This window comes from Lampetra planeri, chromosome 2 (assembly GCF_965212315.1).
Source record: "Lampetra planeri chromosome 2, kcLamPlan1.2.h2, whole genome shotgun sequence".
NCBI classification, from domain to species: domain Eukaryota; kingdom Metazoa; phylum Chordata; class Hyperoartia; order Petromyzontiformes; family Petromyzontidae; genus Lampetra; species Lampetra planeri.
The window spans coordinates 8,005,102-8,057,644 of NC_136108.1; the positions used below are offsets into that span (position 1 = coordinate 8,005,102).

Sequence of the window (52,543 nt, forward strand, 5' to 3'; positions counted from 1 at the left end):
GCATACGGTGTAGCCAGCGAGAGAGAACGGTCTGCACGAGCCGAGTATGCATACGGTGTAGCCAGCGCGAGAGAGGCAAAGTCTACACGAGGCGAGAGAGGAGGGTGTAGCAGAGGCGCAGAGTCTACACGAGGCGAGAGGGGAGTGTAGCCGAGGCGCGGAGTCTACACGAGGCACAGAGAGCCGGCAGCACAGAATCCTGAGTCAAGAGAAGTGCGGTGTGAAGAAGAGAGGCCACGCGTTGTATTGTTACAAGTCAAGATTTAATAAAAGAAGTGTGTTCCCGTCAAGGAGTTTCCTGCCGTCATTTTCCAATACTTCATCTGGCGTCAGAAGTGAAACGGGCTTCCAAGTATGGAGACGAGGAAGACCCGTAGGACCCACGGGATTGACCGCGAGGAAGACCTGGACGACTCGGAGCCGCTGGTGGCGGGGGGTGAGGAAGAGGACTTGCCCACGCTGCAGGGTCCGTCGACGGCGCCGGCCGAGCGACCGGGGACAGACGCCGGGCTTCGTGAGGCGCACTCCCGACTGGCGGAGCTGCTGCTCGCCGCCGCGTCCATCTTGGCGGAGATCAGCTCGTCGGGAGGAGCGGGGACGGTGGGGGACATTTTACAAGGTCGCCCCGCAGATTCCCGCCAAAACGAATGGGGGATTCCCGCCATTGCGCCTGGGCCTACTTTTGGCGGGAACGGCGAGCGCCACGTGGTGGTGGGTTCCCAAGCGCGCGCATCGACGTCATCAGCGCGCGAGGGGGTCCGCCATCTTACGTCTGCTGCTGGAGCCGCCATCTTAGACACCGACGGACAGGCGGAGAGGAACCACGAGGCGGATGACTTCATTTTTCAGCAGCGCCTGCCCACGTTGTCAGCCTTCAAGGCGGAAGGCGGAGACTGGGGCCAATTTCAGCGAAGGTTTTTGGCGCATCAAGAGATGTCAGCGTGGTCCGATGCTACGGCGCTGCGGGCATTGCCCGCCATGCTGGACGACGATGCGCTCGCGGCCTTCAGGGCTGCACGGAAGTCGGACCGCTCCACGCTGAAGGATGCGCTGGGTTTGTTGGCCAGGGTCTACGGGCCTCCCTCTACATGCCGCCATCAGTTCTACGCAAGACGGAAAGCGGCCACGGAGACCGCGCTGGCCTATCGCACGGCGTTGCTGGCTCTTGCTGATGCTGCGTTCCCTCGGATGGACGAGGAGGGCCAAGACGCGATGGTTTTGGAGCAGCTGCTCAAGTTGGCGCAGGACCTGGGGGTCCCTATCAACACAGCTGACGACATTGATATTTCTTCTTTGAGAGTCGCCACGAGTATTCAAGCGCACGAGGCCCTACAACGGAAGCAAGGCGTTGGTTGCAACGCTGCTGTCGTCGCAGCCCCGGGGTTGGTGGTCGCCGAACCCCAAGTCGTCAGCCCACGAGAGGAGGCGTTCGCCACGGGACGACCAGGGGACTGGAGGCCGGGGGCCCGGTCGCCTCTGCGATCGGGCCGAAAGTCGGAGCAACCAAGATCTACTCCGACCCTCGTCACGTGCTATAACTGCGGCCTCCGGGGCCACGTGGCGTCCGGGTGCCGCGCTCCGCGGCAGCGCGCCATGGGAGCTCGGCTGGACGACGACCGAGAGCCCAAGTCATCTCTACAATCCCCGGCAAGTCGCGGCACCTCACACGCTCGGCCTGTTTATTCGGCACACATGGGACGCCGCGTTGCGGCGGAGGAGGGCCGGTTAAGGTTCGGGGATTCGGTTCGGCGAGGGGGGTTCGGCCGGGACCAGGGAGACATTGAATGGGCGGAATTGGGGCATAGAATTGTGGCTGCTTCGGCGGGTTCGTCCGTTGTTACGGGATCTATTGATGGGGTTGAGATTAGGGTGTTAGTGGACACGGGGGCATCGGCAACTATTATATCGGACCTCATTTATAATATTCTTCCAGTCCAATGTCGTCCGCTGCTTCCAGTGGATGTGCCATTTTACGCCGCTAATGGGGGATCGTTGGGCATTATCGGTCAGGTTAGGGCGTCCATTTGCATTGGAGATATCAAATTATCGGGACCCGTTTTCGTTTCGTCTTCTTTGGCAGTTCCGTGTCTTTTGGGCACTGACTTTTTGGCTAAAATGCCCATTAAAATTCTTATCGATCAACGATGCATTGAACTGCCATCGGGTCGCCGGATTTCATTTTTGACGGGCCCTACTGACATTCGGACGGCGTGCGCTACGATACAAGCGGTGGCGACGCAGACAGTGCAAGTGCCCCCGGGTTCACAGATGTTGATTCCCCTCCGGTTGCGAAAACCATGGGTGAGGGAGGCTTCGGGACAGAGTATGCTTTTGGGTCCTTCTAACAAGGCTGTCGGGGGTCTTGATTTATCGGTGGCTCACACTTTGGTGCGGGCTGACAGGGATCCGTTTGTGATGGTTTTGAACGCGGGGTCGCGACCAGCTGTCATCCCGCAGGGCACCGTGCTGGCTCACGCGGCGCAGGTTCCTGGGGATGATGGGTTGGTTGCGCAGGTGGGCTCGAGCCCCGCGCGGAACGTTGAGCCAAAGGAAGACCTTGAGTGGGTCCATTCGTTATGTGCCGCCTCGGACGATTTGTCGGCGGCGCAGTTGGGTGCGCTGCGCGAGTTGCTCATTGAATTCTCTGATGTATTCAGTAAACATAAGTATGACATTGGGTGCACGGATTTGTTGCACCATCACATTGAAACGGGCGATGCGGCGCCGGTCAGGCTAAATCCCTTCCGACTGAGTCCCGTGGAGAAGGAACATGTTCAGTCGGCTGTTAACGATATGCTAGAAGCCGATATTATTTCACCCTCCTCTAGCCCGTGGGGAGCGCCTATTGTGCTGGTTAAGAAGCAGGACGGGTCCCTGCGATTCTGCGTTGATTTCCGTCGCCTGAATAAGATCTCTGTGGCTGACGCGTATCCGCTCCCCAGGATGGATGAGTCCCTCGATGCATTGTCTGGTGCGCGATATTTTTCGACTCTTGATTTGTTATCGGGGTTTTGGCAGTTGCCGCTCGACGAAGAGTCGAAACCTAAGACAGCATTTCGGACTCCAGGGGGGCTGTTCCAGTTTAACCGGTTACCCATGGGACTTCACTCCTCTCCAGCGACGTTTCAGCGACTTATGGAGCTGGTTTTGTCGGGCTTGCAGTGGGATACATGCTTGATTTATATGGACGATGTCATTGTTTTCAGTAAAACGTTTGAGGAACACCTCCGGCGATTGAGAGGGGTGTTCTTGCGAATGCGATCGGCTAAGTTGAAATTTAAACCGGCCAAATGTCACCTCCTTCGTAGGTCCGTTAGATACTTGGGTCACATTGTCGATTCTTCGGGGATCTCCACCGATCCCGCGAAGACGGATTGTGTCGGTTCATGGCCGACACCTACGTCCGTTTCCGACGTGCGTAGTTTCATCGGGTTTGCTTCTTATTATCGGCGGTTCGTTGAGCACTTCGCCACTATTGCAAAACCCTTGCACGCTCTAACGGCGAAGGGAGTGAAGTTCAAATGGGGACCGGAGGAGGAGGCCGCGTTTCGCTCCCTCCGGGACGCCTTGGTGGGTGCCCCACCCTTGTGTTATCCCGATTTTGCCAGTCCCTTTTTGCTGGACACGGATGCTAGCAACACGGGCATTGGGGGGGTGCTATCCCAAGTCGTTGGGGGTGTCGAAAGAGTTGTCGCCTACGGTAGTAGGGTGTTGTCTCCGGCGGAGCAGCGCTACTGTGTCACCCGTCGCGAGCTGCTTGCCATTGTTTTTTTTGTGCAGCAGTTTAGGCCATATCTGTATGGTCGTCACTTTACAGTCCGAACGGACCACGCGGCGCTACAGTATTCATTGAGGGTCGCCCAGCCCTCGGGCCAGTTGTCGCGTTGGTTGGAAGTCCTCCAGGACTATCAGTTTACGACTACGTACCGTAAGGGGTTGCGACACACGAATGCCGATTGCTTGTCGCGGTTGTTGCCTTGTGATGAATGCGCGTGTTTGTCGGGATCGGCGCGCTGTAAACCGACGCTTGCGGGGGAGATGGGGGCACTGGCTGCGACAGCGGGCGCACCGAGTGGGGATGATTCCACTGCCTCTCAGGGTCGGGACTCGCTGCTCTCGCTGTCGCTCAGCGAATGGGGCCGCCTCCAGATGGCGGACAGCTCGCTGCTAGCATTGCGCCGCAAGGTTGGGGGTCCCGAGGGGGACCAGGAGCGTACCGGTTCCTATGTACTTGAGCGGGGCGTGTTATTGAAATGGGACAGTTTGTCCCGGCGGAACGCACTCGTGGTGCCTTCCGCTGTGAGGGGGAGGGTTGTCTTGGCGGCACACGAACGCCTCTTGCACTTGGGAGTTAACAAGACGCTTGCCCTGCTTCAGCGTGCCTATTACTGGCCGGGAATGGGAAGTGATGTGGTGCATATTCTGAAGGGGTGCGTTGAGTGCGCCAGGCGTAAACCACCGGCCGTGGCAGCTAATCCACCGCTGCAATCTATTCAGGTCTCGCGTACCAACGAGCTCGTTGCACTCGATATTTTGGGGCCCTTCCCAGTCACGCCGAGAGGGAATAAATATTTGTTAGTGGGGGTCGAATACTTTACCCGATGGCCTATGGCGTGGCCTCTCGCTAACCAGTCGGCAGCGGCTGTGACGGATGCCTTCGTCCAGGGCTATGTCCTGGACAAGGGGGCTCCCGAACGCCTGCTGACCGACCAAGGTAAAAATTTTTCGAGTAAATTGTTGCAAGAGGTGTGCGATCTGTTGGGTACCAAGAAGGTGCGTACCTCCCCGTACCACCCGCAGACTGACGGGATGGTGGAGAGACTCCACAAAACCTTGACTTCCATGCTGTGCCAGCAGGTGTGCGAGGCACATGTAGATTGGGACCTGCAGGTCCCGGGAGTCCTTGCCGCGTATAGAATGGCCCCCCATGCAGCTACGGGGTTTTCCCCATTCTATTTGATGTACGGTCGGGAAGCTGACCCGCCAATAGAAACACAACTTGGCCTGTCCGCTCCACGAACTAATTCTAATTTGGCAGAACATATTAAGTTTAATATTCATAAGCTGACAGAGGCGAGGGAGGCCGCACGGCTTAATTCGCGGGCTCGCCAAATTGCTAATGAACGGTTGCGGGCACGGAAGGTGTCCATGCACGAATGGAAACCAGGTGACAGGGCCTGGCTGCATTGCCCTCAGGCACCCTTGGCTACGTCGCCTAAATTGTTGAGACCGTGGAGGGGACCCGTGGAGGTCGTGCGCGTTGCACGGCCCCAGTGCGTTCAGATAAAGTGGGGAAAGCGCCGGTGGTACGTTCACCCCTCCCGACTGAAACCGTTCTCGCCTCCATATGGCCTCCCCTTGTGTCGTGATGGCCGGGCGTGTGACGTGACCGGCGACCCAGAGGGGGAAATGTCTCTGCCTGATCCACACGTATTGTCGCCTGATCTGCTCCCAGGTGTCTCGGAACTGACAGCTGCCGATCACCGGCGGCCGGATCTCCGCGGCGGGGCCGGCCCTTTCAGGCCCGTTCCGCGCCGTCTGGAGCGGCCGGAACCGCCGGACGGTCGTCAGTGTCCCGCCCCATACGATGGACCAGCCAGACGGACTCGCGCCAGGTCGTGCTACTTTGCATGACCTGCCTCGTGAGGAGTCGGGGCAGTTGGAGCGCCTCGTCACTGCGTGTAGTCGCAGGGACGTGGGGCGCGTTCGTTTCGAATTTGCTCGTATCGTGTTATTGTTGACTTTTCGCGTTCATTGTCAATCTGTACATAGTTATTCTTGTTGTTGTTGTTGTTGTGTTATGTTACGGGGCACACTCGGGGGGTTATGGGGTTTTTTTTGTTGGTTGTCGTTTTATCGTCGTGGTTGGTTGTTGTTAGCAGCCGGGCCGGCTGCGAGCTATGTGGGAGGGGGTGATGTAGTGGTGATACGCGCTGGGTGTATATGTCGTGTGCCAGCGCGTATGTACGGGTGTGTGTGTGGTGACGCGCGCTGACGGGGAGGAGCAGGCGTCAGTGCGCGGGTGGGGGTAGTGCTGCTGATTGGCTGTGTGCCGGTGACGCGCCCAGAGGGAGTGATCGGGTAGCAGCGCGGTGTGATTGGTCGGAGAGTGGAAACACGCGCTGAGCGGAACCGGATCGTGGGGATAGCGCGTGGGGATTGGGTAACGGAGGAGCGGTGCCGACGTTGAGGTCCGCATCCGCTCCGTCTCCCGGGAAGAAGGGGTATATAAGGTGATGCACAGAGGAGCAAGGGGCAGAAGTGGAACCATCTAAGAATGAAGACGAAGGTGTAGAGATAGAGCCCGGAGAGGAGAGTAATGGAGAGTAGAAGAGAGTAAGGTATAGTGTGTAGCCAGCGAGAGAGAAAGGTCTACACGAGCTGAGTAAGGTATAGTGTGTAGCCAGCGAGATAGAACGGTCTACACGAGCTGAGTAATGTATAGTGTGTAGCCAGCGAGATAGAACGGTCTACACGAGCTGAGTAATGTGTAGTGTGTAGCCAGCGAGAGAGAACGGTCTGCACGAGCCGAGTATGCATACGGTGTAGCCAGCGAGAGAGAACGGTCTGCACGAGCCGAGTATGCATACGGTGTAGCCAGCGAGAGAGAACGGTCTGCACGAGCCGAGTATGCATACGGTGTAGCCAGCGAGAGAGAACGGTCTGCACGAGCCGAGTATGCATACGGTGTAGCCAGCGCGAGAGAGGCAAAGTCTACACGAGGCGAGAGAGGAGGGTGTAGCAGAGGCGCAGAGTCTACACGAGGCGAGAGGGGAGTGTAGCCGAGGCGCGGAGTCTACACGAGGCACAGAGAGCCGGCAGCACAGAATCCTGAGTCAAGAGAAGTGCGGTGTGAAGAAGAGAGGCCACGCGTTGTATTGTTACAAGTCAAGATTTAATAAAAGAAGTGTGTTCCCGTCAAGGAGTTTCCTGCCGTCATTTTCCAATACTTCAATAATAACCACACACGCACACACAGTTCTAGATTTGAAGCTTTCGTGACTGCAAGGATTCATACTCTTAGTTCTTTCGGTAAAGTCACGTAGGTAAAAAATGAAATAAAAATTAATAAAAATGAATAAAAAAATTCTAAAAAATATTTTTTTTTCTTAATTTTCATTTCATTTTTTACCTACGTGACTTTACCGAAAGAACTAAGAGTACGCACACACAGGTTTATTTTGGCAAACCACCGGCCTCCCGCCGTGGCTCGAGCGAACGCTCGCGAGCGCAGCGATGTCGGCTCCACAAATGGGTGCAACGGGGCCCTGGTCTCTGCACGTCTCGAGTCTCGTATCCTCGTCCAGCCAACAGCGATTGGTTTCTCACTCAATATTGGCCGGTCCGCCAGGAGATCGGAGTGGGCGGCACAGCGAGAAGCGAGGGGGGGCATACTGAACGTGGTGTGCCGTGAGCGGATATCTGTTTCGGGTTGCCTGCTTGGACAGGCCCAGTTGATTGTAAGCCATGTGTTCTGGTCGCTGGTAGACTGGAGTATGTACTTTGACTAGGCATGTGACTTGTGGCCATTGCGGGAGACATACTGGCTGTGTTACGGGTGCAGACATTTTTGTTGCAGGTCACAAACCCTGACGGAGCCGCGTCCAGCTTCAGCCTCCGGATGGCGTCTCCTGTTGTCTCCTTGGTTCTTTCAACACTGCGACTTTTACATCCTGCCACGTGAAAGGGGAAGACTAGCCAGGTCACGTGAGACAGAGCCTCATATCAACACGGGAGCTGCTGAGCGAATGTGCCTCCAGCGATAATGCCAACTGCATTACAAATTAATTAATAAAGCTACGACGCCAGGCAGTTGATTTGTGCGCGTCGTGCAAAGTTATTCTGTTATTGCTTTGCTATTTTTAATGACTAGAGGTATTTGACTAGAAAGACCTGCCAGGTCGGCAAATGAGTCACGACTGCGTGGCACTGTCAGCAACAAACCGCCACAGGGGCTGTGGCCGAGTGTTTCTACCCGCACCGATACATGCGGCTCAAGAGCGAGTCTCATGCGAATCAGCTCATCACTTGCACTTGAAGTTAATTACAGATGGGGTGGGGAACGTCCGGGCCGCGGGCCGTATAAGGCCCGCGAAATCATTTGATCTGGCCCTGCCAAGGCAACCGCAGGCGGGACTCGAAATTCAATAAATCTAGGAGCAAACCTGGAAAAGCAGTTGCGAGTAGCAACATCATCAACACCAGCTAACATCACACGCCTCACCAAAGAGAAGCAGTTCCAGCCATCACATTACGGATGAGTTAATAAAATGTTTGACCAAATATAACAGGCTATTTTTTAAGTTGATAATTTTGTATGGTTCGCGAATGATGTTATAAATATCCAAATGGCCCTTGGCAGAAAAAAGGTTCCCCACCCCTGACAAAGAATATCAACAAATCTCTTATTTGATCTCTTTTGCTATTTCGTTTCCTTCCCACTGTGCTGCGCTATCGGTGTGACGCCACGACACGAGGGCATTTCCTTTCGGAGCCGTCGCAACGTACAGCGCACCAAGTGCCAGAGGAAAGACCTGGATATTAACATGATAGAACTACTTCGTAATTGTAAAACACGTACGTTAGAATTAATATTTATTTTCCCGGGGGTGTCTCATCGAATCAGGATTTTTTGAGATCTTCCTTTTTCATTGGTGTTTTTTTTTCAATGTCAATTCATTTGGTAAAATATGAAAAAAATCATAACTGTGGCAAGGACAAGAGGACTGGAGTTTGAAAGTGGCCGCTGCTAGGCCTGCAAGTATTCATATGCGATCGGTAGCGTCATTACTAATACGCTGGTTTAAAGTAGGACATCTTTAAAGTATCATGACTCATTTGCAAGAGGATCCTGCCATGTGTTTTCCAGTGGCGGGGGGGGGGGGAACAACAGTAGGGGGGGGCCGTATTTAGAATTCCAACGCAAGAAATGCATTATTCTAGCCACTATTCAATCGGCTCCCGACCCCAAGAGAAGCCTCGTTGTATCCCACAGCTCGAAATAAAACAAAATGTAAACAGCTGCTCTTTTCTCTCTGTCTCTTTCTCCTCCCCCCCACCAGACCCAGCCCCAGCTACCAGTTGTGTTCAGCGTGAGCCTGAACAGATTTCCTGGCTGCCGAGACCCTGCGGTCGTCCTGGCGGCGAGCGGTAAATTATCCGGATCGAGTTCATAATTCAAGTGCAGCACAAATAAAAGCTCGAGGGGCAATGTCAGGGTGTCGCCAAGAACATTTTTAACGTTTGGAAGCGCCGCTCCTCTATAAACGCGTGCGGCGCTCGAGTTTTGCTGGGAATATCGTGGCACGAACGTTGATTTATGTGCGCCGACGTGCCTGGCCATTCCTCACAAAAACAATATCGCAGATATTAATCGTGGCCCCAACAAGTGTGAAAAATAGCCCACTGAAAGTGCGAACTGATGCGACTACGTTGACCGGGTTTAGCCAGGTGTTATCTCAGATAATGTACGCACAATCTAATTTGATGTCACAGTGAACTGCAATTTTGTTAAATGCAATTCACAGGGCTACAGAGACTAAAACTCATAATCGATTATTCTTTGTGGTCGATTAATCAGGTGACTTAAAAAAACGGTAGCTACCCCAAGCCAGCATCACGTGGCTGATGGAGCCGATAAAAGCCCCACGAACGAACAGATCTGAGTTTATTATCTCCAACTCTTTTCATTATCTGATTAGTCGAGTCATCAAACTGATAACCAGGAAGTGTAATCTATTGATTCAATAATCAGTATCCCAGGTCTTGTCACCATGCATCAAACTGACACAAATACAAAAATAGGTTCCACGCTATATGCAATGTTTGCACAGAATACTTTATACAAATATATTTTTGTTAATAAACCCCACATTTGTTATGTGTTAATATGTATAGCGCACACACACACACAATGGCTCACACACACACACAGCTGTACAGACACGTACATTCAACCGCCTGCAATGCTGCACAACCGTAACTATGAATGACAGATTTCAACAATCACGAGATCACTTTTTTTTTTGCAACACCAGAGGACAAATACTGCGAAGCGTGTAATGCAGTGATTATGTGGATCGTACACCGTGCACGAAGGACAGACATAAGAACAGTTCACCCCGTTGGGAGTACATAGCTGTGGTAACTTTTGTTGGTGTTGTATATATATACAGAAAAGTTGTGACCCATGAAGCATGTGAATGCAAGTCCTCTGGTTTACAGCTCCACCGAGCCCACTCGGCTCACGTGTTTAAAACCATGCAAGGCGATACATGACGTGGGTCTATTTACGATGCACAAATGTTTATTTAACTTAATATTTACTTCATCGGTTATAATATGTACGATTTCGTTCGTGGTGAAGAAGAAAATGCGTCGTCTTTCCCCTACCAATTCTATAAACAATTGTGCTACTGACGTTAATTGAAACGTTGAAGGAATAATATATTCTGATCTCGAGCAGAGCATTGCATCATCCCGTGTTAAAGGACAGCCTGTGGAAGGAGATATCAGAGAACTACTTCTGAGACCACTACAAGTGAGTGATCTGTCTACACGGATGGGCGGTGCAACTTTCCAATGGGCCTCGCTTCGTTGTAGAGATGTTCATTACAAGTCAAACCTATATTCGTGGTTATTTTGGTAAAGTCACGTAGATGGAAAAAAAATGAAATTAAACATTTAAATGAAAATAAAAAAATAAATTGAAAATACTAAAAGCAAAAAACCCACGACGTTTCGACCGCAACACAAGCGGTAAACATCATGATGAATTTTATTATTTTTATTTTTTGCTTTTTGTTTTCTATCTATGTGACTTTACCGAAATAACCAAGAAAATGAATTCCTGCAATCACGAAAGTTTTAAGTACATTTTTTAAATCAAACCTATATTTGTGTTCTCGGATCTACGTGCTTTGTTTTGGCAAATTGAGTATATAAAACAATCTAATTTAATATGACGGGGGTTTGTTTGTACGATCATTAATGACCAAGCTGAGACCATCAGCTCACTACGCTTGATACTCAATTTTAATCACGAGTGGCTAAATCCAGATTTATCCCAGTCTTTCAGGAGTGCCAACTCGGGGCACTAATCCTTGAGCTACCCAGCCACATCCAATCATTTATTCTTAATTGTACTGTAAGATGTAAAATAACGCATAATTACATTTTGATTACCCATTGGCATTTATTTGCCGTTTAGATATCCTCGTTTAAACTCAGTTCACAGCAAACATTAGTTCAGGCCTTCTGTGGCATAAGTATTTTCTCTAAGAGATAGAATTTTGTCTTTTCTCATCATTTTCCAAACGTATTTTACTCAATCAAAAGGCACTTCTGGGAGAGAGAAAATAAATCAGAAACCTAGTGAGTTAAACTACTATTATTTATTTATTTGCGGACCCACTTCACATGTGCAGCGTGGAACGGGATGCCGAGATGTGTAGCCCCCTCTAGTGGAGACCCTTCTTCTAGCAGTGGCGCGAACAAGAAATTGCAGGGCTGTACCTTTATCTTTTGTTACTCACATTGTGGAAAACTCAGCATGCCCCACTGAGGAGCATTTTGGGGCCCTTTCGTATATCAATCAACCTTCATTCCGTGCATGCACGTGAACAGATTTGAATTGATTCCTATAGCCTAGACGCCTTTGAGGCTTATTCTAACCACACGCATTTGTTTAAAAGAACAACTCTGCAATGGTGACTGTGTAGTCACCCTTGGGGAAAAAAACCCACCAGAACATCGAGCCACAGTCGATGTCTCAGTAGATGTCTCAGCGGGGCTGAGAGATCTACGATAATTGTCCACGAGCTGTGTACACATGCACGTGTCATAATCATCATCGTTATTATTAATCAGCCATGATCAGTGAGTGCATTGCCGTGTAAATAAGGTCTCTGCTACCCGTCGGCACCTCTCACGGTCTAAGTGTAAGTACGAGTAAAATAAACTCTCCACTGTTGTTATTAACCCTGGCTTATAACATATGGACCTCATCATGGTGTTGAAGTGGGGCCGACCGGTACAGTATATGGTTACCAGAAGCAGACTTTGGAGCACTGAGCATCGGTGACGATACTGTACTGATGAGTCCCACGAAAAGAATGAAATCGTCTCCGGTTGGCTATCACTGCAGCCTGTCAGTAGCATTGACTCAAAGTTACTTCGATGGTGACCTTGAACAGCAAGGCACTTATTCAGTAAATGTGGATGATTGCAGATTTGAGTCTGACGTTTCAGGCAATTACCCTTTTATTTCATGTACAGAGAGGGCATATTGACTGACAATAGTTGGAAATGGAACTTTGGAATGCAGTGCTCCAATGTCTTCAGTGAACTATCGTATATACCTTTATACATATCAAAGCACATCTTCGATATGCGCCGCATCTGATTTATACAACGATTCACGGTGCCAAGCAAAGCGCGTGGGAATCGCGGTGGCAGGGCTGCACGGAGACTTAGCCGCAAAGTAAGCACCACGCGCCGTCATCGCTCGCGTAACACAGCAACACAGCAACACAACTGTAGACAAAAACGTTTTTTCAGAACATGCGGCATATCACTTAATGCTCGGCCATTACAATCAACGCACACGTCTGCCAATGCTGCACGAGTGTACGAACTGTCAAGGTCAGCACACCATGTGGGCGGTTCGACCTCCCGGCGTGCCAGGTGAACGGTGGAAGTTTCCTAACCCCGCCACCTCTGTCCACCCCCAGCAGTATTGATGGGCACACCGCGGTCGATCGGCAGGTTGCATGTGGTGGGGTAAAGTGTGGGTGCTTCCACCTCTTTCAAGACGTCTGAGCAACGTGGAAGAGTAGGCCAAAAAATGACCCTCTAGAGGGGGTGCTCTCTAGAGCTCCCCTCCAGTGGAGGTCCTTCCGCCGACAGTGGCGAGAGCGAGCACTTGCAGGGCTGCACCTTTACTTTTGACACGCCATCACATCCACCAAGAAAAACTTAAGTGTATACAAATAAGCAATCTGTCGCCAACATGGCAACCACGCAGGTCGAACTGCTATCTCAAATATATAGTTTTAAAATAGTTGCACAAAACTTTACTGTAATAATGGGTGATATCTTCGTTGACATGTCGTCGCGGGATCTCATTCGTTAATCTCATTCGTTCGCACAAGCGGCTACGATCCATCGGTTTTGCATTGCTTGAAATGTGTTCGTCCCTGTGCAATTCAATTCATCTCGGACGACACGCGTTCTCTGTATGTTAGTCGCTCTTGGTTCGTCCAGGACACGCCTGCTGCGTGGCACGTCAAACAGCCCTCAATCCACTGCTGGATGGAGACCTGCTTCTACCACCCAAACGGCGTGGAAATTATTTGACTATTATCCTTGAGATTCGTTTTCTTCGTGGGGTTTCTTTCCGGTCAAATAAACGTTTTGACGATGATATTTAGGCCAGATAAAAAGACAGCGATCCTCGCTTTAGCCTTAACATACTGTTGGGGAAAGTGCTGTTTGCGAGCATCTATGAAGGCACACTCGGGGATGGATGGCCAGTACCATGCCCGATCGCCTTTATCTCCCTAGTGGCGATGTTTACACATGTTTACACATCGCTCCAGTAACTCATTTTAGGCTGAGTCAACCTCGGAGAGGCACAGATAATCATCACTGTTGTTGATCGTGAATGGGAACCGAACTCGGGTCGCCAGGTTCGGAGTGCAAGTGCGCTAACCGCTGCGCCACCGCTCCCCATATATACACACACACACAGTATTGACTTAGCGTCGGCGAGAGGATACGAACCCCTCTCAGGATCCGGGAACACTATCAACCCTCAAAACATTTTCGCAAGTAAAGAATACAAAGTTGTTTTGTGATAACAAAACCAAAATCTCAACATTTTGGCGGATCTTCCCACGGCACTTGCGCGGAGCGTAGGTTGTGAACCACCGCTGTGGACTCCACGGGATTATTTTCCACAACGCGTGCAAAGCAAAAAATGTAAAATACTTTAAAGAGTAAAATATATAATACAAACACACTATACAGACCTTGGACACACACACACACGAGCCAAAAATGTCAAGTCACTTATAATGTTGGCACCAGGGTAACACAGCCGATGGAAGAAACGGCTAGGAAAACATCACAGTTGTGTGTCAACTAACATTTGCGTGTTGCCAACTGGACGTGGAATTTCTTCATCACGAAATCGTTTTTCCTAATAGGCTCGGTTTCATTTATAGCCCAAAGCGGTTCGGACTCACAGGGCAAGTCTGTCTTCTTGACGAGGTCACGCGCCGCTCACCAGCAGATACAAACTCATTATATAAATTGTACAAATGACTCTTCGAGAAGGTTTGTGTAAGCTGCTATTACGATGGCGAGTGAGAATAATTATTATGATGCAGCATTCCCTCTGGACCGATTCGTACCTCGCAGTCGCGACCGTTGCGTGCGTGGCGTAGAGGTGCCAACACTGGGGTTTGGCAGCAATGATAGGGTGGTTTTGACATTTGTGGATTGTCGGGGGCCGTACATCAGGGGCCCCACTAAAGCCCATCAGGGGTCGCCAGTGCCCCGCGGGCCTTACAATGAAGAACACCGCCCAAACGTGAATATTGATTAATCAGAATTATTCGGGGGGTTTTTTTTTCGCCAGGAGAATTCGATGCTATTTTTTGTGAACGTAACAATCAATTTTAAGGAATTATTCGATGCACCGTAAAGCCACTAGTTTCCAGCACCCAGTCCTCCGATTTCACGGTTTGACTCACTTTAATTGTAAAAAAAATGGGCGAACAAAGCTGCGGTAATTCGAATTAACCTCCGGGTCAGCTGGCAGAAACGCACGCGGAGGGCAGCCGGTAATTAACTGTGAATTGCAGCGGTTGGATAAATGAAAACACGACCTACAAAGAAAAGAAAGTCCCAATAGGCCATCATCCCGCGGCTCAACTGGATTTCCAGGGATTGTCCCACGTCAGTTGAAGTTCTGTTCTCGAGAACAAAAGACGTTCCGAGTGGCTTTCGGGCACGCCCTCCGTGATCATCACGATATCTTCTTGGGTATGGCAGCAGCAATATGTTCAAGGAGCTAAATGCCAATGTCGAGATCTGCTAGCCACAACGAGAGGGCTTCGCGAGAATGTTGATGTAGTTTTGCTATTACTGTACACGGTCGTTCACATGTCTTGTAACCCTCAATTAATTGACCCTTAAAAGCAATTGTCCTTTGCTTATTCATTTTTGTTTTCACACCCATCGGTAGACAAACATATTGCGTTTTGGAGTATTAAATGGGGGGGGGGGGGGGTCACAAGATATATGTACCGCCCTGTACTCCCTCGAAGGAGCGCAAACTAGTGGTTTTTCATGTTAAAAAAGTGGTCAACAACATCAGGTGGCAAACTGGCACCATTTGTTTCACAAGGGCTGACTGCTGATGAGACCCAGAAGGTGTAAACCGGTCCAGGATAATAAAATAATACAAATAAAACTTAATAAAATACAATTCTCACTACGTTTCGGAAAGACAGCGTCTGAATGACTTTACCGAAAGAACCAAGAAGATGAATCCCTGCAGTCACGAAAGCTTTAAATCGAAATTTAAACGGTCCAGGATAAACAAATGCTGCTTTATATTATTCCTGAAGGCCAATATGTCGATGGACTAAAACTTGATTTGTATGTGGACACAAAGCAGAGTTATGCTTTTACAGTATTCTCCAGATTATAAGAAAGCTCTCGAAAGTAAGACGGACCTCATGAAACTATAATCGTTAGTGCCGTTGTGAAGAATCTAGGTACCAAATTAAATAAGCCGACAGATCGCATCCTTTACGTATCTGATACATCTGTTGTGTATTGTAGAGTGTTGCATCACACTCGGACCCATATCTAACAGAGAGTGGGTCCCTTGCCTCTACTGTATATACACATCTCGCAGTTCACAAGCGTTGATTCAAACAAGCCTCTGCTTATGAGTCACTGAATGCTGAACCCAGTCCAGAGTTTGCTTGTATTAATCCAATGCTCCTAAAATGACGTGGCAGGACAGATCTACGAAGGAGACGAACTGCCTGCTCATTATGTTTCTCTTAAAATATAATTGAGTGATCTCTGTCACTTTCGCTGCGAGTTTGCCAATCATCGGGCCGCTCGTGGTGTACCACAAGTCAAAGTACTCAAGTTAGAATCTTGACAACGAGGAATGGTAAACACGAAACGGCGGGCCGTGTTAGATCGCGGGCACTGGAAGTTTGAAAACCCCCTGCTTTACAGACTGATTCTGTATATACAGAGACGAGCACGCGTGTGTGTGCGTGTTTGTGCTTCATAAGTGCTCGCGAACAGCACTTGCCCCCACAGTCTGTCAAGGCTATACGGGGGGTCTTTGTCTTTGTTTGTGAAAGGCCAAGGTATACGGTATTCAATTGTCAGTCACGTGCTCATTAATGAGGGATGTTTTTTTTATGGCATCACCGTTTGTTTAACGAGACTACTACGCACATACACCGTCACCCGTACACTGGCACACACACACGCACACGCCGGCACACCGGCGTGCGCATCTCAGTCCCCGATGGCGCGCTCGGAGGGCCGTATCTCGGTGCAGTCCGTGTCCCCCGTGGCCGCGTCCGCCTCCTCCTGCAGCCGCTCCCCCTTGCTGAACCTCACCACGAGCGCCCTGCGCAGGGCGCCGCGCGCGCCGCGGCTCAGCAGGGAGTAGAGCGCGGGGTTGGCGCAGCAGTGGACGAGCGCGAAGCACTGCGTGACGTGCAGCGCCGAGTAGAGGAACCTCTCCGCGCCGCAGCTCAGCTCCACCACCTCCAGCAGCGCGAGCGCGTCCACGAAGAGCGCAGCGTGGTAGGGCAGCCAGCACAGCACGAACACGACCACGTAGGCGACGAGGAGGCGCCGCGCGCTGCGCGCCTCGCGCGGGCTTCCCGCGCGTCCCGAGTCGCGCAGCGCCCGAGCCACGAGCGCGTAGCATACGGCGATGATCGGGAACGGCAGCGCGAAGCCCACCGCGTTGCACATGAGCTGCATGCCGGCCATCCACTGGCTGAAGGCGCCCAGCGGGTAGGCGGCCACGCAGTACGTCTGGTTGGTGTGCGGCGCCGTGCCGGACTCGATGTACACGATGTCCGGCATGGACACGGCCAACGCGAGCAGCCACACGCCGGCGCAGGCGATGGCGCGCGAGCGGGCCCTGCGCTCCGCCAGGCGGCCCAGGAGGTCGGGCGAGAGCACGAGCGTGACGTAGCGGTCGGCGCTGAGCGCCACGAGGAAGAAGATGCTGCCGTACAGGTTGACGCTGTACACGAAGTGGGTGCACTTGCACATGAAGTCGCCCAGGCTCCACGCGCCGTGGCCCAGCAGCGAGACGGTCCACACGGGCAGCGTGAGGACCACGAAGAGGTCGGCCACGGCCAAGTTGAGGACGTAGCAGCGCACCTCGGGCCGCCCGCCTCGGCCCGGCCGCCAGAGCAGCCACAGCACGGCCGCGTTGCCCAGGAGGCCGGCGAAGAACACGAAGCAGTTGAGCAAGGCGATGGGCACGAAGAGCGAGCTCTTGTCGAAGGGGTGCACGCAGTGGAACACCTCGCGCCACAGGCACTCCAGGTCGCTGGCGTTGCACAGGCGCGTCCACTCCTCGGGCAGCTCGCTCGAGTTGAACTCCTCCAGCGACTCGAGGAGCGACGTGAAGTCGATGCTGCTCATCTTGACCGGACGCCGGCGGAGAACGGCGGGCGTTCCGACGGGGGAGTCTGGTGGCCCGTGCGCACAGAGGACACGGTGGGTGGGCGGCGGGTGGGGGGTGCATCCACGCGCGTGCCCGGGCACGCGCGCGCGTCGACTCGCTGCACAGGAGCTACTCTTAGCGGATCGATTTCGTCTCTCGTGTACAGCGTGTCCGCTTTGTTACACCTTAACGTGATTGATTGCAGCAACTTTGTAAATCCACCGCTGGATGAGAGCTTCCCCCACGTGTGTCGGTCGTGGGTTTTGCTCGACCATAAATGTTGGCGAAGGCGAGGGAGCCCAGGGTCGGTGGTAGAATGATCGATCATTCGCCACTGACGTTACCACAAATGCACGGGAATTGAACTCGGGTCGCCGGGTTCCCAGCGCAAGTGTGCTTAGCACACGGCGCCAAACATACAGATATGTGTGTGTGTGTGCAGTGCACGTGCAGGTGGTTCCTTTGTTTGGAACAGCGCATACTCTCGTTGATTTTCAGTGGCGCAGCGCGGACGGCATGGGCCCTGGTGCAAACGCTCCGCGGCGGGCGATGTGATTGCAGGTGACGCGAGCAGGTGATTAGTTTATTAGAGTAATAGGAGAGTGGAAACAATGCCGAATACGCCAGTGGGCGCTTCTGGGCTGTTGCCAGTCACCGTTTCTCGCCCCCCCCCCCCGTACAGTTAACATGGATTTCTTTTTTTGGCTGGAAAACCTGGGCCGGAGCCCACTTCCTACTGGAACTGGAGTCGCGGAATGTCCCTGGTGTGTGTGCGTGCGAGAGAGAGAGAGATTTTAGTTTGCGTGTGTGTGTGTCTGCCTGTGTGCCTGCAAGCCATTGACGTCGCTATCGAGTGTGCAGGCGGTACAACTGCACCATGGCCCCGCGCGCTGGAGTGGATCAAGATGCCGAGCTACGAAGAAGAGGATGGAGGGGGGGTGTAATTGGAGAGGGGGACATTGAATTACTTGCGTCCGGATCCCATGCCAAACACAGACTCTGTATTTATCCTGGAGAAATCCGATGAACTGTGAAGCTCTTTATCACAGATGTCTACGCCGTGGTGTCACTGGTGCCAACCACCACCGCAGGACATTTGAAGAGGGTCCAGCAAACGCTTTGATAAACCGCAAACTCTCATTGCTCGGAGTATCGGGCATTTGTTGAGAGTAGACAGATTGATTCAATGAAATGTGCATTTTATTAAGTTCATTGTGCGACCGTCTGGTGAGGCAATAATAAACGACAAAGGTGGAGTGTAAAGTGTTAGAATAAAGCTTGCATTGGTTATCTGTATACGTGTGGGGAACAATAAACATCGACATTTTCGTCAATAACACTGCGTTTATACAGACAATATGTAATAGGCGACGTTTCGGGCCATGAACCTTCTCGTGTGAAATAGATATGTGGGCTAGCAAGTATTTTTTTCAGGGCACCTTCAAAAATATAACCTCATGGTAAATAGATTCCCTACGCAAACTAAACTTTGCCACCTTGTAAGAAATAAGCCGCTTTATAAGTTGGTTTTACAAGATCGGTTTCATCAACGCGAAACCCATTGCATACAGCATATAAGACTCGAAAATAATGTCCTTGATAGTTGAGAATAGGTTTTTCCCCTTTTTTCTGGCAAAAAACGCACCTTTTACAAGGAATCATGTCTGTATTAACCACAATAATTGTGGTCAGAATGCAAACAAAAAACATACTTTGATAATGTATGCATTGTCTTTGAAACGGAATGGTCCACACCACAAGTACTGTGGTTAATGCAGACATGATTCCTTGTGGAAGGTGTTTTTTTTTTGTTGCCAGAAAAAAGGGAAAAAAAAACAATTATCATATTTTGGTACTGTCAAAGGAGGTCCCATGATGGTCTTTGATCGTTGTTGTTGTTGTTGTTATTATTATCACGTGATGTATTTGATGCGCGCGCATTGCGGATGATTTGGTCACAGGCTGGGGCTCAATTAGCACGCCTCGTGTGAATAAAGCGCCAATTAAAATAATCAACAAGCGGGTGGCTCAACGATGTGGCGACATACTGCCGATACAGGGTTGAGAGAGAGAGAGAGCAGCTCTGTCTCCCCGTTCGCGCTCTCTAACGGATAACATACAGCTCCGTTATCTCTTATCGCCATCGCCATCATCACATTCCGGGGAGACATTCTCCGTGACGGGGCGTCGGATAAGCGAAGACCGGGACGTCGCAAAGGGGCATTGTGCACAACGCTGTTTGATATCGCACGGATGGAGATAACGGGTGGCTAGAGATAACACGACACAAGCACACGGTCCGAGGTTAACCACGTCTTCGCCAAAGGGTAGAACCACACACACACATCGTACATGGGCTGCGCGATTACCCCCAGCGTTAATGATGACTATGATGGTGACATTCACGTGTGTCTTTGCTCAAAAAAGTTAAACGGTTAAGGCGCAGCCCCTGCAAATGCTTGAGCGCGCGACAGCTGGCGAAAGAACATCCTCGAGAGAGAGAGCGACAAGAGACATCGAGTCAGATATACACAGGAACAGAGAGATAGTGGCAGAGAAACACAAGGGCAGAGCAACAGCGTCAGACAGAAAGCGACAGACAGAACCAACACCAGGGAGAGATGTAACAAAAAAAAGAGCAGCAGAGAGAAAGACAGCGCGGCAGAGAGCCAGGAGAACAATGATCCGTGCAGACACAAAGACAGAGCAACGGCGGGCAGACAGAGATGCAGAGGGTAACAGACAGAGCCAAACAAAGCGAGAGAGATAGACAGGGCGACACAGAGCCAGAGAGACGCGGATGCCAGGAGAACAACATGACCCGTGTGCATCGTCTTCACCTGGTGGGCACCTCTGCGCGGCGTTGAGTCGCCGTGAAGACCGCGTGCTTTGAGCCGAACTCCTCGGAACCCTTCTCCCACGCGGGCGACGGCTCCCGGACAGCCGCCCTCGCCGATCACGCGACTCCCAAGACCCAAGGACGTCTCGGTTCTGTAGCAGAACTCTGAATTTACCACAAACCTCGGCGTATCATCGCATTGCGCCTCATCCTGACCGCTGCTGCTGCTTGCTTGCTGTTGCTGCTGCTGTTGTTGTTACTTTTTGACATCGGCTGTACGCGCGCGCGCGCAATAAAATCACGGGTTGCAGAGGTCGCCTCGCTATTTAAAGCGGCACGGTGGAGCACGGAGTGGGTCGTGGGGGGTGTAGAGTGAGGAGGGATGGGTGGAGGGAGGGATGGATGTGTGGTTTTTGTGGGAACACAGCAGAGCGCAAAAGGAACTCCCCGCCTCTCACCTCCTGCCACCCCCACGCCTCCCACCAACCCCTTGATCCCCGCTCTAACCGCCCACGCCCCCCTCCCATCACTCCAACCACCACACCAACCTAGACCCTGAGCCCCGGTCACGGCACGTCTTTTTGGATAAGGACGCAAGCTGTTCTCTCCCGTCACAGCCTCCGGTCAGCCTTGCAGTCATTCACTCCCATAGACATATGCAGCCTGCAGTCATTCATTCACTCCCATAGAGATATGCAGCTTGCAGTCATTCATTCACTCCCAATAATATTTACCCAGGAGAGTCACACCAGGTCTGAACACTATCTTAGGTTTTTTCGGTAAAGTCACGTAGGTGAAAAATTAAAATTAATAAAAGTTAAATAAATATAAAATAAAAATCACTACGTTTCGGAGGCAACACAAGCTTCCGTCTTCGTGATTTGTATTTTATATTTAGTTTACTTTTATTAATTTAAATTTTTCACCTACGTGACTTAACCGAAAAAACCTAAGAATATGAATCCTTGCAGTCACGAAAGCTTCAAATCTAGAAATGAACACTGTTTAGGAGCGTCCTGCACTGAGGTGTCTGGACAATTCATCATAAACACTTAATAACGATAATAGCAGTCATTTCATATTGAGAATCGCCTTCACATTCACTCTAAAAGCTCTCATATTTATATCTTAATGACCACCACGACTGCATTAACTTACAAACATCTATTACTGGGACAACCCTGGTATGGCAGTTGGCGCCTGCTTGAGTTATCGCCAGCCATTATTGTTAATTAAATGTTAATCTCATTATTAAATTAGGATTATAAAATCGATGCCAAGGCTCTGGCTTTGCCCCTCGAAACTGCTGCGCCATTCCATGAGGTACAACCTGGGTTCATTCAAGGCAGCAGGTGACGAGTAATACCCAAAAACCTCAATTAATTGAATTTCTATTGTGCAATGCCCGAATGCTGAATCGAGTGCCATAAATCTGGGCGATGAAACTCGTGTCGAAAGAACGGAGAGGAAATGACTTGTTACCATCATTCATCATTTGAAGTTTTATGAACACTTCATCCACTTGTCAATGCACGTAATTACACCCCACTGCTTTGGCTTGCACTAATGGATTTAACTATCCCCGGTTAGAGTTAGCCCCCCAATCCCCGCTCTCATTTTCCATCTCAGTTGAACATTTTGGTATTGCAAGTTCGTGATTGTGGAAGGCGCCCAAGGGACTGACGCCGATCGCATCGCACCCACGAGGTCATTCTACGCGTGGACGAGTCTCGCATTTCAAACTTAAACGAAATTCACCTCCCATTCCATCGCGACTTAGCGGCGAGGTCGGCCAGCCGCGTGTCGGGATGTACAAAGTTCATCCCAATAAGTCACAAATCCTTCCTTTCCTTGATCGTCCACAATCGACCCACCTATCTGTCCATTCATGCGGGCGATCGACGGATATTAATGGACTTGGGAGTAAGTGTTCGCAACAATCTCGCGCAACTGTAACTTGAGTTAATTTCACTCAGACGCTCCATGAAACAAGAAACGTTCTCAGGCACTGGGATTCTCTGCCAAACGCTCCCATAAGTAGAGTGAACCTTGTAATATAATTTTATCCCCAGGCTACGTTACGTGCAGCCAAGTATGCATTGAAGCAGTGTTACTGTACCGATATTTACGAATCCCTTTCTGCCAGTGTTCTGGCAATAGTACAGGCATTATGATGGTAAAACGCCAAAACTAAGACACAGATTACGAGGCACCACGTTTGCATTAACCCAACGTACTTGTGGTAAAACGTGCAAACAAATACACTTTGATAATGTACACGCATTGTCCTTGAAACCGACTGGCCTACAGAGACAGCCAGCCTCCTTCCTGGCCGTCTCACCGGTGCAAGCAAAATTCAAGTGTTTTGATTGGCCTCCTGCCCAAAATATGGGGAGCAGTTGCACAGTAGCTTCACTGTCTGAACTATTGAGCTGCCCACCGGCCTTCAACTCTAAATCACGGCATCAGTGGCGGGTGTAATCCGAACCAATTCTGTACCCCCTTCCCTCCACCCCCCTTCACAACATGCATTGACCAGCCTGGTGAAGCATGGTTAAAACAACTCCCATGACCGACAGGCTTCTAAATTATAATAATACTGTATAACTGTTTTTGAAAAAAAATGGGGCAAATGTCACCTTATATGGCAGAATATACCGGAGTACATTCAAGGGCAATTCCAAACGTATGTCTTTGAAACGGTAACGTCTCCCATGAGAACACCTGAATAATGTGTGTCTAATGATGATACACGGCAGCGTAAAGGAATGTGCTTTTAAATGCATTCCCCATTTCCCACCCATCATCAGTAAAGCCTGGGCGAGCGGTAGCAGAGTGGTTAGGGCACCGTGTTATGAACCTGGTTTCCCGAGTTAAATCCCTGACCATGGCTAACATCCATGGGGAGTGAAATATGAACCACACCTGGGCACTTATCTTTACCAACCCACACTGACCAGCATGGTTAAGTACGGTCAGACAACTTCCATGACCGACATTGCATGGGGAGGACTTCATCCAGCAGTGAATAGAACAATGCCAGTAATATATAATGTATGTATAAAGTTGTGGCTCTATCTTGTTAAAATCAAGCAAAGTGTAGATGTATCTGGTATACGCAGCTCACTTTTGCATGAAGTATTTGGTTCATCTAACATGTGTACTTTATGTATACGTGTATGAAGGTGTCACCATGCTTTAGCTCATGTTGATACTGTTAATTTGTATTTGGGGAATGGGGTGAATGGTGTCAATTCAACATTCTTATGGCAGGGGTAGCACACAATGGAACAATCCATTCTGGCGTCCTACAAAGTGGTACAGTACTGACTTAATCGCCCCTGTAATAGTCCACGAGTCCACACGTGGGGTGGCACAACTTAAGTCATGGTTATAATTGCACGTGGTCAATAGCTGTGAATCATGTGATAACCATTCGAGGAGTGTTATCAAATAATTCACCCTTATTGGAAATATAAATAAATCAGTACGACTACGGGTTTGGTACCTGACGTGTTAGACATTTCTGCTCTGGCCGATAAGACGATAAGGACGATAAGCCGAGTCAATCGACTTGAGGCAAGCACTCGAACCGTAGCGACACTTGGCCAGACTTCTATGCAGATAGAGCCGAAGTACAAGCGTATTAAACGTTCCCAAACTGCAACTCCAGGTCTCCCTTACAATAGACTCCTCTCAACGAGATTGTAACGTGGCTGCAAAATCACTGCAGGCTTTACAAAACCTACTAAAACTGTGCACAATCTAACGGTTATGATAGGTTTTGCGAACTATTTTTTCCCGACTTACAGCTGCAAAATAAAACGATGTCCCAGCCCTTCATAATCCGAGTGAGCTTAAGAAGACTCCCAACGGCCTTTATTGGTGTCAAGCCAGCGGCATAATCACATTATCAGCACAGGGGGTGCTGCAATCGCTCAGGTAGTACCCCAATACTATTGAAAACGTATCTCATGGTGGTCGTCAAGGAGGCCCCAACTCGTATCGTTGGCCACCAAGGGAGAGGAACCAAGGCACCCCCTGCCACCACGCCAGTTACGCGACTGAGTCGGGCTAAATGCGCAGCCGTATCCCGTGACTGGCGGGACACGAGAGGCGACGGTCGTCATCGAGAGACGCCATCCACCTCCTTCAGCAAAGCCACTCTGAAACGGCCGTTTAGGTTTTTTGCGGTTGTGCCGTAGAGCTAGCTATCCGATGTGTATATTTCGAGTTATATCGTGAGCTGTCTGGCCTGCCTGACGCTGCTGGGAGCATCTTCAAGAACTCGTCGCCAGCACATGGAGCGAAAACGTCAGATATCATGCTGAACACACGGTCCAACGCGAAAATACATCGGAGAAGGAAGCCACTTTTATGCCATGGGTTAAGATGAAAATGTAAGTGACGTAGGGCCTGTGTAAAAGCCCTGCCTCGCTTTAACTTCACTATGTAAATATACACAGGGTAAGCGAGGTACAGGAGACACTGCTTGCGATGTATTTGGTGGACGTTGCCAACATGGCCCTGTTTAGTGTCCCATGCTACCAGGTAAGGTCCACGGAGCTCTATAGCTTTTTTTCAGAAGCGACCTGGTCACAAATGATAGCTCAACGAAGTAACATCATGTGGAAATGTATGGCAGCCAAATACTCTAACGCACGTTTCTAAATGTGGAAGGAAAAATCGGAGGACCCGGAAATAAAAACACGCAACCACGGGTAGACAAACTTGCAAACTCTCAAATATATAGGCGTCGTGATATAACCCACGACCTCCTGTATACTAGGCGAGGTAGTTAACATCCAGCCATCGTGGCGCCATGCTGTGTCTGGAGCGTGGACCAAATGGGTCGATTTGGCGGGCGTGCGCTGGGGTCACATGCGCCCGCCAGAAACCATTTGTCTAAAGCGCCCCAGCCCTGAACACTATGTGCTTAATTAAAAAAGAGCCAACATGTTGCAATCGAGTCATTAACAGTTCACCGACATAAACCCACATTTTCCCAACAGGATAGAATGCGTACAAAGTGCATTATTTTGTCTACGTCCGAGTGTCTTAACTCAAGCCACGTGTTATATAGTAGGGAATACGTGGAAATGGATAAATACACGACATTACAATGTTCAGCTCCACAGAGCGAAACCACCAAATGTCAATAGAACGCCTCACTTATAAGGGAGTGCGTACAAACGAAATATCTCCCATGTACAGCATATAAACGGACTGTCAAGTCAAGTGTTGTTAGCAAGCGCCTTTTAAGTGCTGCATTACACATGAGAGGGATGTTGGGAACACAACCACGCGACCACCGTTGTCTTGCCAGCGCTGTTGATGTACACGCACACACCAGGTACTCTAAATAAGTTTATCTATGAGAGGAGCCGGTTCAAAGTTGCATAAACCATCACGCAAACTCCAGTCATCGTCGCTGCAGCTTTTGGCTATCCATCGAACAAGGACGGTCACCCCATCCGCGCGCTCTTCGACGTGCTTCTGCGGCCGTCTGGAACGCTCTTCCTCCCGATATTGGGAAGCCACTGGAGATATGCCCTTTGAAATCTAGATTGAAAATTCATCTATTTCGAAATTTTCTGTTTAGTTTGTTTTGCCCCCCCCCCGCAACTCCGATTAACACGGTTGGCTACGTACGATGCGAAAGAAGTTCAACATGTATTCTAGATTTGAAGCTTTCGTGACTGCAAGGATTCATATTCTTATTTTTAGGTTTTTTTTTACTTGATCGAAAAAAACCTAACAATAAGTTCAACATGCACACATTCCGATGCGAGACAGGCATCGAACTTAATTCGCTGGGCTCGTAAACGCAATGCGCAACCCCCAAACTGCACCACCGCTCCCATGCACACGCGGAGGAGACGCGGCTTGATCTGCACGTGCCGGGCTTTATATAAAGCATAACCCGCAGGGGCATTCCGCCGCCGTTGGACGTAACACACATGTGTAACACTGCTCCGTGCAGCGGTACAGTATGCCATCATCACCGGTATAAATGTCTGGCTTCTCTCAATCACTCATGCGGCAACTGGAGGGGCTTTAGACCGTGTAACCTGAATTATTTTCAACCAATCATTACCCCCCCACCTTTCCGACTTGCATGCTTGCACGGTTAAAATATGCTGAGCGCGTGTGAAACTACATGGACGCGATGTTGTGTTTACAGACACTGTCAATCTGAAACCACCGCCATGTCATAATGTATTCGACAGGCAAAGGGTGCGTTGAGTACAACTGTGGGAAGTCAGCATAAACAAATACGGCAATTGATAGCATATATTAAAATGTAGTTACTGTAACTTCCTTCCGAATAACTTAACTCTACTCACGAAGAGTGTAAAAACATATACTTCCATTATATATGAAATATATTTAGGACGCAGTGAAAGAGTTTTAAGTTGACATAAGCCTGGCATATTCTACGCAATTATAACCAGGGTGCGACTGTAAAATCACACGTAAATTACGGCACCACACCAGGGACTGCCGGTATTGGAAAGTTACTTAACGACGTTTGTATTCGAATAATCCTTATTATTCATCTCTACTACTGTAAACAGTGATTTTGCAATGGAGAAACTGGCCATCTCCATCCGAATTGGGGAATTTCATCACCGAAATATAAACAAGTACCCCCCCCCCCCTTCTCGAAAATACAAGAAAACACCAACTTTTGTAGAATGACGCATCTAGTCAAAGTCACATTGATTATAAATATCCCAATGTCAAACCTCTGTACACATTTTACATGGTACAGACGAAAAATAACTGTGTTTTGAGCCTGACAAACACTGTATAGCAGAAAGGACATGCAATGCACGTTTGTTATATAAACATTTCCAAGGCCGACCCTTCAAATGAATCTACTGTGAGCAACAGTGCCCTGTGGGCCAGAAAGGTTCAAGTGACACGCAACACCTCTCTCCATTAAAGGGACACCTTGGCTGGCGAAACCTTAGTCAAGCCAGGTAATCAATTGAGGCGTAGCGAGATTTTAGCAAGGATATCGTCGGGATGTTTGCATCCCTGCTCTTTACACAAGAGTGCCATGGGAACTGCATTGTTCCCAGAGTAAACAGGACCTCGGGTTTTATAAGGTGGGGATTTTTTGGGTTTTTTCGGCATGGTAGCTATAGCACAATTCCTTAGCAATGAAAGAAGCTGCATTCTTGTAGACAGTATCTTGATTAATTTGTGAGAGGGACTTCTTTTGGCGCTGGTTGCCAACCTACACAGACCAGGCTGAACCATGTTTGCCTTGAGATCTGAAGGCATTACACATCAAGGCTCAGAAAAGTGCAGACCAAATTTAAATCGCAAAATCCGTTACTTGATTTTTCTGTTAAAATCAGCCGGTCAGTTTATTTCACGTAAGGCTCACTGACCTAAGAAGCTACTTTTTTTCAATGGTGACCTGGCCAAAACAGCTGATACTTGAAAGAATATATATTAGGGATGTAAAGAGTCATCCTCCCCACAGTACTTTAATTCACTTTGATGAGGTTGCAATTTGATGAAATAATTTATATTCTGACAATTTTTTTTGCATCTTGTTTGAATTGTTTCAAACCAATTTCCGTCAGATTTGAGCAGTTTCACTCACCCATTTGTCTAAATGTTACATTAGCGTAGAAATTTCACAAAGTACAGATAATATGCAGATTTCGATACAAGTATCGTGAATGTAATCGTACATTTCAGTCAATAAATTGATGCCTTATGAAGTATATATATATTCATATTTGAGATTAGACATGCAACTGAAAAGGGGCAATCGATAAAAAAAATCGGAAACTAAAGTGCAACAACCGTCAAATGTTATTAGGTTTATCCACTTTGAAGACAATCTATTGCATTCATTCAAGGAAGGACTAACATAAAACATTCCAAAAGTTAGCTATTGAACAGTAAGAAATATACTTTATTGACATAATCCTAAAAATGGGATTCAAAGAAACAGAAATAATGGAATATATACAGATGGTCCACTGCAGTGGAATAATTCACATACCACTTATTATTAAAAACTAAACCTGTACAATACAGAGCATATGGGTCAGTACCCACAAAGAGTTGCAATGCCTTTAGAACAAGCTACCACATGTTTAAGGTTTACCGGAAGGTTAAACAGAGCTGTAAAACAATTCTTTGTCTTGCTGCCACAACTTAACACATCGATAGCAGACGCCGTTTTTGAGGTGCTAATCAGAGAGCCCTTGGGTTGCAGAGCAACATAACAATCCGTGCACTCTTCCCCTCGGCTGAGCCTCTGAGGTCTGGGATGTTTAGAATTCCTTCTTCAGATCTGCAAGAGTGACACACACGGGTGAGAGAGCGTAGGGTCATTGGGTTGTCCGACCCTGTCGCTAACACCAGCCTGCACGCGCTCACCTGTCAAAATGACATATCAAGTGAATTTCATTCCCCCCTTGTCACTTGCGCCCATACGTATTTGTTTTAAACAAAAAACCTCGCACCTGTGCAGCCAAATATATCTATATTGCAGCTTTGCAGACGTGGGAATTCACTTTGCGGTGAGCACAACTGTATAGCGGACAATGCAACAAAACTCTACAGGCTGGTACGTTTTGTGTAATTGATAACATTTGGCTAAACTCAACGAAATTGCTGGATAAAACCATATTTTGCAACATTGGGAAAATTACATTTGGATGACATAGCGCTACGTGCAAACAATTTTGAAGGTCAGGGCTATACAAAACACATATACATAACAACCCTTTGGGTCAAGCAGCATGTTGTAGCGTTTCCCCGCTGGAGAGGCGTCGTGCAGTCCTATTTTGATCGTGTGCCCAACGTTCGGTTGGCTTTACCGCTTTTCTTGAGCAGCTCTCCCTTCCAAGAACCCTCCAGCTTGTCCACAAATCGCTCAAACACGCGCACGCTCGCCACCATGCTCGTCCGCTTGTAGTCTAAGTCACATCGAGCATCAGGAACAACGAGCAGAGGGGACTGAGACGAACTCCTGCAGGGCCTGACTCAGCATGACGTCCTGTTTTCCTTGTGCATGTGCACACTTGTGGGGCTGGAGCAATGTTTTTCTTTCATTTGTAACGTTTGAATTTAGATAAGACTAGTATAAAGATTAAATGTTAAAAATGTGTAAAAATATCACGAACTAGGCGTGTAAAGGTGTAGAGAATCAACTGCTATTTTTACGCGAAAGGTATGTGCATAAAATCATGCGCGCAATAATTATTTGAATGTATGCAGATATGTTCATGTCATAATTAGGCTCAATATTTAAGCAAAGATAGAAAAACAAGACAGAAAAAAAGACAAAAAATAATATATTCTTGGATAGAATTGTGACCCCAAATTCCTGACAATTGATAAAATCGCAGGGGAGATTAGTCATTACACATCTGGCGCTAATCCTTATCAACCTTAGCGTTAGTGACAGTGCATGTTAAGTCAATCGATGAGAAATTATTTATTTAAGTCTTTAAGGAATGTATGAGACCCAATTTAGAGGGTTATACAGATTGTCGCCAGCTGCCCTGTGCCACGTGTCATGGTGCTGTGCGCAAGGGGAGGAGATGGGCCACGTGTCATGTTGCTGTGTGTACAGTGAGGAGATGGGCCATGCGTCGTCGTGCTGTGTGTACGGTGAAATGGGCCGGGTGAAATGGGCTGTGTGATGTGGTGCTGTGTGTACGGTGAAGAGATGGGCCATGTGTCGTGATGCTGTGTGTACAGGGGAAGGAGTGGACAGTGCAGGAGGTCCTACCCCTTCGCCGCTTGGCTGCCAGATCCCCCGCGCCACCATCCTTGGCCCTCTCTACCTCCAACTTGCTCTGCCCCGGGGAGGTCACCGGCTCCACTGCTCGGTCGAGCTCCCGGCAAATCTGGCTAAAAAAAAATAAAAAAAATAAACTCCCCCATATATTTTACTGCAGCACTCGTGTGTTACAGTAATGATTCTTTATTCAGTCTGGAACACCTCACCCCGAGTATTAGAATGTTTGAGAAATTGTTTTTAAATGGGAGAACACTTCGAGGATTAAACTCAGAATGGTAGACAGGTCAGCAACACATTTACTCTTCTGCCAGACACTGGTCAACTTAACTAAGCAGCCTGCGAGTTTTGCGCACGTAAGTCTCTTAGTGATCCACCAACCCCACCTCCAAGGCACTGGACAACGGATGGGCGCCACCGTTATCGTCATTGGCATCGCGTGTCCAGAAATTCTGCACACGGCTTCTCTTCCGGTTCAACAAGGGACTTGATTGTACATGCGTACGCACCCAAAGTGGCTACACGGTCATTCCCCCCGCCGCTCCACTCACCTGATGGTGGGCACCGTGAAGGGGTCGAACTCATCCACCCTGACCACGTCGATGGGCACGCAAACCCGGCCTGGCAGCATAAGCACAGAAGATCCGTCAGTAAAAGGTGACGGCCAGAGAAACACCAAGTATCGCAGTAGGCATAGAAATATTCATCCCCCTTGTCATTTGATAAGGCTTCACAATTTGGGGACACGATTCTATTAAAGAATCGATTTTTTTCGGCACATTTGTCCATTATTTGCACTGCATGCATCGTCTCATTTGCAAGGTTTTGTTTGTGATGTCTTTTTTGCCGTTTTATTTTAGCCGAAATAAAAACATTTCCTGAATATAAATTTGTTTTTATTTTAAATATACAACTGCATGAATCGTAGGCATAAAAGTGGGTTTAAAGATAAACGATTGCATGCTGAGGGACCATCCCACTTTGTTTACAAGTACTCAGCGGACAGTCACACACATTCCTTTTGAATACAGATTGGGCCCATGCACTGAACGCCCTGGCTCATTTTTGTTCTATTCACAGCGAGCAAGGGACATGAAAGTTCCTAAAATCTTTGTTTCAGTTGTTTTTAAACATCTTATCCTGGAGTTGTAATATTACAAGCAGTACTCTTACACTATTCCTGTTCAAGGAATTTGAACTCGGTTTTCAAAGCTTGCATCTTACGGCCTCCATTGACCACAACACTTAACAATGCTTAGCATCGACAAATAAAAGAAGTGGCATCAAGAGGACAACAATGTTCAAAAGACAGGCCTATAACGATTCGCCACCCTGGCAATTTCATGTCTTGTAATGGTTCGAGGGTAAAGATTAAATTACAGACTAAATTTTTTTTATAGCCTGACTACAGTGCCTCTAGTGGCTCTAAGGGTTACATGAATCAGTTATATACAAACTAATCAGAAAACAGTTATACTTTTACAATCCCAATTTCCTACACGTATCCCAAGTTTAAGAAATTAGAATCGATCAATAGATGCATCGTCACGTGCCTAGTTTCAGCATTACCAAACCATGCACAGCATTGCCCTGTGAACGCCTCTCACCGACTGCAGAGTAGCAGTGGTCTCCTCACACAAGACTGCATGGAGCCGTTTTTGCATTGTTATGATCAGCTGACACGCAACCTGGCTGCAAATAACTCACTCTCGTCAGCTCAACTGTGCCCGTGCCCAGTTGGAGACCTGGCTGTAGTGCGCTTTGAAGCGTCCAAAAGACACGAGCTATGCTTAGCGCAGCTCACCGGTCTTGGGGTGGATGCTGAAAGGGCTCTTGAGCAGATGGTTGATGCCTTTGCTGACGTTGACATCAAGGCGGGGGTAGCAATATTGTAGCATCACCTCCGACACGCAGTGCCTTGCCGGTATGTTGCCCCCACCCTGCACCATAACACACATGCCACACCCTGTGACTGCGATGCGGGCCAGCTTCACATCTTTACTCAACAGTGGTGGGCTTTACAAAAAGAAGAAAAGTGCACACAGAATCATGGAGAGAAGCATTCTAGAAATAACACTGAGGCACAGACAGAGGAACACATGGATCAGAGAACAAATGCGAGTTAGAGACATCCTGTTGGATGAAAGAGAGCACGTGGGCTTGGGCAGGATACATCATGGTTAGAAGGTGGTGATGGTTGGTGGGCAAGACTGGTGACGAATTGGCAGCCAAAAGGATGAAGCTTTCCCAAGCAGATGACCATCCCAAAGATGGGTCAATGAATTTAGATCACATGTAGAATAAGCACCCATTGTGGCATTGCAAAACTATGAGGGGTGGAGACAATGTGGGGCAGCATCTATTCAGCAGTGGAGTAGCGACATTTAGTATTTCTATTGACTCTCGCATCACATTTTATACCAAGTGTATTACTCGATTCACTCATAAGCATATACATTTTATGCGTTTCACAAACGACTTTAAGTAATGTAGATCTGTAGGCTGACCCGGTGTATAAGTAAAATCAGTCAATTGCTGGGCCATCATTTTTTTGGGTCCAATATATTAAAAATATATATTTTCTAAGCATAGAATCAAATACCTTTGTACCAATATTCTATGGGTCATTCAGTAAAGCCATGTAGATAGAAAAACAATAAAAAATATCACGACGTTTCGATCGCAATACAAGCAATCGTCTTCAGGTGAGAGAAAAGTTAAATCTTTTAGCCCTTCTAGAATACGATACAAATTTACATGGGTCATTGTCACAATTGTGCATATATATTATAGACATCATTCCACTCCTACAGGCAGAAACTAAACATTCAGATGAACCATGGGAATTTTACACCACTCATGTTTAATAACATTCTTGTTATTTGAGCACTACTTTTTTGCCACTAAATGTTTTGCCTCAATTTTGATGAATGCTTCAATATATATCTTATCAGCCTTTGTTAATTAGAATTAGAATGCCACTATTTATGTACTAGTTCTGCTAGCACATGTGTAATCCATTAGGAGGGTAAAAGGAAATCATCTTGTCTTGTTCAACTCACTTTACTGAATTTCTGTTTTATGACCTCCCAGCGTATGACCGAGTTTGGCTGGATGAGCAGATCTTTCCTCAGCTCTTCCCGCATACGTGCACTGTCATCAGTCAAGGCTTAACCTCAAGTAAAGATCAAACATCACAGGGTTATATATTTTTTTAAAAGCCAGTACCATTGCAGCAAAGTAAACTATGAGCTGGTCAAAAATTACAAAGATGTGCAACCGTAAACCTGGCTTATACGAAGTTATGCAATCCACTTTGATCCCCACATTGGAAAGAAATTAAGACAGACGGTAAAGTGCTCAAAGCGTTTCCCAACACTGAGCATCACAAAATAATGTGGTTGGCACGACTATTGCTGGGAAACTTATTGCAGCGATAACTCATCTGCCCCCCCGCCCCAGCGTGTCAAGGTTCGTCACTGCAATCAAAGTTCATCAAAACAAAGTCTAATCACTCACTGTGAAACAGAAAATAATGACTTGGGCTGAACTGTTGAGGTTAACGCTACTCAGCCTCCAGATAACACTGGGACATCTTCTTGGTTCTTTCGGTAAAGTCACGTAGAAGGGAAATAATAAAATAATAATAAAACATTATTAAATAAAATTCTCACGACGTTGCCGTCCTCTGGCTGCTTGCGTTGTGGCCGAAACGTCGTGAGAATTTTATTTTATTATGTTTTATTTTTATTATTTCCCTTCTACGTGACTTTACCGAAAGAACCAATAACCTGAATCCCTGCAGTCACGAAAGCTTTAAAACGAAACACTGGGACAGTGAACAGTAAACGGACATTAACACAATCTTAATATTTGGCATGTAAGCATTCAACCTCCCCCTTCTACGATTCAATCATCACAACTCATCACAACTCTTCAGACATTTATTATATTATCGACTCGTTTGAACAGTTTCATGTTTTGTTCTCCATCATCCTAATCATAGTATAACATTAACATATAGTTTTCAGCACACAACAGCGAAGCACAATCCAATACTGTACTGTACGACGTTCAAACATCTATGCTTTGTGCTTTCACCAACTCACGCTCACCACTGCGGTGAGGCATGGCTAAATAACCTCCGTGACCTGCATGTGAGGAGGCCCTCATCCAGCAGTGCATGGACAAAAGGGTCGTACATGTCCTTTAACACATAATTTGCATAAACTATCGAACTATCGATTTTAAAAGCACTATTTGATGTGTATTGCGGGCATAATAATCTATTTTAATCAGCGAAATTATTAGTCGTTATTTGCCGAATAGATTAATCATTAGATGGGTGGTTGAATATGCACATCAAAACTCAAATTTGTAATCGTATTACTTAGTTTTAACCATCTTTACGTTTTAGAGAGATGGACTTTCATTGATTTAGGCAAAATGGCTTCGTAAAAGGTTTTGCATCAGGATCGGGGGTCCCAACTCAAACAAGTTAGCAACCACTTGCGCTCAGATTCAGTTGCCCATCGGACGCATGCCAAGTGGTCCGTGCGGCCACAGCGTCGTAGAGAATGTGCAGGCAGCTGGCCCCACGCTGCGGAGACCCGTGTGCGGACACATTTGTTCCACCAAGTCAGAATACCAATGACAGAGTTGAGTCCGACAGCTGTTGCGCTATATTTTTAGTGTAAAACCATCTCTCACACACACACACAACACGACAAATTATAAAGATCACCAGTTCAGCCCAACAGACGCATAATAGGGCACATGCTGTCAGTGAGCGCCTGCTGAGAAGGAAAATGGCACACATGAAGACACCGGACCTATCACTGTGCACACCCGGGCCTCCTTTGCCACCACACAAGCTGAAGTTTCACATTGTACCCCAGGTGCTCATTTAGGGTTGAGTCAACAATGCACGAGCCTTCCACACACACGCAAAGAAAAGCCGTTTTCTCGGCTGTCGGGGAAAGGGCTATAAGCGAGCACCTATTCAGGTTGGAGCGGCACATGGCTGGCGAGTGGGGCCAGTAGACCCCACAGATTTGTCCCCCCAGTGCTGATATTTTTACACACTGTGCCAGGAACTTATTTTCAAATGGATCGACCTAAAGGAAGCCCAGGACCAGTTCACATGTTCTCCATTGATGTTAGCTACAGCCAGGAATCAAACTCAGTTCGCTAGGATTTCAGCACAATGCACTAACCGTTACACCACACGCGGCCAGAGACAAGCACCCGGCTATGTACTTTCATCTCACTGCACCCCCCCCCACCCCCCCTTTGCACAAAAAAAGGGATAAACTGAAGTTTTCCACCTCACGTACTCAACACGATAACACGGAACGCTGTGTATGAAAGGATATTGTCTGGCAGCAACGCCAACACTTTCTCCCAGGCCTTCTCCGTACCCAGGATGTCCTGCTTTGTAAGGGCATATTCTTCAAAGTACCTCTCCACCACTTGAACTGCAGCGCTGGTCAATACGATAAAATTAAGTGACAAAATCAGTCTGAAATGTACACACATGAATCACTACCATTAACATATTTATCACTTCTACATTTGCATTTACATGCATATGTATCAAATATATTAAGATCTCACTTGTTAGAGAGATGAATTGCCGTAGGCTATCGCCTGGCTTGAGTAAAGGATGTGAATGATCGCTAAAGAAGAGACTGGTTGTTTGAGCACCCTGTAATTATGGTGTAGCAATCTCGAGGAACTCGACAATCCAGCTCCTGCGATCTCAAGAATGTAAAACACCACATGCAGGTGACATTTAATGTTACGCCAACATAGTTTACTTCAAAATGTGTATTAAATAATGATTAACTGATACTGAGGGGCGTATGATGACAGCATCATTCAGAAGTAAAAAATAAACCTGTCAGCCCAAATGACTGGCAGTCAAACTTGAATAATATAAATTTCTAAAATTAGAATACAGTGGCTCTGACGACCATACAAGGAATGCGTAACACGTCGGCATCCAACAGCAAACGGAATGACGCAGTTACTGGAACTTTAAAGTATAATTTTCAAACTTGTAAAATGAACGTTCCTACTAAGGCTTGACTATATTGACTCGTTCAAAAATTTGATGAACTGTTTCGATTCACGTTTGCAGCTCAATGAAATGATGTTTTTTATACATTATGATGAAATTAATTGTTACGCTCACGATTCGATGTATCGTTTCATCCATATGCCTCAAGACTGTTGAAAATTCTACACGTTCAAAAGAAATAACTTTAAAAGTGGGTATTTACTCTTCTTTTCAAGAGTGAGATATGATGATAAAGCAGTACCTAATGGATGGGTGTACATTGTTATTCTCCCCCAGGTTGACTTTCTTGATCATCCCTTCTCCACCCTGGCAGAACAGACGTTTTAGGTAAAGATAGTTATTGAACCGATACGCATAGTCGTCACGCATAAACACGTCAAAAAAGTTAAATCATTTTTATCTAGTTTATTACAGATTTCTGGGAATCAATGGTAAAACGAAATCTACAATAAGAGATAAAAACAACTACACGATAGAGGAAGACTGCAGGTAACACATAAATCATTAGTAAAATATTGGTCATTTATATGACCAACTTTAATATTTACTATGTATACAATCTCAGCACGATTAATCTGCTATAGCCACTGCCTTTAAGTCATTTGAATAAATAGTTACGTCCGTGTCCGAGATTGTGTGTGTGTACATGCACATTCACATTTCCAGGCACTATTGATTCACAAATCTTCACAACCGTAACTGCTACAACACAGGATATTCAAAAACCTGTAAGAATCATGTGGGGAGCCCCCTCCTGTACTTTCGATCGGTGTTAATTTTACTTCGAATTGTGCCCGCTTCACGACCCTGGCTGTGACCCAGTTTGGGAAACCCTGCTGTTATGTTTATCCAGTTGGATGTGAAAATTCTACAGGCCAGCATACCCTATACAAGCAATGCAGTTGACTCCAGAACCATTTTTAAACATGCACATAAAACACAGCCAGGTGCGTGCAAGCATGCACCTTCACACGCGTTCACAGCCTTACCACCACCATTACTACCGCACCTACACGTAAACGGAAAGAGAGAGATGTGCGAGAGATACGGTTCCACATCCGGCACCAACCTTGACAAGGGTGAGATACTCGGCAATGGCAGAGCGCGCTGGCTGTGAGAGTTTGCGCGCTGCAATGTCGCAGACCCAGCAGTGAACGCCGCGCCGGCCAGAATACACCCAGAGCCGGTGGTCAAACCCAAAGTCCTCTGTGCACGGCAATGCAAGGGAGATGGGGTAGGAAAGTGAGTTAAGAGAGTAAAATAAGAGAGATAAAGCAATACAGTAAAACCTTGGATTGCGAGCATAATTCCTTCCGGAAACGTGTTTGTAATCCACAGCACTCGTATATCAAAGCACTCGTATATCAGTTGTGATCACGTGACGCTCGGCAGACAAAGCGTATACACGTACTACTCGTATTGCAAGACCTCGCTCGTTTATCAAATTAATATTTATTTAACATTTTTGCTTGTCTTGCAAAACACTCGCAGACCAAGTTACTCACAATTCAAGGTTTTACTGTATAATAAATAAAACAATACAAAGAAATAACTACAATATTTTTAAACGTAAGAAGAATCTTGAATCCAATCACAACCCCCAATTATGACGAAACCATTGAGGGTGATTCATTAAGACGTCAAAAAAGCAGACGGCAATAATTATTGTATTTTTTACATTGCAAATGTGCCAAGTGTTGACGTGTACAGTCTGTGTTGGAGGAATGCAAAGCACATTCGTGCCCTTTACCTGACAGTGCTCTGTCGATTACTTTAATAGCAATTGTCATCAGCGGCCAACAATTTGGACAGATGTCTGCAGAACTGGTAAAACACACAAGACAGCACACATCCATAATTGTATTTTACACATAAATAGCACCAGCGAATTCCTTTAAAAAAACACAAATACACCAATCATGAACTTAACCGACAGCCCAAAATGAGATCACGTATGCCTCTAGATGCTGAAAATATCGACCCTTCAATAAATTGGTTAAAACTGTACCACACCTTCAAAAATGCAGGCAACTTCCTTAAAGTAGCTAAAATTACCCCATTGTAACTATAGAAACTACACCACTTATTGTTATGGGTGGAAAGCTGCATCAATTAATTAATTAAAATCAAATATTCATCTCACATTACATGAATCAAATCGCACACGTAAGAGCTGATGTTTTTAGATTTGTGTATATAGTATGCTATAGCTTCATGTCACCCCTACATGCCGCAAGAGGCAATATCACTCACTATAAAATCTATTATTTATTCGGATCACGACTCCGAATCACAACAATTAATCAAATCGCCGAGGGGGGTGAATTCTACCCCCATTTATTCTAAGGAGTCAGTTCTTCATAAGATTGATATTTTATCACTGCGCTGAAATGTTTTTATTTATCCGTGTGAAATGTATATCCGTAATGTTTACTGTTTTGTTTGTTCTTGTACAAGCATTTATATTTATTTTAATGTGAGAAAAAAAACATTCAAACTAGTTTCGAGGGGCTCTTGTCTGGATATACATCAAGTCTTGCATCTTTGTGGTATTTTTAGCAGCAGCACAGCGAGGATATGCTCTTATCCCGAATGTGCTGTAGGCAATCTTGTCATGACACAGAAAAACAATGAAGAAAGTCTGACAGAGCAGTACAACCACCCCAAGTTGGAGGACAGTCGGCAGATGCAGATATCACAGAACTACTTATGAAATCTCAAGTGACCTATTATCCAAGCTAGGGGGGGGGAGGGCAACATGTTCCTATCCATCCTGCTATCGAGTAATGTTCATTGCATGAGTCAAACCGATAATTGTTTATTCTCAATGGTGGAATTTAAACAAATTTATTGAAAAACAAAGCGTATTTTTTTATGGAGTCGTTAGTGACTGTGCCAAGACCACCAATTCACTACACCGGTGGTTGAAACCCAGACTTTAATACAGAATCTCAACAGTGCCAGCTCAGCACTTTGACCCTTGATCCACCTGGCCACCTCTCACTCATGGAAATTAGTGGCTGTAGGATATCAGTGTATAGAGGGGTTCACCTGCAGCAGGAGCGCACGTCATCATAGTCCGTCATGTCGATATCAAACACCAGCTCCTTCTCCAGTGGCTGGAACGAGCCCATCTTCACAGAGTTGTGCTGGTTGGGCTGGAAATAAAAACACATATTTGGAACATAACACACAATTGTTACCAAGAGGTTATGCATTCTAACAGTTGGAAAGCTGGAATTTAAAACAAATATAGTTGAGATTACGTTCGTACTTTTTAAATATAAAAAACGAAAGTTTCCTGTAGAATTTTATTCTAAAACCGACAAAACTGGAAATTAAATACAATGAGAATGACAGCAGGTGTCCACGTGGGTCATGAATTCAGTTTTTTTCCTCTATCGTATAGATATTGGGATCTTGTATATTTTTTATTGACAGTTGAAAGAATTGTGGTTTTATGGGCATTAAAGCAATCTTTTGGGAAAAGTGATTTGACAAACTACAGCTATGATTAGGATGGTTGGCGACGTACTGTGCGAAAGAAGATTAACATATTTATATAGTGCTGAAAAACCATTCATTCAACATTAATCCATTAAAATTTACCGGTACGTTCACAACAGATGCATGGAAGTATGCACATTTACAAATTTTACTTATATGTGAATGTTACCTTTATGCAGAGAAAACAAATGAGATGAAAATGATGTATTCTTAAATTTAATTGTGGCCTCAAAAAGTAAATATGCATCTAATTTATGGGAAAATTGTTGCATGCCTGGGTCACAAAGAAATACAAAAATCATTCTTATTGCATCTCATTTTTACATCTTGTGTGCACACTTATTTTTTGTGTCATGTGTACAATTGCGTTCTCAAATTTATCACGTGTATCATTTGTATGTTGGATAATCTCCATGAATGTATTGTGGGCGTAGGAATCTATTTTAATCGATGCCTGCTGTAAACCCTGGCTCAAGCGCGTGGCCACCTTGTGCGAGAAGACCGCGCCGATGTCGATCTTGTACGGGACGCACTTTTGGATCTCCTTCTCCATGTCGGCCTGGTTCTGGAAGGACTGGTAGCGCACGTAGATGTCATCCTTCAGCGTGAAGCTGAACTCTCGGTTCACAAAGTAGTTTTTCTCCACTGCGAACACAGACACAACACACATTAAGGCCTTGAAACAGAACAGGTTGCCAAGTAAAATGCCAAGCGCCACTCATAATTCGTGTATTGTTGAGATTGTAGAATATATTTTAAGTGAGTACCAGCCTGCCTTATGTACGGGGCAATTCATTTTCAAACGAAAATCGTTGGTAAATTTAGATATTTTACGGGGGCTCTGAAGACTCGTTCGACTCCCCCCCCCTCTACCGTATACTTTGTAAAATAGGTGCAAAACTGGTCCGCCAGGTGGCACCACCGCTCATTGCTATGAACATGGTGAAATCACGTGGTCATGGTAATACGGTTTTATGACATAACTCAAAAGGTCCGTAGGTCGTACACAGCTTATTGTCGGCACGGTATGTTCTTGGTTCGTTCTGGTCAAAACGAGCCCATGATCAGCTCAGTACACGACCGAAACGACTGAAGTGCTATTCTTTGGATCTTTCGGTAAAGTCACGTAGTTTGAAAAAAATAAAAGTACATAAAAAAGTGCTGGACAGTACTGTGCTATTCTGACCGACAAGACATACGGAGAAATGAAGTTTATTGTATAACGCCATTTGAAAAGTCACCCACTGTTAATCCGGGTGTTTCATAAACATTCAAAGCTCGCGTTGTTGACATTTTATATAATCGAAAATAACCATTCAGGCTGACATTAAAAGTTAGATTCATATTCTTTGGGTCTTTATGTAAAGCCTCGAAGATTGAAAAATATTTTATAATTTTTTATTCTTTTTCTATCTACGTGGCTTTACCGAAAGAACCAAATATTAATTCCTGCAGTCACGAATGCTTTAAGTCAAGAATGAAAAGTAATATTTTGAAGGCTCAATGAAACTGCACCGTGTTGCAGCAAAAATACGGACACTTTGTACATCCACCCGTGCACGTCCTGTACATTGTTCCACAACATTTCGTGTTATCTGTTCCCGTGCTTTACGTCTTAAAAATATATATTGGCTTCATAAGCCCCACATGTTTGTCTTCTAAAGAACGTATGCATTCTCACGATTGTGATAACGTGAACATGACAAGAGCACGAACCCCCATTTGAAGCAAACCTAACAGAACGTGAATTTATATAACGGGTGATAGCACGAATTTGTAAACTATGACAAGAGTGGACTTGTGACGCGCACCCTGGGTAGGTGTTTTGTGTCCTTCCCCCGCACCTCTGATTAGCACGGTTGGCTACGTACGGTGTGAAAGATGTTCAACATACAGAAACATTCAATGATCTTGCGTACTATCTATCCACTCTGTGCTTTAGCAACCACGACCTCCACGCCGGTGTCTTTCATTGCAAGACCAGCGAGCCATTGGCGGCCCCTAGTGGCCTTTAGTGCAGCCTCCGATAGAGCACAAATGTGAAAACACCCCCCCCCCCCCATCATCATTGCTGTCAAACCCCAATGGTTTCAGATGCGTGACGGCCCTCATCACACTCATGTCTTATCGTCGTATCTCTCTACAGCTCAGTGTCTCCCTGTCTCTTCTCCGCGTGTATATCTCTTTTAGTTTCTACATCGATCTGTGTATCCACCTGTGCCTCTCGTCACCTCCTACTTTGTCCACCAACACACAAAACCACCCTTCTCCCTTTAACACGTATGCTTTCGCGACCAACATGAACCCATAGTAAAGATATGTTTGGGTTAGATCGCGTAAATACAAATGTGCCGTTAACCCGCGACACATTTATATTTACGCGAACGAACTCAAACTCATTCAACCCTCTACCCCCTCGCCCCCGGGGTGCCCTCGGGGCTTCGCGGGGTCCCCGGCAAGTGGTGGCCGGGGGGGGGGGTCTCCTACCCCCGCCGTAGTTGAGCCAGCGGTAGTAGGGGCCGTAGGGGAAGAGGCGGCGGTAGTAGACAGCGAGGAGGTCGGGCAGCTCGGACGAGTCGTAGGCCTCCGCGATCATCGTGACGGCTCAACTCTCGTCCAAGTCGGGGAGGGGGAGGAGAGGAGACTGCGTCGCGGAGAATTTTGGCGGGAGAAAAAAATAAAATAAAAAAGCGCGCGAGGAAAGTGACGCTACGTGTGGGGGACGTCACTTCCGCTTCCGGGCGTGAGGGGGCGGGGTTCGGGAGGCGGCGGGTGGATGGGAGGAGGGGGCAGGGGGCGGGGGATGGAGGGGGGCGGGGGATGGAGGGGGTCGGGGGAAGAAGGGGGGCGGGGTCGGGAGGCGGCGGGTGGGGGGGTAAGGAGGCGGGGGGGGAGGGGGAAAGGAGGCGGGGGATGGAGGGGGTAGGAGGGGGCGGGGTCGGGAGGCGGCGGATGGGGGAGGAGGGGGAAGAGGGGAGAAGGGGGAAGAGGGGAGAAGGGGGCGGGGGAAGGAGGGGGGCGGGGGATGGAGGGGGCGGGGGATGGAGGGGGACGGGGGAAAGGAGGGGGGAGGGGGAAGGAGGGGGAGGGGGAAGGAGGGGGCGGGGGATGGAGGGGGACGGGGGAAAGGAGGGGGGAGGGGGAAGGAGGGGGGAGGGGGTGGGGGATGGAGGGGGGTCGGGGGATGGAGGGGGAGGGGGATGGAGGGGGATGGAGGGGGGAGGGGGATGGAGGGGGGAGGGGGATGGAGGGGGAAAGGGGGAAGGAGGGGGGCGGGGAAAGCAGGGGGGCGGGGAAAGGAGGGGGGCGGGGAAAAGAGGGGGGCGGGGGATGGAGGGGGCGGGGGATGGAGGGGGCGGGAGATGGAGGGGGCGGGGGATGGAGGGGGTAGGGGGAAGGAGGGGGGCGGGGGGGTGGAGGGGGGGCGGGGTGTTACAAAACACGACCGCGATTCAGTGTGGACTCCAGAGACCTGTGCACCGTTCACAACGAAGGCGATAACAATAACAACCCCATGCCTGTCAACCCCTTATCAGTGCCCTACCTTATTACAAGGCCCATTCACACTTTATTGCTCACCCCCGTGCCCCTTTATACATCTCAACGTTCATCCGACAAAGTCCCATCACAGGAGAGAAACACAAACATAGACCAATCATTTGTTGCTGCCCGCGTTGAAACGGCTGTACGCCGTACGGACCTGAAAGCTCAATTTCCCTGCACGAGACTACGGGGTAAACCGTGTGGGTTGACACGGTCTGCAAACCCCAATTTGCACTTTGCATTGAGCCCATGAGACCGCGGGCACTCGTCAGCAAACTCAATTCATGCGCTGTAACCCTCATTGGATTTAGAAGGAAAATTTTAAAGTGGAGTTCAAAACCTCCAGAAAAACACATTGCCACGGAAACCAGTAATACCGTCGTGTTATTGACTAAATGTGTTGAGTGTTTGTTAGCTGTAAACCAGTTTAACACTGAAGCTTTCGCGACCAATATCCATAAATACAGGTTTTCTCCTGTTGATGCTAGTTGTAATTACTGGCGAAACGTCGTACTTAGATTCTAAATGTTGTGGCTTTGCTCTCCAACACGCCGGTGTGCTGTACTAGTGACGAATTGGCATGTTCTGTCGAAGTGACAAATATTACCAATTGGCTTTGGCGGGTGATGGCGGGTTTAACGACACATTTATATTTACGCGATCTAACCCCCCCCCACAAAAAAAACCTGAATTATTATAGCTATAAACCAGTAAAGTAATTGCGTTCAATTCCAGTGGCTAATGGGTAATTGTTGGCATCCCTCACAGACGTAACACACACGCACGAGCGTGGTGAGACATTGCTCAAATAACGACCGTGATAGAAAGGCGCTTGAGCAGGCTCTCGTAAAATAACGCAATGAACGAACGGGCCCTCCCCGATGCACAGCACCTTACACATTCCTGCGGAGGGAACTGGTAGGAACGTTGGGTTGCTCGGTCAATGGCCAGGGTCAACGGCGGCGTGGTGTATTCCGCAAATATGCCCGACTTTGAGGGCGGGCACAAGCCGGCGTGAGTAGGTTAAACGTTGAGTTTTATAAGGGCACCACGGGGTGACCAGCCCCTCCCCTCCCCACCCAGCCCCACCCCTCCTACCCCCCACCCAGCCCCACCCTCCCCACCCAGCCCCACCCTCCCCACCCACCCAGCCCCTCCTCCACCCCCTCCCCACCCAGCCCCTCCCTCCCCACCCAGCCCCTCCCTGCACGACGGACACAATAATCCCCTGTGGGCTGGTGAAACCAGGAGGTTCCTACCTGTATCATTGTCTAGCCATGGACACAGAGCAGCATACCCTCTGCAATGCTTAACTGCCACAAGCAGAGGGCAGAAGACCATCGTGGCACGGATTAAATTAAATCACACGCGTGTTCGACATTTCGGGTCGACGGGGGTAATGTTTGCGCGGTCTGCCGAGTTATTGTACGATTAATAATCCAGTAATGCGGGCCATATTTCATCCTGAGGTGGCATCGTCGTTATATAAATTATACGCACATTGTAATAATTGGTGAACTGTGTTTACAGTTATTAACGGTAAACGCCCGTAATGATAATGGATTCATTATTCTTGACAATAACCCCGGGCACTGCGATGATATGTAAGCCTGTTGGCACTCGCGATAACCCTAGACACTTGATGATGATGTTGTTGTTGGCGGTGGCTAATACCTTAAATGTTGTATTCCAGAAGTATAGTATACGACTATTTAATGTATCACTGAATCACTGAATATTTTCCAGGTCACGAAAAGACTGGAGTTGATTTTCTTTGGGTAAATCTTGATTTGAAGCTTTCGTGACTGCAGGAATCCATACTCTTTGGTTCTTTCGGTAAAGTCACGTAGATGGTTCAAAGAAAATAAAACAAAACTACGACGTTTCGATCACAACACAAGCGATCGTCATCCTCCTGATCCTCCTGATGACGATCGCTTGTGTTCGAAACGTCGTAGTTTTTGAAATATATTTTTTTAACCATCTACGTGATTTTACCGATAGACACAAAGAATATGAATTCATGCAGTCACAAAAGCTTTAAGTGAAGAATTAAAAGTTATGTTTTGAAAGAACAATGAAACTGCACCGTGTTGCAGCAAAAATACGGACACTTTGTACATCCACCCGTGCACGTCCTGTACATTGTTCCACAACATTTCGTGTTATCTGTTCCCGTACTTTAGACTGGAGTTGGTTGGCACGTGACGAGTTGCCATAGCCATCGTGAGAAGGCGACTGCATTGCTGTGTAGGGGTGCGAAAATCCTTTCGGATTGATTACCCAAACAGACCTGGCTGTAAAAGCCTTGATTTAAATGATACACTTTGTTGACTATATTACACAATAGGGTTTACGGTGGTGGAGACCGATAGAGGTAGGTGTGAGCCGTGGTTTCGTGCAGCTCTGTAGGCTCACCCACGCCTTGCACCCGGTAGAGAGACACAGGGGAAAACCGAAGCCCCAAAGTCACAACACAAATGACACAACCCAATGATTGGGTTGTGTCATAATTTTCAGGTTTTACTTGTGGTTTCACTCTGTAGCTGGGATGCTAGCAGGCTACATCCTAAATAGAATTTATGACAAACAGCTCCGTCTGCAATCCTAATTCATAAACAGCATTTGCTCCAGAGGCTCAGAAGTGGTTTCTAGCCATAGTTGATTACACATAAAGTCTGCGCGAAATACATCCGTGTTGATAAATCATAATGCTTGAGAAGAAGGCTTAAGGTGCGCCGACAGATGGTCAGACATTGGTCAGCAGTGGCAAAGTGTACAGCAATGAAGACGTTGAAACATTGCCCGTTATGCGACGTGATTGAAGCAGTGCAGGGGTGAACTGGAAAGCAAAACGCTTAATCTGGGCATTGGGAAAGCGTCAGTGGCATTATTAATGCTTCGCGTGGCTAATGCCCACAAAATACGAGACAATCACTGTGGAGGTCGTGCTCGAATCTCTCCGTGGTAATAATGTGGGGGGGCGGCAGCCAGGAACGTGAAGATTTCACAAAGAGAAACAAACCGGAGGCGTCTTATTATGAAGGGCGCTGTATTTGTGGGGTTGTTAAAGCCGACCGACTGGCAGCACCAAGTGTCAAACATTGAGTTCCGTGGCAGTGAACATCACACCCCCCACCTTTGAGTAATAATTCACGGAAGAATGGATCCGTTGGTTGGGTTATGTCTTCAGAATGCCGATACGAATTCCGAAGGGCACATTAGTCAGAAAACCGTACGGAAAATGAAAACAGGATTGACGACAGTGTGGATGGGAAGGTCTCAGGATGGATTTTAGGAAATTAGATTTAGATTTCTCTTCGAGTGACCTTGGGAGATAATGCTCAATCAAATACAGGCAAAGAAAGAGAATATAACTCGCGGAAAATTAAAGCCAGTATTAATCGAATTGCGGGGAGAACGGTGGTGCAGTGGCCAGCACACTGCGATACGAACCAGGGGGTGTAAGTTATATTCCAGGCCATGGCTAACATATGTGACCGCCGTGCATAGTGTAATAGGCTCGAACAACCTCCAGAACGAATGCGCCCGTCATATAACAGCGGATTGACAGAGGGCTGTGTATTTTTTTCAAATCCCTAATTGACAAATTTCTGTAAGAGTCGCAAGCATGCTGGAACATGGTCAGCTCGACATGAAGTTAAACCCGATGCATTCATGGGGGCGAAAACTAACACGGCGTAAATTAACGGTGGCGTAAACTACCGTCAGGGTAAACGTTAACGGCGAAGTAAATTAGCGCCGTACTAAATTAACAGCGGCGTTAATTGAGTAATTAACGGTGTCGTAAATTAACGCCGGCTTAAATTACCGGCGGCGTAAATAAAAACAGCAACAAATATTAACGGAGGCGTTAAAGGTAACGGCGGCGTAAATAAAACATATATATACCGGCGGACTGATTTATTATGTCTACATGAATTTCAGTCCAAACGTGGTGGAATACTGACCCAAAACTGATGACAACTTTCAGCCATACATTATAACTAAATGGGTCTGCGGCGGACCTGACCTTATGACCATGATGATGGGGAGGTGAACACTTTGCAAGTGGTGATCACAACCTTCCATGATTGGTTTGCAGGAATTGTAGTCAAGCTACTTATAGGGCGGAAGTGGAGCCACGATTCAGCCTGATTATTCATTATACCTACTCACGCTTGAGACGCAACTCTCAGATCTCAGAGCAATTGGGTCAGAGGCTATTTCTGTAGTGAGACCTCACAATCATCAGCTGCAGAGGGCACCAGAGAGCTGTTAGTCGCTGGATACAATTACGACTGCTTCTCGCTAGTATCCTTACGGAACTATGAAAAGTAAACAAAACAAAAATATTGTGCTGTGAAAAACGGTAATTGCTCTAAATATCACCAATTATACTTCTTATTTTAAGGCAGTGTTATTGACGAATGTGTTGACTTGTTAATTGTGCACCACTGCCAACGAAGCATCACCAATATGTTCAGTTATAAAAGGTCAATGTGAAATCGTCTGCTCACTCCACTACTAGCGAAAGGGTTTCCAGTCGAGATAACTTAGACCCCCCCCCCACCCAGAAGGTATTTTGGCCTCCTCTTGCACACCGACCGGACGTCTTATATCGGTCCCTTCACCCACTTTTTATCCCATCACAGTCGACCTGCTAATCAAATGACCCCGGGTGCAATTAAACTAACCTCTTGGTTCAACTCTGGCGCCGGGAGAATGAACCTGCGATCTTTGTCTGCAAGCTGCTACACCACGGGAGTAGAAGGAAGGATGCAAGAAAATATCGGCATTGAAAATAACCTCGTTTTTTAGAGTCCCGTCAGACAATGCGTCTTCCGGACTAAAGTTCTCCAGTAGCATTTAAGCAGGTAAACTCTGCACCGTACTTGAGTTTCTGGGCCTCATTAGCAGAGTGAACCTTGTTGTAATCATCACGCCCGTGCAGCGTGGCACTTCTGCTGCCTATTAGTGTAAACGCGTTTCACAAACAGAGGTTATGAAAAGTTTAGAACGCAACGAACCACGGCAGTGATGGGGCGCTGCTGCAGTATAATTAGAAGCGCCGCTGGTGGCATGTAATTGATTATTAGCACGAGGCTGACTTGGTGTTGTACGTGTAGCCTGCTATAGGGCTGCACCCACCCGGGCACAGTCTAGGAATTCAACAAGACACCGCAATATTGCACTGGTCGGCACTACATCGAGTGGTTGCTTTCGCAACAATTATAGACCAGCTCGTGTCGGCTATTGCTTCAGCCTTAGCAACAGTCCCAGCACCATGCGTTTTCCACAGTGGTGACTTCACACACCGCGACTTGTAAGCTAAGTCGACCTGGAGGAGGCCCAGCACAGCTTCCGATACCACTCGCTACTGACATGTCAGACGTTAATTCTTTGTACTCGAAGCTATGTCTCCGGGTCTGTTGTGCAATGGACGAATTCATTATACCAACGCCTCCCCACATACACGCACTCGACAGCCGCCAATGACCACAGAGTGGCTACGACGGCAAAAACGTCGTTTGTGCCAGGCTCGGTGCACTTTGAGGCCGCGAATGAGTGGCGAGAACTCGTTGGCAGGAGGGCAGAGAGACAAACCCAGATGTTGTGGGCTCACAGGCAGACGATGCCCCGCCCGCACCAACTCTGCACGGTGCCACCCGGCACAATCGCTGCACAGGGCCCATCCGCGTCTTGTTGGAGAATGTGAATCCGTTTCGTCGGATTTTTTTGGCGAAAACGCAGCCGATGAATGGAGCACACCGACAAAGGGTCGTGGATTCGAGTCAGCCCTTTTATCAAGACGTGAACGTGGCTCTCATAGGTCTGCATGTGCAATATATGAAGCTTGAACGTTGTTAAAAGATTGACGTGCAGGGCAGGTAGAATCGGGGTAACGGCAGATGGTCGAGACTGACGCCGGAATGGCGGCTAAAGGAGAGAGGACGTGATCGATGAGATCATCTCATGTGCAGGAGGCGAGATGAATCGCGGCATCGCCGGACCGTGTGAGATCACGACGGCGTGGGGGCGCAGGCCATCATCTAGCAGTAGCTGATGGTGATATCGACATACACGCCGAAATCCTAAAATGATAAACCCACACCCGGCCCCTCAGGGCTCGCTCGAAGGCGCAGAAAAATACGTGTGGAAACAAATGTTGCGTACGAAACTGGATCACGGGGGGCGGGGGGGGGCGGGGGGAGGAATACAAAAATGGCAAATAAATGTAGCAATCTCAGATGCGCAGATGATATTGCCTTCGCGTCAGTAGGCACAAAATAATTGCCTGGAATTATTAATCAGCCGCAAGGCACAAGATGCAACATCGATTCAACACGAAGCAGACGAACGAATTCAAAAACAAATCGAGATGTTTGAAAGTTCAATGAGGGACAGGGATCATCGCAGGAGCCCTTAGCACGCCCCACTCACAAAAACTGCAAGGACAAAAACAAAGATCCCTGTGGTTGGTCTATCGATTTCTATAACTGGAAACACATTTGTCAAGGAAAATAATATAAAAGGCGATGTTTCGAGCAATGGCCCTTCTCTATAGCACATCAATGATTTACGTGCTATGTAAATCATGCACAAATTACAGATAAATGATGCATGTGTTATGAAGAAGGCACATTGCCCGAAACGTCGCCTATTATTTTCTCTTAAGGCCACAGTGTCATTGACGAACGTGTTGAGTTGTGTTTGTTTACTGTGCTTGTGCACCGCTGCAAACGGTGCATCGATTACCATCACCGAATGAAGACTGATGGGTTGTGTTGTTAGCGAACACCTATTTAGTAGGGGTGTAACGGTGCATCGATTAATATGCAATCTTAATGTTCGCAAAACGTCCGTCGAATCGCGTGTATATATTGCATCTCATGGATTTACCTGGCCACTGGAACCGCTCGAGGCCGCTAAATTTAACGAAACGGTTTTTGTTTTAAAAAATATAAATCGTTAGCATTGTTGTGGAGAGCGAACATAACACGGTAGATAAAATGACAATAATATGTCTCCATATGTCGAGACCGGTCCAAAGTTTGTTCGTACTGAACCAATGCTGCTGAAATGATACACTCCCAAAAGGCCGTTGAGCCGATGGGTTGTGGATATTTAAAATATTTCTAAATATAATTTTATGCGGAGAGACAGACACATGTTAACGATACGTTTTGTCTACGTATCTGTTACTGGTAGGAACCTCCTGGTTACACCAGCCCACAGGGGATTATTGTGTCCGTCCGTCCGTCGTACAGGGAGGGGCTGGGTGGGGAGGGAGGGGCTGGGTGGGGTGGGGAGGGTGGGGAGGGGCTGGGTGGGGAGGGAGGGTGGGGCTGGGTGGGGAGTGGAGGGTGGGGAGGGGAGGGGAGGGTGGGGAGGGGCTGGGTAGGGAGGGTGGGGCTGGGTGGGGGGTGGGGAGGGGCTGGTCACCCCGTGGTGCCCTTTTAAATCTCAACGTTTAACCTACTCACGCCGGCTTGTGTCCGCCCTCACAGTCGGGCATATTTGCGGAATACACCACGCCGCCGTTGACCCTGGCCATTGACCGAGCAACCCAATGTTCCTACACCAGCTCCCTCCGCAGGAATGTGTTATGTGTTGTTAAATAATCGATTCTCGAATGGAATCGCGACATATTTATTTGACGGAGTTGGGGGGGGGGGTAGGTTTGGCCAACACGTTAGCTGGCCAAAAATCACAACGTGCGCCCATCTCGTTCATCATCGTTGCTCTCATTTCAGGATGAATTGACGCTGCGGAGGCACACACCGTGAATGTGTCAGTGCATCGAACGACAGCGCCGTAACCATTACCGCAGTTGAACAATCAATTAAATATGAATGACTGCAAACGCCTAACCACGTGCACGCCGTTACGATTACATCTGCAGCAAATGCCGGTGCGTGCAGCTGCTGCTCATTGGGCATGCGGGAAGGGAAATCACAGACGCGCGCTTTCACTCGTAACGCGTTATGATTGAACACAGTCTCCCCAACTCCATATCCCCCCTCCCACTCCCCCCGCATCCCGCCACGCCGTCCCCAGTTCACCGATTTCATCGTCACGATCAGCCACGATCTGTTCACTGCTGGATGATGACCTCCCCTCGTGGTGTAACAATCCATCTATCTCACGAACACGTACCGGGAGTAATAAAATAATAATATTAATAAAAATATAAATAACACATTTTATTAAGTGGTTTTTTTTTTCAATCTACGTGACTTTACCGAAAGAACCAAGAAGATGAATCCCTGCAGTCACGAAAGCTTTAAATCGAAACGTACCGGGAGCTCTCGTTTGTTCATTCGAAGCGGGGAAGCGGGGGGTGCAGTGCCGGATTATTATCCTATGAGCAAAAGTAGCTACATATGTAGCTACGGGCCTCGCACTTTCAAGGGCCCCGCGCTAAATGCTTTCAAAAGCTATCAATTCCGGATCAGTGATTCTGCACTTGCTCTATTACTATAGTACTATACTGCCTTACGCTTTAATGAACGACTGGGTGTTTAGGTTAGCGATTTGTCGTATTATCTGTCGTGTAGCAAATGAAAAAATACAATAACTTTACAAAGCAAGTTAAAAATGTATGTGTAGTATTTATGGGTTTTTTAGGGCCCCTTTATAACATTCTACAGGCTCCGCACGAGCTTAATACGGCACAGGGGGGGGGGGGGGTTCTCTACATTGGCTGCCACTCGCCGCTAGTCCCAACCACCGGCCACCATCCGTACGGCGCGAAAGAAGTCTTCAACGTGCATACACATCCTCGTCTCGCGATGTGTCCTAGTCCTACCCAAGCCCCCACTCGTACTTTTGTTAGAGCAGTAAAAATTGTTCACCTCCGCTTAAATACAAATTAGGTTGTTACACGCTGCACGCGCTTGATGATTGGTAACAATACACGTGGCACGTGACGTAAGTGAGCGTTGATCCACGTCACAATGAGAGTTCGTGTATGCATGTATGTACGTATGTGTGCGCGAGACGATGAAAATACTCCAAATACGTAGTGCGATTACTGCGTTGGCAGTGGTGCACGGGCACAAA

General features: G+C 47.7%; 2 protein-coding genes across 2 annotated transcripts; both read right to left on the bottom strand.

The window, feature by feature from the left end:
• Positions 1-9,819: 9,819 nt before the first annotated feature.
• LOC144726511 (atypical chemokine receptor 3-like) lies at positions 9,820-20,948 on the bottom strand. The gene is made up of 2 exons (XM_078605311.1): positions 20,569-20,948; positions 9,820-17,753 (listed from the first exon to the last, which is right to left on the bottom strand). The coding sequence occupies exon 2, from the start codon at positions 17,704-17,706 to the stop codon at positions 16,555-16,557; it is 1,152 nt and encodes a 383-aa protein (XP_078461437.1). The 5' UTR covers positions 17,707-17,753; positions 20,569-20,948; the 3' UTR covers positions 9,820-16,554.
• A 7,535-nt stretch (positions 20,949-28,483) lies between these two features.
• On the bottom strand, positions 28,484-42,645 carry PRIM1 (DNA primase subunit 1). The gene is made up of 13 exons (XM_078605321.1): positions 42,422-42,645; positions 40,422-40,579; positions 39,479-39,585; positions 38,178-38,251; positions 37,497-37,633; positions 36,669-36,733; positions 35,721-35,830; positions 33,408-33,493; positions 32,150-32,285; positions 30,897-30,966; positions 30,337-30,458; positions 29,420-29,518; positions 28,484-28,890 (listed from the first exon to the last, which is right to left on the bottom strand). Exons 1-13 carry the CDS (start codon positions 42,528-42,530, stop codon positions 28,871-28,873), a joined length of 1,293 nt encoding a protein of 430 aa, XP_078461447.1. The 5' UTR covers positions 42,531-42,645; the 3' UTR covers positions 28,484-28,870.
• Positions 42,646-52,543: the final 9,898 nt, after the last annotated feature.

Excerpts from the sequence above, each read along its gene's own strand:
- LOC144726511 (XM_078605311.1), bottom strand. The coding sequence starts at position 17,706 with ATGAGCAGCATCGACTTCACGTCGCTCCTCGAGTCGCTGGAGGAGTTC.
- PRIM1 (XM_078605321.1), bottom strand. The coding sequence starts at position 42,530 with ATGATCGCGGAGGCCTACGACTCGTCCGAGCTGCCCGACCTCCTCGCT. Across the intron at positions 38,252-39,478 it reads GACGTGCGCTCCTGCTGCAG|TTCTGCAGACATCTGTCCAA; the intron begins GTGAACCCCTCT and ends GTGTTTTACCAG. Across the intron at positions 28,891-29,419 it reads AGAGCTGCTCAAGAAAAGCG|ATCTGAAGAAGGAATTCTAA; the intron begins GTAAAGCCAACC and ends TCACTCTTGCAG.